Source organism: Athene cunicularia (genome assembly GCF_003259725.1).
Source record: "Athene cunicularia isolate RWA chromosome 9 unlocalized genomic scaffold, athCun1 chr9_part1, whole genome shotgun sequence".
Taxonomy (NCBI): domain Eukaryota; kingdom Metazoa; phylum Chordata; class Aves; order Strigiformes; family Strigidae; genus Athene; species Athene cunicularia.
This window is the reverse complement of record NW_020799110.1, coordinates 24538344-24610432: the sequence shown is the minus strand read 5'-3', so window position 1 is coordinate 24610432 and position 72089 is coordinate 24538344. Positions and strand designations below refer to the sequence as shown.

Genomic DNA, 72089 nt, shown 5'->3' with positions numbered 1-72089 from the left:
CGCGTTGTACTGATGTCAGGCACTGTGCATGCTCTCTCTGCTGGACATCCTGGCTGGTTATTTATGTGGGATGTGAAATGAAAGCCTGCACTTTCCAGATGAACACTGCTATACTCATGCCATTTAGAATTTTTATTTGGACTAAGCAAAGAACAAAAGTCAATCCAGCAGCTATTATAATCTGCATCTTTTACAAGTGGATCCAAGCTCTAAACATTTGCAAGATGATTGACGATTCCAAGAATGAAAGATTTAGTGTTTGAGATATTTCCATTGCAAACTGATCTTTCAGTTTTCCTCTGCAGTTTCAGAGCACCTGAAATATTTTTATTTTTTTTTTTTAATCAGACCCACTTGCCTTAAAGGGAAAAATCTCCGATTTCAAAACTTTAACTGCCAACATTATGAAAGCTATTTTCTCCTGGGTATTGACACTAATATTTCTTTCACCTTCCTGTTTATCACCCAGGTGCTTCCCACCACACTTAAAGGGCCCAGTCTCTTTTTCAGCAGGGAGACTCTGGCTACCAAATTTTACTAAGGTTATCCCTTTTGTTAATAGGATTATAGCAAATAATACCAAAAAAAACCCACTTACTCATACGGAAACAGCATTAATCCCTTCTGCCTGCCCCACCCCATAACTTTCTGTCTGAGCACAAAAGCTATCTGTCTGCTTTGGCAGCAGAGAAGCATTTAAAAAATGTTTCCAGATACTAGGATTTTTTTTCCCCCCATTCTTTTCAGTTTAGCTCTGCAGGAACACACAGACAAAAAGCATAATAAAGATTGACATTCTGTCTCATGTAATTAATACAGGGCATTTATATTCCTTTCTGGAGAACAACATCAAAAATAATCCAGGAAAAGGTGAAGAAAATACAGAAGAAGCTATAAATCAAGCTGTACCTTTTATGCTGTTAATTTTGTGTCTCATACAATGCCACCATAGTGTGTTACTAGTCAGTATATAAGATTTTAGTAACTAACTGTGCAATACAACTTACTACCCAGTTTTCCAGATTATGTCCAAGGGATAGATTCATATCACTTGTACAATGTAAGTGGATTTAATACTGATCTTGGCTGACTTAGTGGGTCTCACATTAACACAGAAAGTCAGTTGGAATGGCTAAAGAAAACAGTAATGCTGACTTCAGTTTATGTTAATACATCTGGACATTAACAACAGTGGTTCAGGGTGACAGATTCACGTCCTATTTACTGCCTCTGTGGCACAAGCAGTATCCACTGGCAGAGTGTAGATAGCAGAATATGGAGTGGTAAACCTGGACAGACATTTCTTGCAAATCTGCTTGTGAACTTGTGTCTATGTCTGTTACCTGAACCATGGTAAACAATTCTACTTGATTCCTCTATTACCTGGAAGTTCTAAACCCCAACACTACAATCTCATCTATTGCATAAGGACACAAAAGGTCAGCTACCAGGGTTTATCCTACCATTTCCTTTTTCTAGAATCAAAATGACAGTTCATTTATAATTACCATATTCAAAATTATATGATTTTCTCTAATCTACAAATAAATCCACTGATTCCATCCAAAAGAAAGCTGAGAGTTGAAGAACTAAACCTGCTTTTGACTACGGAAAACCACAATTTATCTCAAAAACTCAAAACAAAAGAATAACTTGCTTTCCTTTTTTTGTTGTTAATTATCTATATTATTCTACATCACTTTTACAGGAATTGGGGCAGTTTGATTGAAGGTTGATGGCCCTACAAAGAATATTTTTTTCACACTGAGACACACACTTCCTCAGTGCAAATGCAAGTTTCCAGATAAATGAGAGCGTGTGAAAAAAATACATTTGTTGGTATTTGAAAGTTCAAATTTTATTTCACTTCTTATTCCTGAATGGCAGAGTGATCTAACTAACTTAAAACTTCCCCAAGCACCTTTTGTAATTATTTATACATTGTGCTATCTGGCAACATCTTATTCAAGGCTTGCTTTTATTATGCAGCTGTAACACCACAAATTCTTCAATATTTGACAATTTCCATTCAGTTTTGTAAATAATCACACTTGGAGAGCCATACTTGAAGCATCAAGTGAGAGGTTTTATTTCTGTCCAACAACAGCTCTACTTTTCTTCCAACAGAAAAACAGAACTAAAATAATACAGCACCTTCTTAGATGTCTGTAATATTGAGAAACTTTCTAGGAAGAGCATCAAATATTCCAGAATGCACAAGAATTAATTTGTTCTTAGTCATCTATTTACAGGTTTTTAATCTACCCTGTGTACTATACTAGTCATGCAGGATTTCAGCCAATTTTTTTTTTTTTAACATAATCATAAAGTCACAATTCATCAGGAAAGTTCTGCCCTGATTCATGAGCTCCAGTGCTGCAAAATTCTGCAGGTTCATTGCAGGAACTGGGTTTAAATTAACAATGTAAAGAAAATAATACAGCTTAGATTGATAGCATTTCTTGAGAACTGTGATAGCTGAGAAAGTTTCCAAAAAAAGTACTGAACACAAACATACATTCCCCTGCACAAATGAAGGTGTGGTAATTTTAAGAGAATGAGGCTGTAAAAGAGGATGCGGCTGGCTTTTCCAGCGTTCATTCCCCAGGTTTTTTAAAGGATGTTTCAGACTTGTTCTGCATATTAGTCTTTCACAGCCTGCACTCTGAACATGCTGGTTGTAGCTCAGAGCTAGATCCAGGAGATGGTTTGATGAATACTAAAGATACTGGAAAAATTTCAATTCTCGGGTTTTTGTAGTGGGGAAAAAGAGGAAGTCAAATTCCCCAGCACATGCTGAATGATCTGCCCAGAATGCAAAACCAATATGAACCAAGCTTGCTGTCAGATTCAATACATTCCAATTTTCCCTCCACTGTTTTCCATTTCTATTGCTTTGTCTCTACAGCACTTGGTCCTAGCCAGCACTGTAAATATCCCAATATAAACCAGGCTTCTTTAAATATTTCTGGCCCAAATGAATCCAGAAAATTTGGGCATAAAGGAAAACTGAATCAGAAATATTTCCCCTGAATAAAATAAGCCCCATAGTACACCTTATAATGTTTTAGGAGTTAGGAGTGTATCTAATCAGACTGCTCACCCTAGCAGCTTGACCTTAAATAAAATATTGGTGGTTTTGACCAAATAAGTGAAAGGAGATTTGAGTATTCTGGCTGACACATCTGAGACAGCTTAAAAAGTCAGTGTTCCAAGGGGAGGGGGGAGGGAATGTTTAGGGCTTCCTGAAAAACATCCCTCTAGTTGTCTCAAGTTGCACTTCTTAAAAATCTTGGCTTTTACTCTGAGGACTGGAGGCTAATAGTAAGCTTCAGTGGAGTTCCGTTAACAGCCAAATAAAAAACACTTCACTGAGAAAACGTGTATTTCTGCAAGCAGCTGAACCAACATATTCCTGTTTCCTACAGATGTGAAGTTCTTCAGTGTGGAAATGGAAACATTTCACAATGTTTCTGATGTTTAATAAGGGACAAATCTGTACAGGAGCCATTCCCTCAGGAGGGACATTACCCAAGTCTCTGTTTCCACTGCCTGACTACCTACTTCTGTCTCCCTGATGCGAACTCTGTAACTTCTACCTCATTCAAATTTTGCTGAGATTGGCCAAATTGTGCAAAAGTATTCCAAAGGAATTGTAGACACAGCAAGACCATGTAAGTATATCAAATGACTAAAAAAAAAAAACCAACCCAACTTGTAATTTCCAACATACACTTATGTTAAGGTAGCTGGAAAATAATTCTGAAGGTAGTCAACCAGTTCCCCTTGCAGTATTTTCACGGTTTGATCCAACTGTCACCTACCAGGATGGGATGGGAGGGATTGTTCTCTGGTTAAACTCCTGTATCACACTGTATATCAAGGTTTAGCTCCCTCCTCTGCCAAAATCCTTCCGTGACCATAGTAAGTTATGTTGTGAACAAACGAAAAAGAGACAGGAACCTCAGATTGGGGTTTCCACATCAGCTTTCTGGTGCTTGAAACTTACAATAGTTAAGCGTTCTCAGTACAGTACATGGAGAGTGTTATAAAGAGTAACAGTATGCTTGGCTGGCAACAATCATATCTAACTGCTATAAAATAGTGACAAGAAGATGTATCTGAAACCTCCTTCTCCCTTCACTAGAGAGTTCTCTTAGGGATTGTCATTTGGAATCCAAAGAAAGATCCCTCTCCTGAAGATTTCACCTACGTCTTAGAGCTTTCCTGTTGTCTATAGATCCTGGGATGAGAAATAAAGTATGGAATATATAACTGACATCTCCAAACGGGACAGCACTTTCACTGAAGATCTTTTAGAAGTCAACAAATAAGAAAATAATAAAAATTGCCCCTCTGCATCCTTTTTTTCCTCAAAAGGATGGCAAAAGAAGGCAGGTAGTGCCTCTACACTTCCTTGTGATCATAGTCTAATGGCTAGAAAAATTATTCACAATGTAGGAAAAACAGGCTCCTCTTGGCCCTTGAAAGGGATTCATTGCATACTGTTGAATAGGCTGCCCTTACCACTGCCACATTCATACAAAAAGATAATCCAGCCCTACAATGTTTATAATTGGAAGCAAAAATCAAAATTAAAAAAAAAAATCAGACAAGTTTGTTATCCCCTTTACAGGCAATGATCTGAGCCAAGGACAGTAAGATTATGAATACAGATTAATGAATCCATTTCATATCTGAGAACTAACCCCTATGCCCTATATCATAGGACAGTGATTTAAATACTTTTATTTTTCATTTGGGATTCCTTCTGGTAGGTTTATGTAACATGTACATGTTCACAGTGTTCAAGTCATTATGCAGCAACAGCAGTTGGAAACTCTGTCGAACCTAGTACTCAAAAGTATGCACACAGATGAGAAACTAGACTACAGATCTGCCTCACCCTTATTTTGCCTTTTGTATAGATTTTAGACTCTTAAAAGAATACCAGGTGAGCTGACAGAAAATGCTTAATATACAAGAAGTAACCGGGAAATCACATGCATTAACCAACTCGTTTTGATATTCAGAGCTACTGGATATTACTGAAGTATTGTAAATACTGAAACAGAGAATCAGTTCAACTAAATTTATGTTAAAACTGAATTAAAGCCTGCTTTTATTTTGAGTTTGGGTTTTTTTTGGGGGGGGGTGGGGTGTTAATTCTCTTTCTCACAAGCTTAACATATTAACTATTGTCTGGTTTGAAAAGTTAGTGTGACCTGAAATCAGTATGAAACATGATGTCCATCTCCCTTTGTGGGTACTTTCTGTTTCAAAGTGCTCTTTAACTATTTTATTTAAGGTAGAAAAGAATCAGGTCGTTTTTTATGTATAAGAATTATTTATATTGATTTAAATTATGAATTGCCCATGGGAGACTGCACTAATATAATCATTTGTTTCTAGAACTTCTCTACAGTTTATAAAGCTGATTGTTTCTTTGTGAGCAAGTATCTATGGACAGTCACAAATTGACAAATGAAAAGGTGGGTTATGATGAGAAGGACTAACACTACCAGAATGAGGAAAGACTGTGTTTAGCAGGTGAGAATACAGACACCAATCTGTGTGTACTCTCCTGCAGTTGGACATGAAGTTTAGTTACAAAATAATTGAAGTCCCTCTCTGTGTTAACAGCAACACGTGTAATAAAAATGTCAGAGAAGCATTGCCCAAATCTGAGATCTGGCAGCAGACCTGCCCTGGCAAGGTTTATGAATCAACCTTACCTATCCAAGGGGTTTCATTAGAAATATGGGCTACTGGGTACAAAACATGTCAGCCCGAGAAGAGAAACTCACCATTTCATAAGACAGCTTGAGAATAACAAATTTTAATAATATGTGGAAAATAGAAAATCTCCATCTACAGACAAGCTGTAATGTTTAGCCAAATGGATTTTTGTACAGAAGGAGAAGCCTAACTTGTTCACAGGTGTCTATAAATGAGTGCCTAACCATCCTTCCTTTGCAGCTGTCCGATGCTCATAAATGGGGCTTGAAAAGGAGAACTGGCTGAAAGGATAACCTTTGTGACACTTGGAACTTTTAGAAAGATTCAGTCTTTTCTCTCATCCCCACAAGTTGTGGTGACCCCTAAAAACTGAAGCCTACCTTGGGGACACGTGAGTGAGAAGTTTCCCCAGTGGTAGCGGACAAAGACTGGCTGGGCTATGTGGCTCTTTCCACACCACTTACAGAAAGGACACATAACTATTTCCCTTTCTGGGGAGCATTAACCAGGAGTTCTAGGGAATCCCTGATACTTTCCAAGTCATAAGTACCTGGAGCACTATCTGTAGCCAAGAACCGGAATAATTTCAATATATAGGGGATGTACACAGACTGTTACAACGGATGCCTCTGTAACAGAGCAGCACCATTTCAATGCTGCTGGCCTTCCCTCCCCTCCCACTAGGGCAGGCTTGCTATGTTCTGCCAAGCTGCAGAACCTGAGGAAAAGCGACACTGTGCTGCTTTTGTTCTTGTGTGGGGGAAAGAGAAAAAAATTAGCACTTTTTAAATGGGTTAAGACTTGGAAGAGACTTAAGTCATGGAAGAGTGTCAGAAAATAAGAAAATGGTGTCTCAAATCTGAACAGTCTTTAAAAAAGCTCAGCAAGAAAGAAACATTAATAAATTAGAGGTTTAGTTATCCCCTCAGCTTAGCTGGGCCATTGTAAGGTTCTCAGAAAGCTTTCTGAATAAATTTGTGATTTTAACAGAAACTATGTCACTTCACTCTACTTTCATGCAGTATGAATTGTTCCTTCCCAACTTGAAGGATTTATATGCACTGTGCAAATATAATGCTACATACAATCACAGACAGAAGCACCTCTCCAGCTTATGCATTTTAATAACTCTTCCTGTCGTTTAAGAAATAATATCCACATAGAAATAGAGCAACCATAGTATACTCCAGACATAAGCGTCTAAACAAAGTACTGCATGATACTGTGAAATTCAGTTTAGTCTACATGGAGCCCGCAAAGGTATGGGCTTACTTGGAGAAGGAGCTGAGCAAGCATTAGGTCTCCTCTGTTACACACTGTCAGTTCCCACTTCCCTGCATGGGAACACTTTGTTTGCTACTTGTCAGGATTTAAAACAACCATTTATCACAAAGGATAACCTGCGCACAATACCATTGTGTGCAGGCCACTCAATGTTTCCTGCACACATCCCGATTAACACATGAAAAATCTATGCATCAGCAGTGAGTACAAGGTATTGAAGTTGTTGCACACAACCAGACTGTCTACTAGATGAACACCCACTAGCTCTGCCTCATTCTGTAACACAGGCATGGCTCTTCAAACGGACAAATTCAGTGGCTGCAAATAGGTCAAACCACAACAGAACCAACCAAACCAATTAGAAAGTAGACAAGGTGCAACCTTCCCCACCCTGGATCAGCACTCCGCAAAACCATCAGGAAGTGTGTGTTGCCCCCAGCACTCTGCCTCACAGGATGGCTCTGACATCAGCCTCTTTACTCCCCCCACAAAGCTGTATGGGAATTCCTACCTCTTTCAGTCAACCTCACAAAAGATCCCTGCAGTAAGCAAGCAGAAAAATTACAAGGAAAAGGCACATGAGAGAGTCTGTATCTGCCCCCTAATGCAAGGAACTGGCATCACATGATAAACCCCATCCATAGACAAAAGCAAAGGCACTACACATATGGAACGTATATGGAAACAAAGCTATCTAGTAATCTAACAGATAAAACTGTCAGCACTGTTCAGTTTACATTTTTGTGTTACAGTTTTGCATACCAAAACCACAACAGTGTAGCTACTGCCACAAAACTGTCCTGCGTGTAGAGGTGCCTCTAGGAGAGGGCTTGTTGCTGTTGAGGCACCTGTGGTCTCCAGCCCATCATCATCATCATGTATTTCCTGTCTGTCACGTACCTCAGAAGAAAAAACAGCCAGCAAATGTTGCTTTGACATTTGCTTTGATCTATCCGATAATCTGACCATGAACTAAATCTCTAGAAGAGAAGACTTGAATGCAATAATACAAAGACAAAGGAAGACATATTGCATAGTCTAAATTCACTAATATAGCATTGTTATGAACAAAAAAAAACAACAACAAAAAAAAATCATCATTTTAAGCTCAAATGTCTCGGTGCTTCTCTGCTTAACTCTAAAACCTTAAAGCTATCACTTTTGTAGGACTGAATGTTTCCTTATGAATATTAAAGGAGCTTTCTGCAAGGTGAAATGGGATGAACTATAGCATTTATACCTGGTCCAATGCCTTGTTTCTTCCTTATCCAGTAACACATTAGACACAAGTATTTTAATTAGATGTGCCCGAATCACATTTAAAATAAGTCCCACCACAGTCTCAAAACTGATTCCCCATTATATTTGACAGAAATGTTCCAACCCCCTATTCTTTACTTTCATAATGTTCACATTTTCTGCACTAAAATACATTCTCTTGCTCATCCAGCACAAGAGATGAATGTAAACCAACAAAGAGTAGACAAGAAATTTCACCTAGAAATTAATCTAAAATATTCTCAAATCCCTTGCAACTATGTAACAGAATATAGTGATAAACTAGCTAGCAATTACTAGTGTCACTTTGTATAGTACTCCATTAGTAGTCCCTACAGGTTTTCCCTTGTTGGATCACCTGTTTCTGGGTTCAGTGTCAATATTTACAATGCTCCTTTTAGGAATCAACCATAAAGGTAAAGGTATGATACATAGCAACAAATTATCAAATGCTTCAGCAGAGACTTTGATCAATTCGTCTTTTAAGCACATAGGAAGTTAAGTCAAAATCTCACATATTTGTACTAAAATGTCTTACCTTGCAGAGTTTCAGCAACAGCCAACATGTCAGGTAAGCTGTCACAGTGAATTTTGCTTTCATATATCTTTCAGGCAAACAGGTAAGGTACATCTGCACCAAATCCAGCTCTCCAAGAACAACACTACTGCCAGCATTATCAACATCATCTTCCCCACCCTCTTGTCTTCCTTTTTCCTCTTCTGCTGATGAACCCAAACATCTATTGAACTCCATTTAAAATATGTTTTTACCCCCTTCTCCACAAAGCCCTGATCTTTCCAGAGACAACTCAGGAAAGTTTTTATTTCGTATCAGTAATAATATTCCCTGATCTTCCAGAAGTATGTAGCCTTGTCTTTAAGCCAACCCAAAAAGTTAAGCCTACAATAGAACAAACTTTCTTTAAACTGCATTGGCTCTTTGCCTTTCTCTTATTGAACAACCTCTTGCAAATGTGTGTACAGCTACAAGATAAATATAGCACCAGCTAGCCTTGTCATACAGCACAAGAATACTCCTCCCGTTGCCAAGAGAGAAGATAAAGATTCCATTTATTTAAAGAGCAAGTTCTCAGCATCAGTACTCCCTTGTTCATTCGAAAGGGGGAAAAAAAAAAAGATGGAAAATCTGTTAGCTTTGAAACTTCTTTTTTTTGCCAACTGCGCTTCCTCAGAACAAATCCCAATTCTGTAAAAAAAAATTATGTTCTTACGGAGGAGGGTTTTTTTCAATTCCAGAGACTTCTGGCCACAGTAATTCATTGTCTGTGATATTGCAGATGCCAAGCTCGTGAAGGCTACAAATTTCAAAAGAATAAATGAGGTCTTGCAGATGGACTAGAGCCAAGACATTTTTAAATAACAAATAGCCCTTCCATAGGCCAAAATATGAAGAAAATATGCAAGAGATTAACTAAGTAATTTTGTTCTAAACATTAAGAAGGTCATCTGTGCCTTGTGATAGCTCAAATTTGTACATTAAGAACAGTTTTAAAGACCTTTAGCCTACTCTTAGTGACAGTTAGAAAAGACCTGAAGGCTTAGGTTTGTATCAATTATGAGAATTCAACAGCATCAACAACCAAAATATATAATTTTAATCAATAGGATTACATTTACTGGTAATTTCATGCAGGAAGTTATGCTTTCTTCAAACTATTTCCTCTGCCATAGTGGGGATGTTCAAGTAAAGGAGAAGATGACTGATTTACTGAAAAACTAATCAAGAGATCCAGTATCTTGCAACATTGCTTTGTTTAACATATGGAGGATCTAAGACCCAAAGATTCCATCATGCTGGGCCACTGTTAAACATCAGACATGGCAGTTATTCATTATATGCTTAACATCCAATTTTATGATCTTTAATCATATTAAAACCCACCTTGACCTAATCTCAATGATTTTCATAGCACTACCTGTGGGTTATATAGTGTGTTGTTTGAATGGGTGTTTTAGAATACAAAAGGTAAAACCAAAGCTGCCACACACCCATATACAGTCATCCATAAGAAACAGCCAATGAAATGCAGAAAACCTAACACATTTCTTTTGTCTATATATTTTGCAAGGTGTCTTGCTCACCTGGTTCCTCTGATGTGTACAGCTGCCACTATTTCCCTCTCTTCTCACGTTCACGCAAATTTGAAAAAGAGAAAACACAATGAATTACAGAGCCAAACCCTCCTGCGATAGCTTGCTGTAATAATGCAGAACATCATTTCTATTCCTGCAGACAATCCTGAGTACAGATGTTGAAGGCTAGCTGGGTCCAGCAACTGCAAAGGAGCTGGATAGCATCCCAGCGTTCACTCCTCCTAGCCATATCCCTCTCCTGCCAACAACACGTGCCTGCAATTCCCACATGACGTTTACTCTGATATAACAAATTTTGAGCAATCCTCAGCAGCAGCCCCTACCTTTTCCCACCTGCAGATGATTAGGGCACTGGTTACAGAGCTTCAAATGTCAGCAGGCAGCCACTGTAGCCTTTGTGTGGCAGTCTCCTCTGCACAGGGGCCAGCTAGCACTCCTTGCTCCTGAGCAGGAACGCAAACTAACTCACAGGGAGGAAAGTTTCACGACTCTTGCCTGCTCTTTTCTCCCTAGAGGTGACTAGCCTACTATCTTTGTTTGAAAGCAATTGTAGCTATGCCAGAAGCCCACATAACCATTGCTGCCAGTTTTAAACACAGTTAAAGAGCACTTGGCATAGAAAATGACAGGGAAAGAGAAGTCAAACCAGCAAAAAGCCAATAAGCAAAGATTGAGCCAGCTTATAAACTTGTAGAACACTATTAGCTGAGAAAATTAAGAGTGGATGCAGGTGAAAACTGCAGATATATTACTAAGGTACCTTCTCTTAGTCTGTTTCCAGAAGCACATGACTTTGATACATAATGGTAAAGTCACATTATTTTCATCTTTCTTTTGCCTCCCAGATCTTTGACTCTGACCACTAAGTTATTTCTACATGAGATACTTTTAACCCTAATATTTCTTCTCTAATCTCTGCCGTTTATGATGTGAATAATGACATGTAAACCAACAAAGACAAGGCTACCTAAGCTATTTTCTAGCCTTGGTAAGTGCAAATTAAATGATAGTTAAGATCCACTTACACCCTTCAGATGGTCACCATTCCCGGCATTGCTATACTGAGCAGAAGCCATGATAGCAGGTCTAGCAATTTTAGGAAATTAAGTCATGTGCGCTTGTATCAAGTCTTAAAGCTCCTTGATCTGGAGTTCTTACACTTTGCTGTAGTTAATGTGGTCATTTTTAGCTCTTCCAGATAAGTGCTAAGAGGATGCATTGGGATTTGCATTAAAAGAATCTAGCCCTGCACTATTGTAATGTACACGATCTTAATCTTTAAAACCTTCATGCATGTAAAGATGTATTTCTGGGTTCCCTCGTATCTGATTAGATGTCTTCCCTCACTTTTCCAAGGAGAGAGCTTTTATAACTAAGCTGCAGGAGTGCCTATTTTGGAATTCAAAATCAGCCTTAGAGCATTAGGTTTCTCTTGAATATACACACTACAGACTGAAAACTACCTAAAGCCTTTAAATACTTGTAATCCTGAATTCCCTCAAGATTTCCATCATCTTTTTAAAAGTATAAAATCCCGTTACTCCTCATAATAATTTCCTGTTGCCGCAAATGGTGATAATATCACTTCTCTAATCCTATTTTCTATCCCTGAGCAGACCAACTCTTTTATGTACACCACCTTTTCAGGAAATTTCAACATGAAACAAAATCAGAATGAATTGTAGAAAGTAAATTAAAAAGCAGTCTGCGTGCAGTGCCCAGATACTCAGTTTGTTTGTATTCATAAGTCCAGGATCTGAAATGGCTTCAAAGTCTCAAGATAAACCAAACTTCTCAAATAATAACTTTTTGTTATAGCTTGATGAGAAATCAATGCAATTATGAAGAATTAATTTTAGTGCCCCACTGTGATAGGGAATTTTCCCTCCACAGCCTGTAGTCACAAGTCCAATTTTTGTTTCATGTTGGACTATTGATTCATATTTGGAAACAGCTTTTCTTACCGGATATGATTACTGTGCAGTGCCCCCAGCTTCTTCAGCATGAAGTGTAGTGTAGAAGAATGGGTCCAGGTTTTTTGTTTTGCTATTTTAAATTAAAAATCATTCATATCAGAAGCATTGTAAACTCCAGAGGAGTGCATGTAAGCTCCTGGCAGGACATACCCAGTTCTCTACTCAGTTCTGCCCAACCTGAAGAACAGCTTCTTACAAGAGCTCTAGCTAGGACTATACTTCCCCATCATAAGATTTTAAAACAATCAACACCCCCTCCCAAAAGGAAAAAAAAAAAACCACCCACAAACCAATCCAAACCACCCCACAGTTTTTAATTTCTGTTCTCGTCACTTCCACTTCATTTTCCTGTGTGTTTCTAAGCATATTATAAGAAGGCTTTCTGCAAACTGGGCTCAGAAAGTAGCTTTCTTAATCTTCAAGCTGGTGTTTTTGCTGACATCCTTGGGGAATATATCTCTGACCTGTTAATACATACAGTATTACTATAGCATTCAGCAGCAACACTCTGATATATTTAAGAGATCAAACATGCTCAACATTGAAATTGTCACAATTCCATATTAACAAGTGACCGGACACTGTATAGGGAAAGCTGAGAAATTTCAGAAAAATGGGATTTTTGAAGGGCAAGCTGTTAAGAGCTAATGAATTGAAATGTGAGGTAACGAACAAAGAACTTATAGACATGAAGTAACATGATGTAATGCAGTTGAGAAGCTGTTCCAGTTATGAAGGACAAACCGGTAACAGTACTGAGATGGCTTCTTAAGTTAGGTGATGAGATAAAGTGATGTCACACAATGAGTGAATTGAGCTGTTTCTATATTAAGCTTTGCTTGCCAGATTCTACAATGATACATTTTTGCAGTGGAGAAGAAAACACTCAGCACTGACATTACACCTCCCACCTTCAAAGGCTTCAGATTTTAGAGCCCTGAGAATGCAGTTAATCTTGACTTTACCTGGAAGGCTGCTAAACCCTGATGTTCCACCAGAGGGCCCATACAGCTTAAACACATACGTTGCGGTTGTGTTAAAGCTCCAGCCCAGAATGGTTTTTAGTAAATATCTAGTTGCACATAGACTACAATTTGAGTTTATATGTATATACTCTCTGTATATATACACTACTTACCGTATGTACGTAGCTGATATAAGCAGGTTTTAGATGGGTAACTGACAGTCACAGGCTGTACTAATGCTCAGTTGTAAGGTCAACTGAAATGGAACATTTCAGACTTGTATAAACTTTTTAGAATCTATATTAAGAAAATATTCAAATGGAGTATAGCCCATTTTAGTCCTACCATGGCTGATTACTCCTTTTATCAGGTTTAGCTCCAGCAACAACTGTAACAATTCAAGACTTTTAATCTGGCACTAATATTAATGGCACCTAGAATGTTTGCAAAAAACCCTCTATTTAAATCATGTCACCTCTCACTGCAAGTTATTCTATCATTAGCACAATGCGGATTTTTCTACTTGTTTGCAATTTTTTGTTTAACTGGAAGAACCTTTAGCTTTCATTATTATGATACAGGGGAAAGACTGGAATAAATTCTTCCAGGGTGAGACAGCTCAGGACCTGAAATAGAACGAGAACCTGCCGTTTCCTGATGGAGATTTCACTTCTTTACTAACCACCAGAGTACTGCCCTTTCCTGTTCATAGTCAGTGACCAGCCCCAAGTACCAGTGACAAGTCAAGCCTCAGAATTGTGAGAGTAATTCTTCCCCTCCCACCACCAGAAGGGAGTTTCTTGAATCCGTATTTCAGAGCATTTTATGTTTACTCCTCAGATTTTCTCCAGGACTGTGATGGTTAGAAGTCTGTTTAAAATGAGAGCCCTGGCTCCTCTTATGTTACTTGGCTATGGATAGTGTCCTGGTTCAGCTAGGATAGGGTTAAGATTCCCCAGCAGAGAGAGGGAAGGGATCTCCAGCCGGTTTTTCATACCAAGCTGACATCAGGTCCAGTGCAGCAGCGCAGGAACTTTTTCCTTTGTGGCTTTGGTGGAGGGGAGCACAGGGCTATCTGTAACCATTGTGGTGTTTCTCTGTATATCTTTTGTCTTGTTCACTGTTATTACTGTTTATTGTTGCTATCATTGTTACTGTTGTTGTTGAGATTGTTTATCACACTGTTGTATTAAATTTCCTCTTATTTTAACCCGGGGTTTGTGCCTCACTTCCAGCCTGACCGGCTGAGGGTGGGGCGGGACAACGGCAACGTGGTGTCCAGTCCCGGCAGGGCCTAAACCACCAGAATAGGGAGGTATTAAGGAAGATAAAGTGTTTGGAGATACAAGTTTTATCGTGATTGAGAAGCACTGGTCCTCTGTACTCCTTCTGGTATTTCCACAGCTCAGGAGTACTATCTCATGACTCATTTGAGGTTCTAGGACCTGTCATCAACCAGTCTTGCCCTTAAATTTCATTAAAGAAACTTAACATGCCTTAAGGAAACAGGATAGAGCTAATCTACTGGAAAGATGCTGTCTTCCTTGCCCTTCTCACTGGCTTTTTCTAAAAAGATCTCAGTTTTGTTTTGTTGCATTTGTCTTTGTCTCAAAACTTTCATGCTTCTAGCCCTATAAATAGCATCTTGGCATAACCAGAAATCCTAAAAGGAGTTACAGGGCCCTGAGGAGAATTCTTCAACTGTTTGAGCAATCCCTCAAAATAGACCAGGACATGTGATACTTTTGATTGTTTTGAACATGCTGGCAATCCTGCATTAGTGCTTAGAGATTTCTTCAGCATCTAAGAAGACAGAAAAGCCTCCCTGATCTGCGCAGTGATCAGGGGATGCACTGTAAGCAACTGGGTTTCTTGTGGTGTTTAATGGACTATTTCCATCTGGCTGGAATATTTCACAGCATACTGCTCTGAGTTTTGTAGCACTTCATACTTATTCACAAAAGCTCTGCAGTATTTAGAGCCATTTCTTGCATGAGTTAGTCATTGCTGGACAGTCATCCATTAAAACCTCCCCTAGGATATGAACAGCAGACAGATGTCTCCACTGGAACTGAAGGTGTGACTACAGCACACATGTAAATGCACCCAAGCTACTGAAAGTTAACTAGTTTGTGTGCCAATAGCAGTAAAGCTATGGACTTCAGCTTAGGCTGTACAAACAACACTGAGGAGCTTTGAAACTAATCTGGTAGCCAGCGTGCCTGCAGATACGTCACCTGATACCGGTGAGAGTAAAGCCAGGACTACTGGCTGATCTCTACACACTATGTTCTGGGGAATATGCAGCCTTTGTGTGTACTAAAGCAGCATTTCGCCTTATACTAAAGGAAGAAACTGGATCATATGAAAAATACAAGGCTTTTTCATGTGAAGGCCTATATGTGAAAGGATTCCAAATTTTAGTTTAGTTAAATGTAGATGGCCAAAAATGTAGCATTTATGTGAACCACACAGACCACACGAGCCTCAAAAAAACTCAAACCAGGAAATCTTTTGAGCGAAAGCAATCTTTTTTTGGCATACTCACTGAGACGTGGTGCTTGAGATTGGGTCAGCAATGTCCCAAGAATAGGAGTTCGCTGTATTCTCATACATCTGGTTCTTGTCCCAAGAAGTTTGGAGAGGTGTGAAAATGAAAACTGGCTGTGCTGAAAGTTAACCAGGCTCCTCGGATCATCAAGGAAGTTCAGCTCAGGTTTCAACCAGCAGCTTGTGGTTTGGCATGAAAGAAACTATTCTAGTTCATAGCAGGGTGTAAACACCCTGCGTGAGCATTACTCTTCTTTGGAAGACCTCTGGCCACCTGCCTGAGCATTCATCCTTGCTCCTAGCTTACCAGAAGTGCCCTGGGATTTGGCGAGGAGTGGCAGTAAATACATGTTTTGTTCTCTGTTCTAGATAGCCTTGAAATCTTTGCTATATAGGCCAGGAGAGAGGAGAAAAGCAAGCAGGCTTTCACACGTGTTGTTGAGGCTCTGCCCAAGAGCCTCACCCCACTTTACCTCAGGGTCTCCCAGCCAGCTCCACCCCGATTTACATGACAGCCCTCGTGCCCCAGCCCTGGGCATGCCAGCGCAGGCCCTCAAGTTTGCTGGCAGATCCCCAGGGATCTCTGAAAAACCCGTGTCCCCACAGATGCTGCCTGCACCCCGAGAGCCTTACCACAGTCCAGCGCTGTGCCCCTCACAGGGCCTTCCACAACAATCCCCGTCCACCTTCCTGAAGGGTCCGCGCACAGCCTTCCAGAGGGGTCTGTGGGGTGAACAGCACTCCCCGCTGATGCCTGGGGGAGAGCCCAGTTCTCTCCCTCCAACACCACCTCCACCCGGCTGTGCTAGCCAGCGCCTGTCTCTCCTCAGTGGGATGGGGGGCTGGAACGCCCGGCTGTAGCTGCTGCAACCGCCACCATCTTGGGCTGCATCCTCTCCCGAGGGCCGGGTGGGAAAACAGGTCAGTGCCCTCAGACCCTTTCACAGCCCCCACCAGCCAAGAGGACGCCGTCCCCGCGTCACCCAGGCCACCACGCTGTGGTGAGGCTCGCCAGCTCCCCTCTCAGAGCAACCCCACGGCGGGCAGGAGCCTGGATCCATGCTGCTCTGGCTCCACTGAGGGTGCCATGATGAAAAGTCGAAATCAGAGGCACAAGCTGCTCAGCCGAAAATAGTTGAGGCTGGCTGTTTGTAGGAAAGAATGTGTGACAGGGATTGAAACCCTTTGTGTGCCTGTGTGTAAGAGTGTTGTCCCTCAAACAAGGCTTGTTACCTGGTGTGCAAAAGCCAATGCCACACACAGAGCCAAGACACCAGTTTATTCCAGAGTTGCACAAAGATGGGTGCTAGGTGGTAATTCCACAAAGCTAGCATGCTACACAAAGGAACTACAGCCTATTTACCCTATACATGATTAGTAAAAACTCATTTAAGTTTACACTCATTGGTCTATAATTACCATTCCACTTGCTATTGGTTAGTTTTATTTAAATTAGCCCAGCTTGCTGTGTAAATTAGCATGTATGCTTCTTACCTGGGGGGGGGGGCATGATTTTTCAGTCTTCAATTGAGTCAGTAGTCACAATATCCCACTGCTGTCTTTACTTCTCTGCCAGTTTCCACAGATTTTTGCTGACTTTATGCTTCTTGGGCAATCATGCAGCTTCTGGCCTAGCTGCTCACCTCCTATCACTTCACACTGAAGAGTGGTGATAAAGAAGTCATTAGCAAGGCCTGGATCCCATCAGGCTTACACAGCAGAGCCACAGAGCACCCCATTTATGCAGCTGAGCTGGTGATTCGTGGTCCTTGTGCTTGACGAGAAACATTGGCACCGGCTACAAGGCTACAAGAGGCGAGTGCTCCATGGGCTGCCACCCCGCTCCTGCGTGGGCCCTGGCCCAGTCTGCTAGAGCCCTGCTCAGCTAATGCCCGGAGTCACCCAGGGAGGACATCAGACCACCGTTATCTGATATCCAGCACACCCCTGCTGCATCCCCAGATGCACATTTCCTGGTGTTCTGCTTATTTCTGTAATCACAGCAATGTGCTGTTCTTTGTTCCACACGGTTTAAAGAAAGGTGCGCCTTCTTAATGTATTGTCAACTGAATCGTGGCACTCAATTTTGTTATCGTGCCTGTCATTACCTTCCTCATTTTTCAAGATGATGAGGATTCTCAGCTCCTGCTAAAGGCCCACTGATAGGAATGTGTGGTTTAGTACTTTCTTGCACTTGAGTGATTGTTGAAGGTTAAAACTTTTAGAACAATGTAACAATACTATGCTTAGGTGAGGAAAGATGTTCTTCCTATATGTTAAAGCCAAAGGCATCCCTAATCAGAAGAACAAGTGGATCTCTGCCTTTGAGCAAGGATTTGGCATGCAAACTCCTTAGCTGAACTACCTTCATTATAATACTAAAAATCATGCCTATAAGTCAAGAAGACCGTTACCCAGGTGAAGACCCTTCCCCTGAGCATGAATAGTAGTAGAAGTACGGTGTCAGCAGTATTATAATTGTATGCAAATTATTAACCAATCATTGTAGAGAGGATGGACTTGAAAAATTACTGCCTCTGCAGGTTTTGTGCATAAAAATAGCACAAAAAGTCCCGTTAGTGTGCTTGATTTGTGGAAACCACGGAGCACCTAGGCTTGTGCAACCCTAAGATAAATAAGCAATGTCTCTCCTGAGTGATTATTGACCTACTGCACATCAGGGAACTAATCCACTTTTCAAACAACATGGTTACTATTGAATTTCAGGTTCTACCAGCTTTCAGTGTATTGATGTTCCATGATGGAAAGATTGGCCTTCTTCCTTCCCTTTCTGCAATTTTCTTCTTAAGAACATTAACGTGTGGATACAATTATATTAACAAAAGTCCTTGTAATTGAGTGATAGATGCTTATGACTGAATCCATTTAAATACCCAATAGTAAAGTTACTATTCAGGGACCTGCTTAGCATTCTGAGGACTCATTGACTTTCAAGAGGAAATGTTGTGGTGATCGGCATCACAGAGAGTCAGTTTGGAGTTCCCACATTAGAAAACAAACTATAATGCTTGCGGAAGTTCAGATGGCACTTGCACTGTATGTCTGGATGTAAATGAATCTGAAACTATGATAGACTATGGGTTAACAATAGTTTAATAGTAGTGAACAATTTGCTTTTAAATAGTCTCTTTGTGGTAACAATTGAAGAAACTTTTCTGCTAGCTCTTATTGCATTGTATTAAAGTATTTATAAAGCTGATAGTTGTATTTAAATTGTATTTAAAACACGACAGCAGAAAAATAAATTGAGAATTGTGGTTTTTCAACTTAAAAAATGATGCATTTTTATCCTGCTGATGTTTTGAAGTATTTGTAAATATCCTTTTATTTAAATGGTTTCCCACGGTTAGAAAGACAAGGCAAATATAACGTGTATATCTACCTAGCGTTGTTTCAAACTGTAGTCTGTGTTCTCTTATGTCAGATTTAACTCTTAATTTATTTTCTTTATTTCTTCAGACAGTTAAGATCTATAAAGATGGGACACTTTAAGATGCGTCTGGAAATTAGTACTTTTTTCAAAGAGGATACCAGCTAATTTATAAAGCATGTTGCAAAGGGTAGGGATGAACTTCTGTTAAATAGCTAGATCAGGACTAATTCCTCAGAGAGGTGAGCACTTCTCTCCTTCTTAAACATGCCACTTCTCAATGCAATGTGTCTATATTTAGAAACTAATCCACTTTCCAAATGACATACACTTGATAATCTCCTAACTTCTTCATGATATGATTACAGTAGGTCGTATTTTGATCTCAGTATTCTGATTCTCCCAGTGCTCACTGATGGATAAGCCAGGTTCTCCTACACAGAGTAGAAGAATTAGAGAAATAGTGAATTTTGCCTCTATAAGCCTCTGATACAGACTGGGGATTTAAAAAAAATTAATAAATTCTTCACAAGCAGTAGGGCTTTTTGCTGAATAACGAATTTGCAGTGCTGAAAATAGTGATTCATTAATGTCATATAAAACAGTAAAGCAATGTTGATTAGAGATCAAACAACATAGAATCCAAGTGACTTTAATATGTAATGTAGAATATGGTAACTAAAATATAATACATAAAACATATGTACATCAGATATGACATATATGAAAAATAGTTAACAAAATATGTTAAACAGCATATAAATGCATGTATCTTAGTTACATAGTAAATCATATACGTACTGAAAATTTTATTAATGTGCTACTTAGATTTTTAGACAGTACCTGCTTCAGATTTCTTCCCTATTCTTGAATTTAACAAGCTTGCACAAACCTCCTTTTTAAATGTGTATACACACTCATTCTGCATGTATACATGTATGTACCACGCATGTGCATTGTCCATCCAAGAGTGCCACTGGCCTTTATCCTTTTCATTAAATAGAATCTGGAATATGTAACAGTGTTCTCTCTTAAAAATCCCTCAGTTTACTTGCAACTTTATGGTGCATCCTGTGCATTTGCTGCAAAGCATAAGCATTTACAATATCTTGCCACCAAATGCTCCAACTTACTTAGAACAACGAAATATTGTAAGTGAAGCAAAACACTACTCTAGGACTCGTTTCTAAGCTCACATCACTTACACTTGACTGGAATACCTGAACATCATTTTAATGCTTTGCTTTTGGAAGGAACATTTACCTGTCAGTTCATGTGGGTCTGATATTTCTTCCTATATTTTTTTCCAGACATTTTTACTAGTATGAGATTATTTACACTCCAGTTCTGGAAAGGGGTGAGTGCTCTTTCCACTCAAAGCAGTAAGTGGGGTTTTATTAAGGGTACTCAGGTAGCTGGTCTGTGTGCTGGGAGTTCCCAAAACACTTCTGAAGCTTCAGTGAGCTAAAAGGAGTATCAAGGATTGACATCTTTAACAAAATATAGCTTTTTAAAAAATAAATTTTCCAGAATGTTTTTCTACATCTTAGTGAACCATGAAATGGGAAAAAAGATCTTTTTTCCTCTTCACAGTTTGTTTCAACACGATGATATTGTTCTTCTTTTAATTATTATTCTTATGTGTGGACACAACTGGTCAGTGCTTCCATTCTTGTAAAAACAGGACAGGAAATAGTTGAGCAGTTTCCTAGAAGCTGATCTGAAATTTTGTAAGCACAAAAGTCTGTGCAAGGTTTTTCATAATTCATCTTAATTTTCTGTATTATCCATTTAAAAATTAAAAAGCCATCTAACTTCAAAGGGGAATGACAGTATGTTAGGCTGAAAACAGGCTGAAGGAACTTGTTCTCGCAGCTACACACTGCATGAGAAATTGTATATTCAAATATATGGATTCATTTCACCAGCATGTCTTCATTTCTTAAGGAAATATTGTTTGTGTAATATAACAAGTTTAATTTAAAGATTTTCCTCCAAACTAATTTACAGCAAATCTTGGTAAACACCTTATTCATTATGATCTTGAGGAGGTAGATTTTCTGTTAGTTCTTTAACTGGAGAATGATTAAGCCCTGAAGATTTTTGAGCTTCCCCCAACATTGCACTACCGTGTAATGCAGATTCACAGTTGTTCTTTTGGCAGCATGGATTGAACCCAGGACCTTTGAATCTCAGAGTGCAATACACTTATTTGCTAGAACTAGATATGTCCATAATCTTAACAACTGCAGGTGGCTCATCAATCTACATGCCTCCCTGCCGCCCCCAACAAAAGGGTGTGCATGTGAAACTATGTGTGTCAATGCTGGACCTGCCTAAGAGGCCTAAAACCCCATCTTCCTCACTACACTCGTTCCCTGTGGTTTGTATCTCAGGGAACCACTGTCTGGGCACCAACAGTACCACAGCACCACGCTTTAAAGTCAGTGAGGGTGCAGAAGTTCTACAGAGGGAAGCTGTTTGCATCTCTCTGCATGAAGAGCAGAGACCACAAGGGAGGGGATACGGATACTTTTAATGTAAGCAGCAGCAGGGACTGGGTAGCTCTGACAGATGAGTAGGGCTTACAGGGAGAGGAGCAGCAGCAGGAGAAAGAAAACACCAGTTTGGGAGATAAATAATGTTAGACACATCATTTGTTGCTCTGTGCCTGTAACACAAGAGAAATAATAGTGTCTTTTGAAATACTGTATCCTTTGCTATGTAACAGCAAAATGTCTTTTCTCCTTCTGTTGCCTTTCTTTTCCTCCATGATGTTGGTTACTCAACCTGAAATTCAGGGAAGAGATGTGCAGTATGCTACAGGGCTCAGAAATTCTGCCTCTGCTCCCTTGAGGCTCTGTGCACTCTGTTAACGAGAGAGTATTGGTGAGTGAAGATAGTGAAGGAGGCTAGTGTAGTAATTACAAAAGGAAAGGGATCACTTGTGTTAGGAACAGCTAGTTCTTGTACAGACTGTCTGTTGCTGGAATGTTAAGCCCTGTGTTTATTATTATTTGATTACCCCAAATCTAGTGTGTCATTTAGTGTTTCACAAAAGAATGCCTGTATGATGAACTGCTTGGCATTCCAGGCTGTCATAGGTTAAATGGCAAATTCTTAGCAGCCTTCAGAGACATAGTTTTGTGCCATGGAAGAGGGTCTTGGGCACCTATAATCTATATTTTCAGGAGATACTTATAGTAAATTGACTGCATTCTGAAAGTCGACTTATAATGGCAGTCTTGGAGTGGTGGAGAGAGAACCTCTCTCTTGGTAATCACAGAGTAACACTGAGAAAGTGCATACCATAGCTGGTGGACATGATTTTCTCTTACAGAATCATAGTCTTGATGCATTATGTTTTTTTAAAATCCAGATTCTGCAAAATGCAGACATCATTTTAATATTGTGGTTATATATTCTTTAATTATTTAATGTAGAAATCAACTTTAGACATCAGAATTCTTGCATCTAATCTAAGGTCTAGTTTAATGTCTATTACCTTATATTGTTAATAGAGTGGAGTGTTTCCAGTCTTTTTCAACCCTGTAGTTATTGTCATCTTCTGTTTACTGTAGACACAGCACAGACAGTTACCTTCATGAATAAAGCTAAATTAGATTAATTCCTCCCCACTTCAGTGAATTTTAGGAGAAAGGATACCTTCTTCTGTACCAAGGAGTGAAGAAGACTTGAGTCAGAAAGGAATTATTTTTCCCTTGCTTCAGTCTTCAGCTTCGTAGGTCCTTTTTCCACTTTTCCACAAGACAGCAAATCTCAGGGCATCTCAAAATAGTATTTGAGGCAGGTTACTAGATGAGGAAGTTGTTAAAATCTCTTCAAACATACCATGGACAGATGGGACCATTTGATCATCTGTTTCCATCTACAAGGCATAGTTGTTTTTTATAATTTATTCTCAGAATATAAAACACCCAAGACCAGATTCAAAATGGGGTATAAAAATGATGACTGTTCTGTTAAACTGACTCCAAGAATGCCACAAAAAAAATGAAAACTAAGTTATCATTTTGATGGTGATTTTCAAGTATACCTCTTTATCCTATTCAACATTTCTGCTACATGATAAACACATGTCTTTGGAGAATATATGGCATACTATATTATGCTTCCTGATATTTGTATGTTTACAAAATACCTTTCCCCAGGCAGAAAATCTGCAGTCTAGAACCTTGTTGCTTTATGATGGTTAGACGGTTGCCATAAATTATATAAAGCATTTCTGTAAAATTAAAAAAAAAAAAGTACAACTGAAACCAATATACATCTTCATAACAACTGCCCAAGTGAATGCTCACTCTTCACATACCTATGTTTTAAAAATAAAGTGGTATTTTCAATTGTTGTGTAGCACAATGAGACAGAAATACGCTGTCTTTTTTTTTTCTTAAGCCTCCTTGTCATGGCAAAAAAAAAGAGTATTAGTTACCAACCATCTGCAAACATGGCTTCAGGGGTGTGTGGCTGTCAGGAACTCCTAACTATATTAGTCAGTTAGATAGGCTAGCATGATTTTCTGCTGCAACATCTCTGGTAGGATCTCTAGAGAGATATCGTCGCTGATTCTGATATCGATGTAACGTCATGGAACTATGTCATGCTATATTACACATGGCGGGGGGCAGCATCCATATCTACAAATGGATTCTTCAGCGTTGCACCTGCAATATAAGCAAAAACATCCTAAGTGTTCACATATTTATTTCAGGATGTATTTATTAATATATTGTTGAAAGAGTGAATGAAGGAAAATAACTAAAACCAGAAATAGAAAATAGCTACCACCAGAGTGCAACCAGGGCCAGATTAGCAATGATACAAGAATTTCTGCTTTTGATGATTTAAAGTAAGTAGTGTTTCAGTCACAAAATACTGCATTGCTTAGCATCAAAATCCATCTTTCCTAGCACTGCAGTAAAACTTCTACTTAATGGGTGTCAAGGAATCTACTGCCATAACACACATTGCGAATACTCTTAGAGAGTAGAGGATGAAAATGCTGTGAAGTGTCATTGCCTTGAGTTTTGGCACAAGAAAGCAAAGGAGCCCCACACCCCCCAAGCCAGATGCCAGCTCCCACTCTCATTTTATCCTGTTTTCAAGTCACAAAGCCCAATGTAGTTGCACTACACCCTTCAAAGCTACCAGTGGTGTCTCTTCGTGGAATAGAAAATGGGCTTTCCATGGTGGTGAGGACAAACAAGTCTACAGTAACTTGTCAACTTTGTACCATATGCCATCTACATCTACCTGCAAGTGTCTTTTTATCAGGAGATTTTTCATTAACCTTCTGAATTTTCATACATAAAGCACTCCCCAGAGCCCTCACCACTCCTAAAAATGTGGTTATATTTTTTTCATTATTATTCCCAGTGACGCAGCTCAGTGGTTTCTGTCTTTTTGCAGAGGAACCTGACCTTGAGGAACTGAAGATGGAGAGCTGCGATCAGTTCTGTTTGGCTTTGGTATTCTCCCACCAGCTGCAGCTTTCCCATCCTCCCTCCTACTTAGATCAGACCTCTCAGTCTTTCCTTTCTTTGACACTCTCCCGTTCCCTTCCTGTGACATCTCTGTCTCTGCTGCTGGCTCAGACAGCAGTGACACTAAAAATTAGCAAATAGATTTGAAATCTATTTCTCTCTGATGTCATTCATGTGCCCTCTTCCAGGCCTGGCAGAGTCCTTTGCTCATCTAAGTGACTTGCTTCGTGGGTTGGAAGGCACTAATTTAAAGAAGTCCAGGATTAGATGTTGAATGAAGCAATAGAGGAAAGAATATGCGTGCTCCTCCTTCAGACAGTTCTTGCAAAGGACCTGCCTTAAGGTACTCCTAAAAAATAATATCAGATCAGCTGGAATGGATGTCTCTGGTGTACTGAGACTTACAAGTTCTTGTAGATGTAATTCAGAGTATGGCTATTGCTGAACTCTTGATTCCCTCATGCCAGCTGCTAACCTCTGCCCATTGTGAGGAGGAGGCAACAGAAATGTGATGGGACAGGCCTAGGAGGGCAGCCTGCCTGACGAACAGGGCAGGGCATTCCCACGAGGGGACACATTCACCAAATTCACCTCTATCAGCAGGAGTTCACTCTTAATATGTTCTCAGTCCAATAATAAAAACCTTAAAGTCCTTAAATAAAAAGTTACTGCCCTCATATTGTCTTTATCTACTTTTCAGTTTATAGACATGGAAGACACCTCTGTACTCCTTCAATATTTAAGTGGTTATTCTTACTCAGAACCCCATGCTAGGGTCTCCTGTACACAATCAGCCGTCAGCTTCCCTAGGCAGTAGCAGAAGTGGCACCCCAGTTTGTGCCCATGTTCCGAGTGGCCTCCTCCCTGACCTGGGCACACTTCCCAAGCAGGGAGGAGGCCTAATCCATTAGGAATCCAGAACACAAATACTGCAGTGGTATTTGGCAGGCCAGCACAGGAATTTGTGATATTCATAGGCTTACTACAGTTTATTTTCCTTGATCTGGAGGCTGTTTTTCCACTGGTTAAAAGTGACTGATGAAGCAGTTTGCCCCCTCTAGCACTGTACAGGACAGCCTGGAAGCTGCCAGAGCACTCCCTGCTGCCGGTGCTGCAATGCAGGGCTCCCCGGGGAGGCGAAGCCCTGGGCCTGCCAGGGCACCGTGGGCACCTACTGACTGATGTCAGGCTCCCAGTCCCCGGGTGCGTTATCTCTGTGGCTCTGCCACAGCAGCCTCAGGCAGCCGGGTCCTTGCTGCAGTACTTTACATAATAAATGTTTCCTTGGTTGGGCTTTGTATGTCAGGATTGATGAGACCAGGTCGACTGCAGTGAAGAATTTATCAGGCTCACTCCCAAGCTGTGTTGTTCCTACAGGTTTTTGGTAACAATCACAGTTTCTCTGCCATGCCCCAAGTCATTCAGGATGCTTGCCAAAAATGAGAGTTTTGGCACTTGAAAATCCCCACTTAACCAAAATGTTGGAGGTCCCTGAAAACTCAAAGAGGTTTAGCATGTGCCTGGAAAAAAAAATGCAAAAAGCTTCTAAGTGGAAAGCCTGATGGGCTACTTGGATTGCTGAGACTTCCTTCTGTAGAATGCACTCTGCTGAGCTCCTAGTGTGTCCCCTGTCTTCAGCTTATAAAGTAGTTTGCAGACCTCTAAAGTCCCATTTGCTGTGAAAAATCACACCAAAGCCCTGTCACTCTTGTGAAATGAATGCCATATCCATTTTACAATTAGGTAAGTAAAAGACTCAGGGTGGTGATTTGCTTATTCAAAATACTACACCTCAGCATCAGAGCTGGTAACAGGGTAGGGAAGTTGTTAATGTGTGTCCCCTACTCTGGGCTCTGGGACATGCTTTTTGACAGCTCAGAGGACAAGGACAGGAGATGACACAGTGGCTCTGGTAGCAATTGTGAGAAATGTCGACATGTCCAGTTGTGAGAAATGAGATCTTACCCGATGATCCGAATTGCTGTGAACTCAAAACTCTGCCTGTAATCACTGAAAAATCTGAAGACATCTGTGAGCATCTTGGCCTTCACAGGAATACAGAAAGAATTTTGATAGTACAGCATTCTAGTATTCATGTGTCCTGTTCGTAGCGGTGTGACCTGGCGTGTACGTTATTATGGTCTCAGAAAGTTTAAGCCAGGAGGACTTGAATGATGGGCTTACTGTGCAGTTATCTGATTTCATGAAGCAGTGTGTTGTCAGCTGGTGAGCACAAGGTGGCACAGCAGAGCAGGACTACCCGTCGGCTGAAGAGGAGAGGGCTGCAGCGGGCTGGCACATCTGGTAGGTGGCTTTTCGGGTCCTGACAGTGCGCCTGGCAGCGCAGGAGGACTCCACAGCCTGTAATTTCGGAGGTCGCCATCCTTACTGCTAAGTCCGTTTCTCTGGTAGAATGTGTGACTTTTTAATATTTGCTAGGCAGCTCAGTTATTTCACCTGCAGATTCCCTAGAATTTATGGGCAAGTATCAGCCCAGCCTTTACCGGCATTACTTAATTCATCAGCTCCTTCTGTCAGCTCCCCTTTTATGATGCAGTTTTCACGACAGTTTATCTGAACCTGCAAATTAAAACCGTAGGATAGTCTCAACGATATCCTGACTTTCAGTTCCTTCCGCCTACAAGCGCGTTGGAAGATTTTTCTTGTTTCTGGTATGACTTCTATCAGTTGAATTTCTAATCCTTGTACTGACAGGCGGAAACAAACTCCACAACTCAGATGGAGTTCTAAAGCAGGCACGGTTATTCCGGCCGGGGTGCAAGGGGATTTCTGCACAAAGCTTGCACACCGTCTCTGGCAAGTAGCCAAATATTTATTACAACAAAATATACATATTCATTGGGAAGGGCCGGGTTATTACAATTAATTCTGGGAATAGGTGTGATTATTATAATTATTCACGGAGAGAAGTACGTGGTCTTCTTCTTCAAGTGTCCGCTGTCCCTGGGGCATGCGCTGTTAAGCAAAGCCAAGATGCCTCCTTAAATCGGCAAGATCACCCTCTCTAGATAGCATCTGAGTCCTTTTGTTCAAGGTTAGGTTTGCCTAAGTGCCCATTCAGGGCTTTGCTTCTGCTATCGGTGAGTTGTCCTTTTAATTCCTACCCCCGGGCTACCTGCTACTCCCTTATCATAGCCAATCCCCAAGCTGTCTGGTGAGCTACACTGAATCCACAAAACAGGTCTGGAGAAGCAGGATTCTTAGACAACGTTCAGAAATCATCATACGTTGCTATAAGTAAATAATTTGCAAGGAAAGTGGTCATTTCTCTGTATCAGTACATGCTTTCCATTTTTCAATTGTTCTCCTTTTCGAACCGTACGGTTTTCTAGAGGTTACCTAAGGAACATATTGTAATCTTTTGTTCACTGCAGCAGAACGCTGGCCCTTTAAGGCCAGAAGGGATGTTTTGCAAGATCAGTTGCTCATGTGCCTAAGGAAATCTGTTTAAAAACATTTGATGTGGCCTTTGCTAGAGAGAAGAGTGTCTTGGGAGCTATTAATGTCATGGGCAAGTTAGAATGGAGGGCCACTGGCCCCTTAAAGGCCTGGGATGAAGAATTTTATAGTATGGGATTATAAAGTTTCTCTTTCTCTCATCTGGGACAAGAATATGTCTGTTTTAGCAGCATCAGAACTGAGGGTGATTAGTATAGGAAGATTGGGCTAATACGGACTCCCCAAGCTAGGAGAAAAGCCTGCTGATTGCAATTGAAGGGAAAGAGGAGGAGGAGATTCTAACTCAAGGAAGTCAGGACTGGAAGCCTAATAACAGCATTAATTAAGAGATCAATAGAGACTACAATGCTCCCCCCAAACAAACAAACAAACAAACAAACCAAAAAACCAACACAACCCCCAAAACCCCACCTTGATTTAAGCAGACACTGGGAAAGGGAAACTGAGGCAGGCTCTGTACAGGAGCAGTTTCTACCGTGAGGGAATGCCCTGAAGCATTCCTCGTCTAGCCTGGCCATTGAATTGCTGTAACTTTGATGCCAAGGTTATTTAATAACTCTGCTTTAGCATTATTGCGCAGAGCTAATTGCTCCAGCTGGCTGTGTAGATTAGAAGTTAGCTGGGAATTTTCTGATGGAATGATTTTCAGATGGGGAATATGCCACTTAAAAGTTTAAATATTCTTTGTGGAAATTCAGTTTTACTGGAACAAAAAAAATCTTTCCAGAAGAACAGGAAAAATGCCTTACTGCCTAGATGATTTGCCAAATAGTAGAGCAGACTCGATCATAAGCAGCACACACAAACCAGACATAATATATCGCAGTGGTCTGCCATGGAGATTTTCAGAAACTCCCTTTCCATGAAGAATATGGTTTTAAAATACTGTACTCATGAATGGGCCCAATTTTTTTAAAACAAAATATTTTGCAGGAAGAGTTTTTATTTCCTGGTCACCTCAGTTTCTCAGGGCATGTATCATTTCTGAATAGTCCCTCGAGCACACCATTGCACTATAACAAAAAAAAAAAAGTACTATGATTTCTATTCCGAAGCACATTTTGTAGGAAACTTGCAATATTACTGGCAATACTAGGTTGGATTTCAGTCCTGCTGAAGACTGACCACCCACATGGAAGGAGTGCAGCTGTGCTGGTGCCCCGCAAGTTAACAGGAACTCAGCACAAGGGCCAAAGGATCTTGATGCTGTAACTTAGTCCTTTGTGTAATATTATGTCTCTGAACACTGTGTATTTTTGCTTGCTTGTAGAACTCAAATTCTCAGCCTGAGTCAGAATGAGCTTTAGACAGGGAGGAAATAAAGTACACACCCCCTGTCCTTCTCCGGCCTTTTTATGGCACTCTAGAGCTGTTAAGAAGCAAAAGCAGTGTTTCTTAGGTAGAGCAGAGGTTCCTCTGTAGCTCAAAGCCAGGACTGTACTATAGATTTTGCTATGACACAGTTATGCACACATCAGCACGATGCGGTGTGACCTGACAAACATTAATGCTGCCAGAAGCCACCCGTATAAAAAAAAATCAACTTGTCACTCTCAGGGAATCAAGGAGTTATACAGTAAAAACTTTTTTTGCTATTATAAGCTGCATCTGCCTTAGAATGCTGTGCCAGCATAATATACTGCATAGTATTATAGTACATAATACTGTGATGACGAAGAGCTCTGAGTGTGGACCCAGTTTAACTTGCTAGCCCTTTCTTTCCCCAAGCTACACAACAGAAAAGGCACAGAAAGAAAACAAAGACAGAGCCTCCTGAACAGCTTCTTGCTGGAGAAACATAGTCATGTAGTAATGTGGTCCCTGGTTGTTCTGCAGTTCTGAACAAACGGTTCGGATCAGTTTGTCTCTGTCCCCATAGTTCAGCGACAAACTTCAAATGCTAGGCAGCCACTTTCCTGCCTTTCTTAACTGCATCACATTTAGTTTACCATAGACCAGTGATTTTCACTACCTTCATGTCTACATTCTTTCTTTGAATCTTTTCATGTCTGCAGATCCATCCTAAAAGATTTCAGACCCGAAGATGGATTAGTGGAAGTACTTTGTGAACATGTGAAGAAAAGATTATCACAGTGTGATAAAATAACCAATATATTGTATAGAAAGTTATCTTCCTTTTTAAAATTTTTTCATCACAAGTGACTTGAATAACATCCTTCTGAAGGATGAAGAAAAAGTGTCTGAGCTCTGTTGTGCTTTCATAAGTACCCAACTGTCCCTGCAAGTTAAAATATCCTCACATGCTTGCTGCACTTGATTATGGGGGCAGGGTCAGGCTGTAAGAATTTGTCTGTAATGTCTGATGCCAAAGTTTGCAGTTTTGCTCTCTGCAGCTTGTTCCCATCCTCACTGTCTGCTTCACAGCTCATGTTCAACCTCTGATTCAAGGTCACAGTCAGAAAATCAATTTTCCATGACTCCATTACACATTTCTTCTCTCTCTTTGTGAAAGAGCTGCCTGCACAGACGTATGTCTGATGCATGGGACAAGTTCACATGTGCAAAATCTTTGCCAAATAGAAAGCCTATAACAAAATAGTCTGTAAATAATCTCTTCCACTAGCTATCATGAGCCTTTCAGATTATTTCTATTGGATAGTCATTTGAATCTTGTCGGTGATGCTTTGTGCTGCTGTCAATTGAAATGGTAATGAATGCAATACAGTCATATTCCTCAGTTTTTTAAAAAAGATATCATTTACAGGCAGTTAGTGTTAGGATTGCATCTGGCTCATTGATTGCTATGTACAGCTGGCTGTGTCTGCAGGGTACTGTCAGTCTGGATTGCAGTGAATCCTGTATCATCTGTGTTGTACATCTGTGGTATATTTGCTGACTTGCTAAAGTTAGGGTCAGCAATCATTAGTAAATATCAAACTGGTCTAAGTATGTTTGCAATTAATTTTCCTGAGCCAACACCTTTTCTTTTCCTGCATACAGCCCGCTATCCTGCAGTGCTCTTTGACTCAAAATTCTCTCTCTGTTCTCACATCCAGACTGTGTCTGCATCTGATCTCTTCTGTGCATAAAATCCTTTCACCATATGACTATTCATGTTCTGTTCACATTACTTCCAAGGTATCAAAATTTTCCTTTCCTCTGTCCTTGATAAGCACAGTCTTGCCTGTTCATATCCACTCAGAATGTTGTCACAAAGATGATATTTTTCTGTCTGGTTATGCTAATCCAAATACCTGTCGCTTTGTGTATTTTCTCTCATTTCTCTTACTCTATAACATCCATCATTTGGTGGTTGACCTCCCTTCCAAGACTTCTGAAGGCCAATCTCTATCCTGTGAGTTGTATCCTAATCTACCTAAATATTCATTCTTGTTTATGATTAGTCAACAATACCAGTCTCCATTGTCTCCTTGTTACGTTTCTGAAGAAGAAATACAATGTTTTGTCCGATGGGGCTTCTTGTGTTTGGAAGTCCATCCCTAAAGTATGATAACCTAGATGACACTTCCGTTTCTGATGGGTCGACTGATACTCTCTCATTTCCCTTGTACTCTTCCATCTGTCTGTACCCATCTGTCGGCATTTGTTTTGCACTGTCATTTCTAGACATCATTTCTAGCTCTTTGGAGTACAGACCCAAAACCTGATCTTCATTTTTTATAGCACTTAACATGAAGGGAGAAGGAGGGTAAAGGGGAACAAAGTCAGACATCTGGGTCTGGAATATGTAGACATGGCAGCAACAGAAATGTTTACATGACCTTCATTCTTTGATTTTGCAAAACTCAAATTGAAAATTACTCTTGACTGAATAGTCTTTATGGTCAACTTGATACTATAGCTTACAAAGTCATGCTCATTTTTACCTCTTTAGTGTATTTATAAGGCCAATTATAGTGATATTGTTTTGGTAGTAAGCAACAATTATATAGCTCTGTATAAGTTTTTGCTAAGCCTCACTGGAATGGAAATCTATACGAAGCAGTGATGTGACACACAGAGGAACAAGCATAACTTTCCATCTGGAACAATTCCAGATTTTATATAAATGCTTACACTCTCAGGAACAAAATAATTTCACTTCTTCTCATTGAAGAAGGCCAGACAGCAAGAAATAGAGCTAGAGAGAAATTGCCAAGTGTTACATACTGTTTTACTGGTTTCATTTTGAGCCATGATGAAATAAGGCACATCCTTCACTTTTTTCTGTCATAAAAAGTGTTGGGTCATGTAGAGTTTTCAAAGAGGTAAAAATATAATGGAACCATTTCCAGTTCAGAACTCTAACCAACTTGTCCACCCTTCAGCAGAGGAATGAAGCCTGACCGGGGGCAGCCTCTCATACTGGGGGAGTAATGTATTATTCCAGGAACACGTGGGAAGGGTCCCATCTCTGCCAGAACCTCTTCATCCCACAGAATGGGAAGTCATGCAAAAATAACAGCAGCATTCACTGCTTCACGGGAGAAATCTAAAAGTTCATAGCTCTCTCCAGGTCAACTCAGAGGCGTTTTCTGTGCCACCTTTAAGAGGAGATGGTGCCTGTCTGAGTTTGAGGTTGTATTGCCCCCATGGAGAGATCTTTTGACATGCTAATATTTTCCAAAGAAAATTACACCGGATTATTACCAGATGAAAAAACCTTGCTAACAAAGTTCTTGTTTTTCTTGCAAGTGCCTGATTCACAGGTCGTAGGACAGGTAGACTGAGGAAGTCATCCATACACCTGGGGCTTTCAAAGCTGTTGTGGTGTTTACAGTGCAATTCTCTACAAATGCCTCTGGAAGTAAAGCTAAAGAGACCAGGCAGACTCGTTAGAAGCTGAGATCTGGTCCAGACAGTCCAGGTTTGAAGTTTAGTGGCAGGTATCCAAATTACGGTACCATCCAAACCAGTAAAAAATTGGCTGAGGGAAGCACTGCTGTCATCAGATCCTTGACCTTTGTCTGCAGTGCTCTGGGGAGACCACATGTCCCAGCCTCTGCATTTGGATCCAGATAGACTCAGTAACAGTAACCGCAGGAGAGGCTGAATTAGGACACATACTGTATTGTACCATCAGACAAAGCTGCCTGAAGTGTGTTTGGCGCTTCACTAGGGCTGCTGAGAGCTCCAGGTTCTTTACGAGCCAGAGCTGTCAAGGCAGCATTAGCAGTTGGACTTCATCTTTCAAATCTCCAGAAGAGTCAAGCGTTTGAGTACCCTACCATGCAGTTGCTCTTTACAGTCCTTCCAGTCTAATTTGTTTTGTTTGCAACAGGAATATTTTCTTTAGTTGACCTCCCCACACCTGATCACTGTGTTTCTGACCATGATTCACACATGTGACATCCTAACAAAGAGCCTAAGCATTAAAAATGTATGAGGGGTGAGGGGGTGAGGGGGGCAGCTGAATGGCTGCATTAGCACTGAAGCTGAATTATTGATAGAAACGGTGATTTTTACTTTCCTTTTAGCTATTGAATAATAGATGAAAAACTGCAAATAAGATTATTTTCATTACTCACGTAAATTACTTGGTCAGTTAAGAAGAGTGAGGAGAACAAATGAGAAGTGCCCTGGGGTGGCAAATATATTAGACTTGAAATGTTTATGTTCTAGAGTATTTATGAATTTTGGACATATCTTTTAATAAATGTTTTGATTTAACAGAAGTAATAAAGAATGCTTTACGATATATTTAATTTAGGAGATAGGAATATATTTTGTTTTCTCTGAATGTAGCTATGATATTATCAGTAAAATTTATGAATAGAGAATAACTGATGTGTTCTGTTATTATCTGCTAACCCAAATTTAAAAAAAAAAAATGTTATTTAGCAATTGAAATTACCAGACTGACTAATATCTGGTCTTTGATATGCTATAGAATCCCTCAATCTTCCTATTTGTGGTATGCCACACTAAGATGTCACCGTGTAGCCCTAGAGAGATAATAAGTTGGTTTGATTTTGCTTTTCCTGTTTAGTTTGGTTGCAGTAAAAATAATGCCTATTAAATCTTTTAGGGATTAATAATCTCTTTGACTTTCTACACTGCCTTTGGCTATCAGATCTCCTGGATGGTTATTGATGTACCCAGCAAGAATCCTGTTGCACATTTCTGTTAATCGATCAACAGCATTCTTACTGAAGGTGTTAGATGTCATGGTTTTCCTGAATTTTGAATAAACAGTTGCTTCTGCATTTCCACTTGTGCTACTCTCCTGCAGGGCTGCATGACGTTGACTTTGAACTGGACAGCTCCTTTTCTGTCATCTTTGAAATTTTTTCAGCACAGGCTCAGCAAGTATCTGGTAGGCTGTCTGGGCAGCTCTCTACTTATATCCCTTTGGCAGCAATTTGAAAAAGAGGAAGAAAGAGCAAGTTTCTGTTAACTGAAATGATTTAAATTAATTCATTACCACCTCTATGGAAAAGTGGGACTTCCAAAACAGTGCATTTCCATTATCTGTTGGTATTTTTCCAGCCAAAGAACCAAAAGTAACACAGCTATCAGTACTGCTTCATATAAGTATCTCAAAATGTTATGTTCTAGTCATGTTAGGTATTGATTTAGATTCCACTCTGGAAAAATCTCTGTGGATTTGCAAGTCTCTGCAATGTCTGTTGATGAGAGCTATTCCATTTAATACAGCAAATCAGAACTGGATTTGGGTAAAACTGTACCTTTTAGCACCCACACAGGCCTGTTTCCTTACACACCTCTAGCTGATACAGAATAAGCAATATCAACGCTCTTCTCAACACATGCGGGATGACAGCCTTCAGCTATCCAGCTTCAATCCCCACGCATTTTCACATCATGAGTTCTCAACAGGGATGGGAGGATTTGGTAAATTTTGTGATGCTGAAGACTGTCCAGTAAGAAGAGAAAGAAGCCAGCCTGGGTTCACTGTGAGTGGGCTGCTGAGTAACTATTTAAGGGTAAACCAGAAATATGTACCACTGACCTACTTAGTGCTAAAAGTCTCCATACTCCATTATTGATGAGTTGATCTATTTAATGCCCTCTTTGTTGCCTGCAGTTAGTTCAATGGCAGGATGATTTCAACTACTCCTTCATTTCTGGACTAATGTAATTAGAATTTCCCTGTTTTATAGCCTGATAGTCTGACCCAATGGAATATGCATAGCTGAAATATATAGGCTGAGTCAGAATTTTGGATCTGCTTTTAAAATCTAAATTTAGGCACACAAGACTGCAAATTTTAGTCTGCATACTCTGATAAGGTCTATAAGGAAAAGTGCTGATGGTGCTAAAGTCTTGTGCTTTGAGCTTGCAGTTTAGAACTGATCCATTTTGGTAGGGTGTGTTTTAAAAGACGGTTTCAGAAGGATTGTAAAATATTAGCATTGTATTTTTGGTTTTTACATTGTTAGACAAAATCCAGAAACACATCACGCTTTTCTTAGTTAAAGAAACTCAATTGCCTCTGACAAGCTAAAAAAGCAAATTATGATCCCAATAAAACTAAGACTTTATTCTAAGAATTTAATGTTTTTAGTGTATCCTAAAATTACCTATTTTCAAAATTTTGGTCAGTATATGTCATGAAAGTAACTAGAGAGATGAATTCAGAGATACATCTTAACTAGTATAAGTGACTGTTCAAATTGCTGAAGGAGGTAATTTTAATTTTGGAAACTAACTTCTTTTTTTAAATGTGAGGGCTTGGAATCTGATAAATGTAGCTGTCAGGCATGCATGGGATGGGAAGGAAGGGAGAAGGAAGTCTTCCTGTACTATGTTTAGCAATGTTCACGATGTAAAAACAGCAATTGGTCTGGACTGTAGTAAGTTCTTTAAGTTTTATGATCCTGTTATTTAGAACTGACTGTATGGCTATATGGATTTAACTTAATAACAGCTTCTTAGAAAAACAGGAAGGAAAAAGAGTGAGTCAGTCTAGGACATGCCTTGGTAAACACCCCAGGGTAGGCAAAGGGCAAATGACCAAATTATTTCCTTTGGGCTTCTTAACTTCTAGGTTCCTGACAGATTGAATAGCTCGCATTACAGTGATGGGGTACAACAGATCACAAGGGCTATGAACTGTGGATAAGATTTTATGTTGAGAGATGAGCTCATTTCCCTTCCTGTTGAAGGGAAGTGAGTGTCTCCTGCAGACTCCGGTAGAGTGCTAAAGAAGTGAAGCCATCCTTGGCTTTTCTGCTAGGGGAGAACCTCATGTTAAGTTAGATATTCTGCAAACGCTTCTGTGGCTTAACATACTTCTTTTCAGACACTATGCTTTTTTCCTAACACTAAATGTTAAACTCACCATCTCTGTGTGAAGACTGGCGGGTCTTTTTGTTAAACAGGTATTACCAGGAGCCTGGTAGAGTGAGCCACAGATGTTGAATCCAGGCAGATCTGCTTGGATAATGGTGGAAAATACACAAGGTACTACTAGTGTTACTGGACCTGCTCTAAAAGCAGGCTCAGCCCAGAGGTAAATGAAAAGACTCAAGCACAAATGCAGCTGAATTTTCTGAGGTAACACTTGAGCTGTGCCCAGCACTGCACTGAATGGAGAAGACAGTATTCTATGACATCTTTCCATTCCTCTGTTTCAGTCACCGATGAGGTTGCTCTGATGCTCTCGTTTCAGATCCTATAGAATTGCTCTGCCAACTGGAAATTGGCCAGTACGAATGTGTGACCCAGAAGTGCTGCTGATTTTTGATAACACTGTTGAATGCTTTTTCTTAGCCATCCAAGTATTTCCTTTCCATACAGGTAGTCTTTGCAGAGAGGGTCCACTGGATTTACAGTCCTTAATCAAACCTAAGAATCTGTCCTGTGATTTACCATCGTCTTGACTGCCTATTAAAGTTGCTCACCCAGCACTTTGTCAGAAAATGTTGAATCACTGACCTGTTCTCATCTCATAACCACAGGTCAGGCTGTTTTGTTGCCCTTCCCCAACATGTCCAAAAATTAGGACACACTATACTGTAAACTTGCATATCCATTAAATGATTTGAATGTAGAATGGGTTGGAATATCTGGGAAATTAAGTCCAAGGCTGCCCAACTGCAGCACAATCAGCTAAACATGGCATTCTTCTTGCTCCTTACCTTCTGGGGAAGGGAAACACTGCTTGATAAAGGCAGATGTCTTACACAGTTGTAATTTGTGTTTAGTAAGCATTTATATTCTTGCAGATGAATCAGTTAAGAGGCCCCCACATAGTAACAGCAGACCTACACAGTATATGGATATCCTGTTTTATTTAAAAATGAAAAGTGGCTACTTAGATGTAACTGAATAATTTGTCACATTTCCAAGATTCCATTTACATCCCCTTCAGGAAGTGACTTAGAGGGTTAGAAGGACACCGTGAGAGGGATCAAGTGTTCTATATTTTATGGCTAAGACTTCCAATAAAAAGTTGGAGAAGAAAGATATCATATGACACCTCTGTTCCACTAGTACATAACGTACTGCTATGCTTTCATGACCTGATGAAAGATACTAAGATAATTGTATAAGTTGTGTAAGTTGTCTATTTCTGTCTAACTCTCTGTGTATCATAACTGTCTGTGTCTCTCTTCCTCTCTCACTTATGAAAACAGCATTCCTCAGAAAGATTCTTGAATTATGGCAGGTGAAAGTTCAACCTTGTGAAATACTGTGAAGAAATTCCAGAATCTTGTAATTTCTGTTAAAATTCTTTTTTAGAGATTGAGTCTAAGCCTTAATGCCTCATATTCTGTAAAATCCTTTGAAATGAATCTTGCTGATACTATGGATGAGATGAGCAGAGGTTTTCAAAATTTGGAATTTTGATAAAAACACAAAGATTTTGTGAATGTTTTCTGTTAGCTCACATGGCATAAAACACACAAGACATCCAGACATCAGTGAAGGACATCATTCAATGTGCTTTATATTCTTAGGTATTTATGTTAATGGCAATGAGGTTAAGAAATAACACCAAGCTATAAATTAATTCAGAGTTGTCACTTCGGAAGGTGTTTGACAGTGGTGTATAAAACAGGAGATCAGTCCCACTGGTGATCCCTTCCCATCTTAGGAGACTGTTCGAAAAAAGGCCTGAGCCCTTTAGGCACAGTAAGATCCATCATTAGCCAGCATTGGTTGGTTTATGCTTTTCCTGAACAGTGGATTGATCTTTAGCGTTGTTCAGTAGAAGGGAGTTTAACCTATTACCAGTAACAACTTTAAATGTGGAAATCTGCATGAAGAGAGTTTAAGCAGTGATCACAGGAAAGTGGAACTGAGTTTTCTCAAAGAAGCACGTGTAACACCACTGCCCAGTAAATAAACCACTTGAGATATCTCTAATTTTCTTTTTAAATTGGGGAAATTACTAGTTTTGCCAGTTAATGGAAGGAAAATTTTGAATGCATACCTGAAAAACTGGCAAAGTCTTTTAATAACAAGACTTTACCTGTTATCTTCCCAATATTGTAACATGGGAACTACACAGGTGGAAAAGTGAAGAAGTTACAGCACTGAACTTTTCTGATTTTTTTTTTTTTTTGATGGATGCACATATTTTCATTCTCACTGAGATGGATTTTTCAGGTATTCCCAAAACCATGAGGAAATATACTCTGTGTCATTTAATAACTTAGTAGAATTTTTTTCAATTATGCTACTTTGGATATTTATGTTACTGTAGACTTATGTCTAAGGAACTAAGTAAATAGTTCCTGTAAACAGTCAGGAATCTCCTGCCTGAAAGCATAGTAAAGCAAGGTTTTCAATGGTCATGTCACTTAACTTGATAACAGGCCATTAATCGACAAGGATTTTCATTCTGGGTGCTAGAGAAAGCTCTCTTTATGGTAAGATTTTTTCCCATTGTGAAATGTTTTGTATTGGGCCATTATTCATTGTTGTATTGTGCTCACTTTAAATTTTTATGCCGTTAATTTTAACACTAAGTGGATTGCTGTGTGATACAATGAGTGATAAATTGCTGTTAGGGGAAGTTTATTGATTTATTTTCTGTGGATGATTGCCATATGACATTCTTATTCAATAATAGAATGTTTTCTATAGATTTCATGAGCTGATTAAATAAAATGAGGACTGAGACAACATCACAATCCCTGCAGGTCAGGTTAAGGGTGAGGTGCTCTCTCTGCTCTGAGGCAAAGAGACATATAATAAAGAGGAGTGCAGATGCACCAGTAGCAGGAGTCGATGGCCTGGAAGTCCCTTCCTGGAAGACCTTCCCAGGAGTCTTCAGGCTTTGTGTCCAAGCAACACTCAAGAAAAGACAGAGAGAGGTGGATAAGGAACCGTTCTCTCTGCACCCTCTTTCCTGGGGGCAGAACATAAATTTAAGGCTGCTTCTAGTAATGTTATTTTCAGACCTGCATCTCTTCCCACCCTGTAGAGAGGAATCACTGCTAAGAAAGGTGAAAGAGGTAGCAAAAGCAAAGCAGTAGCACAGGATTGTGAAGAGGTTGAGTCTGATGATTAGAAGAAAATTTGGCACTACATCCTGATGGAGAGTGCTAAGGGTCGACAATTGCCAAAAGGCAGTTTTCTTTAAAAAAGACGGGGTTTTCTGAACAGACCAATGGGGAAGCCAGTCTAAAGCATATTTAAGAATCCTGTCTTTTTTTCTTTTCTCAACAGTAGTTTGGTACCATAGAGTTGCAAATAAACTAATCTATTCTAAATACATACTGTCCCAATTTCTATTAATTTAAAATATCCTTTTAATAGCATTTTTCAAAAGCTTCATGAGTAATTAAAAAAAAAAAAACAATAAAAGAAGGTCAGTGGTAGTTTACTAACCCACTAATTCTTGTAACTCAACATTAGGAGGTGGCAGTTCATGCTAACAATGCTACAGTTGTCTAAGTCCTCCTAGGCAAAGAACCAGAAAATGTTTCCAGGCTAATTGGAAGCTACATGAAGCATTCATTCTTTTAACACATGTAGCATCCCAGCAGAAATCACAGTGACTAACAGTGCATTTATTAATAGAACCGGCCTCAAAGACTAAACAATTCAGCTGATTTCAGCACTGTAATTCTTGGGCCAAAGTCTGTGCCCACTCTATCGCACAGACGTGCTAGCATGAAGAAACTATGAGATGGCTGGGCAGTGAAGCAGACTGTGAAAATGGGATGTGAAAGGATGGTGCATGCACTGTAGGCAACAGCATTTTTCAGCAAATCACCACATGGCCTCAGAGGTGACCAGTGGATTTGCAATTACCGTTAATGCTCCATGATCCGTGGGCTGTTACTCAGACTGTGGATTAAGCAGACTGTGCACGCAGGGCTAGCTAAGGTGCCTCACAATGTAAATGCATGGGAACATGCTGTGTCTGATGTTATGCTCTCCCAGAATTTAGGTTGGTCTGGGTTTCTTAGCTGCTATAGCAGGCCAGGCCAGATGGAAGCTCTTCCATGCAAAAAACATTTGGTCCCCTGCAGTACCCTCCCAAGAGCCCATATTATCTCTGGTTTTTCCACTATCCAGCCCACTGAAAAGCCCAAAGAACAGAGACCTGTCAGCACTTGAAGAAACCTGTGCCTCATAGGGACACAGAAACAGCTGTTGTGTTGACTTTGGGACCACCAACTGTCTTGCACACTGCCTGTGTATCCTGGGCATATGCAGGGAAGAGGTAGGTATGTGATCTTGGGAAGTATAACAAAACAAGTGCCTATAGGGTAGATAAATTGTGCTGCTTAGGTTATTGCCAGTGTTTCACTTGTAGGTCTCCAAGATACCAGTACTTCATAAAAATTTTCATTGCCCTTTTAAAGGTTATACAGGTTACAATATTTCTTTAACTTCCTTCCTCACTGTTAGCTCAGCTACTGTGACTATAGCTCAGTGCAGGTCTGGCCACCACTTCCATTTTGGAATCGTATCAGTGGCTTCCTGAATTGCCAAAAGGGCCATCTGGTACACAACGTTCATCCTGCCCAAGCCAAGCGGTGCTGACTCGCAGGGGATTGTCGTCCCCCCTTTGGTGATTGCTCATTGCTGGCTTGCTTGGTTCCCAGTACAGGTGAAGAGTAATTCAGCTGTTCTGTTACAGTTGTCTCCTGCCCTTATCCCCCAGGCCCTTTTCTGGGTGGCAGTAGTGGAGTACGTAGTTTTAGAGACCACTCCTACAGGAGATCAGCGGCATCTTGCAAAAATTTATCTCTGAAGTTTGAAGGACATAACCAGGGTGAATGTAATGATTTATTATTCACTGTTGACCTTCAGCAAAAAGATGTTTATGTTTTCTAGATGAAAAATAATAATTGCAGTGTATATCCAGCCAGGTGATTTATGTACTTGACTTTATGTATTATATAATTTATGTATTTGACTTGCCTCATTTTCCATTCCTTTGGGTAGACTGTAAGGTATAATGTTAGATAAAGAAATGGAGAAACGTTGGGGTTTTTTGTTTGGTTGGGTTTTTTTGCAGCACTCTCTGACAGTGTGGGCAACTTGGAAGTTCAATCGTCTATCTGTAGAGAAGCCACAATACAGCTGAGGTTACTCAGCTATGCAGGATTAGGCCAATAATAATTAGTATCCAATAATAGTTTCTGCAATTATAGATGTCTTCATTTTTTTCTTTAGCAAATAAAGGAAGATAGCATACCTCCTGACATAGGTCATGTTTCAGCTCAGGGAAGAATCCTACCCTGGTGATACGGGGAGACAGAAGACAACGGTGCAGCATGGGTCACATGAGCATACACATGATGGGCAATAGTGGAATCGATTTCTTAGGAAATCCCACAGGTATTAAGAGCAGTATCCTCTCAGTTTAAATCAATCAAAATTCCTAATGGTGTTTACTGGTTTTTAGGCTGAAAATGAACTACAGGATTTGGTCTTGTAAAAATACAGCTTTGCTAAAACACAGTTAAGGCATAGAGAGAAACAGCAGAATGGGAACGGTGTTACAGTAGGCAGTGGTGACTGATAAGGCGTAGAACCAAGCTAGAAAGAAGCTTTTATTGGAAGATGACTAGAAAGGTGGAATCTTCCTTTTCTGATCATGAAATCTAGAATTTTTGGAGGGCTTAAAAGTATACTGCAGAGCAGCAGTCTGGATTTCTGAGATCACTGCTAGTGTATAAAACATTAGAACATGGCTAGTAAAACAATTGAGAAAATAAAGAGAAAAACATACATTTTTCCAAGAAAGTAAACAAGAAGTGGGAAAATGAAAGTAAAGTATGAACAATCTATATTTAAACTAATTTTTATTCCGTTAAACGAAAGTTGCCTGGTCTCTGGACTTCTTTTAAAAGCCTGCTTAATTTTTGAAATTTTTTTTAATATTTCAAAGACTAAATGCCCTTTAATTACGTAAATTTGAAACATGCTGCAATAGAGACTAGTCTTAGTTGGGAAACAATAAGCTGCCCCAGCATTTTATGTTTCTAGAGTTTAATGGCTGTTTGATTGACCCACTGTGGGTCAAGGGCATTACAATTTCTATATACACTGATGGGTACACTATCTTTAATAATATAAAATAAGTAAGATTCAGAGGTCAAGGGAGGAACAGAGAGATTTCTTCCTTTTAAGTGTCTGTCCATATGTTTATCTCTATAAAATCTCATAACATAAAGCCTTCATGTTTCTATCTTTCACATCATACAACCCTCAATTGTCAGTAAATGTAATTTTTAAATTAACCTCATCCATTCCTAATTTGTCTTTCAAGGATTGCACTCAATCATACAGTCTAGTTGTCATCTCCTTTAATAAACACTGAAGGGAAATCTAACACCTTTCTCTAACAGAAAAATTATTTATTAGTATTATTGTGTGATTTTTAAGTAAAACAGTTTCTGAATTCTGGAAAAAAAGCTAAGGGCATTTGTAAGTATGTTTCATTAGGGGTTCCAAAATTTTACAGATTATACTTGAAGAGTACTTTTGAGAGCTGAGATGATTCAAGCACTATCTTGTTACTGATTGAAGCTTTAAGAAATCTAGAGAAAAGAAAAAAAAAAAAGCCTTAAATTGCAACCCTGTTGTTTCCCAGCATCTTTTCGCTATCTCAGTAGCAAACAGCTTCCAAATACCTAATTGCTCTTGCAGACTAACTAACCAAGCTTGGCCTGATCAGGTAGAGTCACTGTAAAAACATTGAGATGTTACTCAGGAAGCTGTAAACGTGGGGTTTTTGCAAGATGTATTTTGTAGGTGGTTAGACCACCATCTTAATTATAAAGGAGTTTCAGGGATTTGGTTGCTATAGCAACAGTCTACTTAGTGCTTTTTTCAGAGCAAAACCCAAGTTGCCTGTATGTTTGGGGGAAGGCAGGATGGATGAGGAAGGGAGATGGAGCCTGTAATTCTCCAAGAGCCGCAAATTGCAGCATCCTCTATTTAAAGTACACAGACGGGAGAGCTGCTCCTTTTCATCAATGTTTTTTCTGCCACTGAGAAGCCCCATTTGATGTTTGTGTAAAACACAACCTTCTCTTATTTCAGAAATGCAACTGCACCAGGGTTAATTAAGGCTAACATCCAATCAAATACTTCCTAAAAGTGCAGCTGGAAACAGAGGGCACAATCTCTCTTGAAAAGCTGGAGCTGTGAAAATTTCTGATGCAGTGTTTCTGCTGCCTCCTGCTGTAAATAAACCCCTCTCCATCCTTACTGAAGTCAGATAGAACATCTCCCTGGTTGTGCATCACAGAGCAGAAGCCACCTTGGCTGGATATTTTTCCCCTCTGTTGACCATGAGATGGAAAAATATAACAAAGGGGTTAGGTGAGGGGCACAAAAATCCTTAATCCTGCCTGATTTTAGGTTGATTCTCCCATTTCCGTGTCCTTAAGTCACCATCTGCACCTCTGTTAATGTGATCAAAGCACAAAACCCAAGGCTCAGGCTCTGTGGCTGCTGCTGGAGTTAAACAGAGCTCGACTGGCCTTTGAGGGCATGGCATTGTGGGTGCTGTGCAAGCCTGCCTGCTCTCATAGTGTGCTGAGCACTCCATTTTCATTTTGTGCATAATCATTTATAACATGCTGCAGGTTGGGATTCAGTAGAGTCAGCACATTTCTTTCTCAGATTGAAACAGGGAGGAGGAGAGGAGCCTGTGATAGCAAAGGGCCAGTTCTAAATTATGGGTTTGCTTCCTTTGTGTGAAATTCCTTCCCCAGCTGTTCCTCTCTGCTTCAGACTCAGACAGCGAGGTGTGGACAGTGGGATCTTTTGAGTCTGGGGGGGAGGCTGCCTACCTGAAGAGGGCTCTTTAGGGCGCGGAGAAGTGCGGAGAATTGCAAGGAGGTGTCTGCTTCACAGGCATGTGGGAAAGGGAAAAGGCTTTTGAGGTTGGTTCAGTCACCAAGACGGAGTGGAGGGAATGTACAGCATGTGAGAGGAAAGAGTTGAGCCTGTTTGGGGCAAGTTAGAAGGAAAGCTGTCATGAAAGGAAAAAGAGGTAGTTTTGGAAAGGAAAGTATCACAGAGAAGACTAGCAAAGAGGGGATGGGGCAATACAATCTGCATTTTCCTACCTTGTTCTCTGTTGTAAAATGAGAATTATTTAATCAGAAATAAGGACAAAGAGGACCTTCCTTTTTCTTGGATCTCCGGTAATCTTCCCTGTATTGTGACCTACAGACTGACAGTTTTCCCTTGGATGATATAATCACCTCAAAGGAAAGGATAGATGATTGTGGAAAGATAGGAACTTGCTGGCTGCAATATCACAGTATCATTTGTGCAGTTCTCATCACTGGTTGCCACTGCCATTAAGTGCCACAAGATCTTTTAAGCTTTACCTGAATAGGCCTGCCACAGTGCATGCAGAGAGAGGCTAGATTTAATGCCTTACTCCATGGGAAATATCTAACGAACAGTACTTTTTTGCTTCTCTCTATCCTGCGCTGTATTTCTGTCCAAGAACTATGAACATCTTTCTCACCTTAAAATGTGAGATGCAGTCCCCATGATTTTAATGACATAAGAAACTCATCACAGCAGATATATACAGTCTAGCCTTGAAGAACTGATAAGGAGATTTTGCTTAAAACAGAACAGCCTTCTGTAAGACTTGATGGAGAACTCTGTTCATTTTGGACATTTCCTTAAAAGAGTGCAGGCTCCCTGTGCTGCTGTTCATGTGCACTGGCTGAAAACAGTGCTTCATGCCTTTCACTGTGATGGTCAAAGTTTTGCTCTTATTTTAGCCATATTTAAAATTTTTTTTTTTTTTTTTTTTTTTTTTTCAAAGAAACTGCAGATAATCTACGGTGCTGAGGATTTCTGTGCTTTCTATGTCCCTGGACTATGAGTCTTTGTTTACACAGATACCCCAGACCTACATACTGAAGCATAGCTTCTGCCCTGAATATGCCATCACAAGAATGTCTGTAACCACCCAAGTGTTGCCAGGCCACAAAAGGGAGACTACCTATTTTGGGAACAAATAGATGTCAAAAAGGAGGAAGCTCAAAAGGAATATTTTGGAAGTTGTACAAAACAAAACTGAGATGTACAACACAATAGACCTCAGATCTGATGTCGCAAAGACCTGGAAGACACCCACTGAACAAACTAAAGGTTCATAATACAAATTAGGAGGCTTTGAAGTTCATATGGTTGAGTGAGTTTGGAAAAGGGAGCGCTAAACTCAGACATCCAGGAGGAACGACTCTCTAGCTCAGAGGATGCTGGTTGCTAGAAGATAGGAGGTTGGTTATTTCAGGTTTCAAAATTCTCCATTTGCCCTGTTTCTGACACTCCTTTTCCAAGCACCTACTGCAGCCCACTTGCAGAGGTAGGATGCAGTGTTGTCTGGAGGAGTCTGGTTCTGCCCTTCTCTTCATGTTCTGATGAGGGAAACAGAACTAGAGATTTTACACTTGAGGTCCAAAATGATGACATTACCAGGTTCTTCCTCCTACTCTTTTTTACTTTCTGGCTGGTGAAGATCAATGCCGTCAGATTTGTACAGAGCATTCTCAAGCTGGGGATCTGTTTTGCACTCAGTGTCTCCATGACTGTACTCCATATGGGGCAACATTCTCTCCTCTTCGAATGAAGAAACCTGCTCTGTAACTGTAACCTCCTTTCCACCCTTATGCCTTCCTCGCCATCACAGCAAAACAGAAGAGAGGCTTATTTTCTTCAGAACGGTAACTACTGATCCACCCCTTCGTTTAAACAAACGGGATGGTATTTGGTCCAGTCCCATGCAGACAATTATAAGGTCTTCTATAGCCAAAACCTGACTTAAATTTTTGCAGTTAAGTGTCAGGCAAGACGCCAAGCCTCTGAATAAGCAATCAATTTCTTTGCATTCTGCCTTGACTTCTCCCCATTTCTCTTAAAAAGGCAGTGTGTTTCCTATGTGCTGTCCCTCAGCCCATGCTGCTGTCCACAGAAACTGTTTTCCTTCTCTGTTTTCTTCCATTACCGTCCCCCTGAAAATCTCAGATTCAAGGCTGAAGGAGACTGGGAGCCAAATTCTGCTCTCAGGGTTAAATCTGGGAATCATTCCCCTGGCTTCAAATTTATGCTGGTGCAATGAAGATGAGAATTTAGCTTTCTGTACTGTTAGCAACAGGGGAAAAATAGAGTCTCTGTAACACTGTATCCATGGAAACCATCTTACTGCAATAGTGGATAAAGCAGCAAATCAATTTCTTCAGTTTTAAAATGAAACACATTTAACAACATTATAGTGCATCTGACATTAAGAGATCATCTGTGCTGATAACTGTGTTGAAAAACCTTTCTCTAGCAAATAAGCTGGCAAGAACATTTCTTCTCCCTGACAGAATTCTGATTTTGGGTAGAGTAAGCATTGATGACAAAGTCCCATGAAGACAGTACAATGAGACAGAGCCAAGTCCAGAAGCAACAGTGTTTAATGAAGGAGAAAATTGTTTAATTTAGCGTTTAGCTCAAGTATCTGGGCACATGGTGACTAACGCTCAAATGTATTAGCAGAGGTAGTGGCCTGTCACCTCTGCCTCCCTGCTCTTTGCTTCTGTGGTACTATCTGTGACAAACAGTACATTCGTATTTTGTGCTGCATTTGTCTGAACAGGAGCGTGTGTGTATATGTGCTTGTGGCTGTGTGCGCGTGTGGACTGTCAGATGAGATTTCAGTATCTGGTTCAGTACAAGATGATCTGGGCAACTCACATCATAAAGGTGTATGTTTCAGAGCCAGAGGCACTTCCAATGTAGAAAATGTGCTGGCTGTCTCTGCATTTTTTTGTTTTTACATTTCATCGTGTGAGACTTGAGAGAGGACCTTCTGTGCCATGGAGGGAGCATGGAGATACATGGATTTCTTACCCTGGGCTTTGAATGTGTTACGATACTATTTTGCCACTGTGTGCAGAGCAATTCTGCTTTATTTTTTTCACCTATTAAGGTATATCTCTGGCCATTTTGAGAAATAATACCATAGTTTATCAGACAATTGCCTATATGCAGATGAGTCTCAATTCTGCTTTTTCTTTTTGTCAAGTTCAGATACTGCAGTCTGCCTTCTTATGCCTGGCAGATAGAGAAATATCTGTCTGAGAGAAGTGCAACCTTATTTAAGACAGAGGGAATAAAGTTGAACCAGGAGGGAATCAAAAGCATTACAGAAATTGCCTAGACTGCAAGCAGTCCTTCAGTTGGTGAGGATCAGATACACATTCCTCTGTCACTTAGCAGTGTCTAGCCTGTATTTTATCTGCTTCTGAATCTCAGTTCCTTGATAACAGCAATCACGTATGCCATACTCTCTTCTTTTATCTACAGCTGCCCCATCTATTATGGCAACCCCTCTTTGATTGACAGTTATCTATTTTTTTCTGACCTGAGGACAAGCTTATTGCAATGTGCTCCTTTTAGTGCTATCACTGAAACACATCCAAAGGCTTTGACTGGTGCATAATGTAGCAGTTCAGCATTTGAATGAAGTGTACACATATTATTGGGAGCAGCCATGGGTTTTGTTGCTCTGCCACATCTACCAGTTAATGGAAGACAGAGTTCAAAACATGTTAAGTGGTAGAAATGGCTTAGTGGTCTGAAATGCTGTTTTTTTGCAGAGAGTGCTTTGTTCTACCTGTGTCCAGCTGCTATAACATGCAATGTTGTCTGTCTGTGTGGCCAGTTCCAGAGATTTTAACAGTCAGAAAGAGATAGCCCAATGCACTGCTCTAGGACAGCATTGCCTTGTTGAAGATGAAGGGTCTTCTGCTGGAAAACATCCAGTCAAAAAGCACAAATTTCAGCAGTTTGGTTTATGTGGATGAATATACAAACCTAGGCATCCTCCCCGTGTTCAGGGGATGGACTGCATTCGCTTCCTAAGTCCTAGCCTTTTGGTATGGAGAATAAAAATTATGCCTTTCATTGCATTTCCTACTGGTAATTTCCACCTTCTACGTAACACATCTATATCCTCATGTAAGGATGCCATTTGCCACTGGGGTTCCTTTACCATTAGGGTTCAGTTTCCTGGTGAGCTCAGATACGAGGCATTTGCAAATTTCTCTCTAAAATGTCAGGGAAGGGTGAAATGGAAGAGGAGCTGGGACTGGCACCTCTTGTACCATTCTTCACCAAGTTGTGTGTCTGTGTTCATCAGGGTAGGGAAGCCTTGGAGACCAGGCATGGCTCAGGGGAACCCTGCACACTAGTTAGAGCAGAGATGATGGGCTCATTTGTTACTGTGCGTACTGGGATATGTGGAGGTGGCAAAACCTAGAGATTTTAATGGCTTTTGATATCAGCTTTTCCTCTGCCCTATGATAAATGGCAAGAAAGTTGACCTTCTTCTTCCCAGCTCCTGAAGGTCAGGCCTGGGAGTCCATGGGAGAACAGGGGCTGCAGCGGAGCTGCCTATGCAGTATTTGTTTGGAGGGACAAAGCAGGAGCCACTTCTGGATCTGTCATTTCTCTCACAGCTCCCAAGTGTGGCATTTTAAAAGAGTGAACCTTGGAGCATTCTTCATGTATAAGCTCTTGGGGTTTGCACAGTCATGTTCAGTGTAGGAGTGTTTCTTGATGATGTCTGTCTCCATGGATTCAGAGGTGACACCGTGTTTGTATGTTGCCTCTCTTTCACTACCACCCCCGTAATTAAGGCAAAGATACTGAATCACATTCAAAAAAAATTAAAATTTCCGGCAAACCTGTAGGCCATCTGTTAACGTGGGCAGGCAAGAAGATACTGGGTAGGAAAACTCAGTCACATGGCAGTGTTTATATCTCTCACCACAGACATTTCTTTTAACCACGTTAAATGCCATTTTAATTATTGTCTAAATTCTTTTTCTGTAAGAAATTGTAACAAACAGAAAGACTGTAGTGAAATGGTTCTTTGAAAAGAGATCATTCCTCAATCACTGTATAAATATGCAAATCCCATCTAGATTTTAAAACACCATTTGTTTTATTGTTAAATGTTTTAGTGTTTTGATAGAAAAACCTCTATCAGAAAACCAGCACTTTTGGAAAAAAACTTTAATTGTCTTCTCTCTGAGACTCAGGGGATAGCATGTGAATTGCATCACATTCCTGACATTGCAGGTGTTATCGGTGCTGACACATGGTGGCATACAGCAGCTGGCATTTGATACAGTGCAGTAGAAAATGCCCCGAGTCCAGTAATGTCTACTTGTGATACGTCTTGTACAGTATAAAGATACAGTCTGTTATCACTTCTGACAGCCACAGCAGCTATGACTCCTTTCTCCGTTTCTACCAGAAAGAAAGTGACTCCTCGGAATTAGCATCCCTTTGTGTTCCTAGCCTGCGAAGGCAGGGATATTCTTAGCAGTACCCTGTGGATTAATATTCACAACAAACTAAAAATATCAGGCCAATGCATACATTGATACGCTGTTCTAACCCTGAAAAGCTGTGCCTAGCACTGGTTTCTTACATATAGTATCTATGACCACAAACCTTTCCTTGCCTGTACTGAATTTTTTATTTCAGAAATAATTTAAAAGAGGTAAGTAGTTCTAAGGACTATGATGTGTCCTTTAATGGCAAGTTCTTCCCAAAAATCTGATGACACAAGAAGGTGGCTTACTAGTCAAGACTGTTTGCAACAAAAATGAAAAAAATCAAAATCACTTCTTTCACTAGAGGAAGACCTAGTTCACTGATTAACAGGTAATAACTAGACAACATGTTAGTAAAGGATATTAAAGACTGACAGTCTCTGGCACTTAACTTCATGCAGACCCCTGAAAAATAATCACTCCCTGCAATGGGAGACTTGTTAGTGGGGAAGGGCGCTTTCACGGAGATGTAAATAGCAAAACAAGCTGAATCTCCCAAGACTTGAAAATGTAAGGGTGGTTTTGCCTCATGCAGAGAGAATCACTGTCCTTTCTAGTTTGTGCTGCTTGGGAAGCCTTTAGAGATGACCAGAAAGCAGTCACACTGCTGTTAGCAAGGAGAGCCAGAGAAGTGTTGTGTTCCCTGGGTTCCTCTGTTCATTCTCTATCCTGGCCCTTGCTGCAGCCTCCTCTCCATCTTCCACCTTCAAAGGCTCCTTCTCAGAGTGCCAGGGCTGGGCAGAGTCCAGCCAATCTGTCAGATTTGGCAGGGCACATGATAGAGAATTTACACAAGTTTGATACTTCTATGACAGATTCCTCTCAGCTACTGGAGGACAGAGGATTTCTCAGTTGGCATAGAGTTAGAGCAGTCTGTACAGATAGGATCTGCTCTGGCATAAAGCCCTCTGTGACAGGCAAATTTAAACCAGCACAATGGCTCTTTCTGTTTTACAGCAGAGGTGTTTCTTACCCTGTGTCAGAGACCAAATTCTGGACCTACATAGTGTGGCTCAAGGATTTTCAAAAGCTTGAGGTGCAGCACAGACCCTTTATCCCCTCATTTGAGAAGCCCGTCAAGCCTTGCACGTGGAGCATGCCTTGGCTTCAGCTCTTGCTCTGCCACAGCGCAGTTTGGCCAGAGACCAACTGCACCTGCTGGAGAGAGGCTTCAGGCTTGCAAGAAGGAAGAACATCCTTTTGGTACATTTAGCCCCCTGTGCTTCAGGGCGTACCCCACGTGTGCAACTGCAGGACAGGTCTGCCCTCTGAGTTAACATTGCAGACCTCTGGCTTTCTCCTGTGACCTCCTGGTAGCAGCTCACACATCAGGACGCCAGTAAAGGGATCTGTCTAATACCCAGTTATCACTCCAGAGGGGAAGCAGGCCATAATTTTTATGCTGTCATTATGTAGCAAGAGGATTTCATGGCCTGGTTGTGAAGTGAATGCTGCTGGCAGTCTGTGGCCAGGCACCACCCATATCCACCCTTTTGTTCCAAACACAGCAGATGCTGGAGTGGGAGAAGGAAAAATTTTCCCTGCTCCAGCTGATGTGAAAACCACACCTGGGTGGAAGATGGGGGCTTCAACCTTTGCATAGGACTTGTAAGACTCAGGGAATGCAATACCTGCTATATGTGGCCCCTGGCTTGGGCAACTGTCTAACTTAAATTCTGATTACTCTTAATTACCAGGCTGAAGTGAAAGTTAAGAACAATGAAAATGGAAAATTGAGAAACCTGGAGTATATATCAGACTCCCCTGCCATAAGTGTCCGTCTGTGAAAAGGGAACAGATGTTACTTATTTTACATTTCATTTCAGACCTCCCATAAGCACTCACCTTCTCAGTGCAGGGGTGTTACTGGTTGTTCCTCCCTGTCACCGCTGTGTCCAGGGTGGCTGCCTCTGTTTGGGGGGACAGAGCGGTGCCTCCAACCAGGCCACTGCAGGGCGGCTCAGAGTATCTCCACGGCCCTGCGCTGAGCTGCTTGGCCTCCTTAGGCTGCAGCGAGTCAGCTAGGGAGACAGTGGTGCTGTATGAAGCTGGTGAAAAAGTAGCAGGTATGTCTGAACAGACAGAGTTCAAGAGAGGTAAAAATGTTGGTCTACTGAGAGTTGTAGCAGGGGAAGAGTCACTTGGACTGAGATCAAATGCAAAGTCTTTTAAATAAGACAGCGCTTGGTTATTTAGCTGGGCATATTCAAAATTTATCTTGCTTCTAGTGACCTCATCTAGGAGTTTTGTTCTACTTTTCTGATCTTCTGAGCAAATTTGCTCCCCATTTTGCTTCAAATGATACAGACTGCTGGATTGGAAACTTGTCTCATAGTTGTACTGGTTTGTGTTAGGAATACTGGAGTATTCTGAATTTTGGGCAATGCAGTTGCATTCATTTTGCAACAACAACTTGTTTTTGTACTGAGACATCTTACGAATGATACTGTTCATTTCATTCCCAATGAATTTGTCTTCCAAGTGCTTGTTTTCATAGCTGATCTTTAATGATGCCACTTGTGTTACACAGCGCTCTAAGAGCTGCACTATGTTAGTGCTGCTCTCTGTTGGTGTGGGGCTAATGTAGCTCTGGAAGCGTCTGAGAGTGAGAGGCTGCAGTGGTTTGTCACAGGAAATCGAGAGAGAGTGATACATTGGTTTATTTATGTCCTCCCTCTCAGGGGGATCTAGGAGTGAAGTCGCAGCAGTCTTGTAGGAGTAACATGATTCTACTTCATGATTATCATCTAATGAAGGATTTTCAGAGCTCAGGGAGCCACTCTCTCTGTTCAGCTTTTCAGGCAGTGGATTTTTATCTCCAGATGTCTCACATCCTTCTAAAACTGTCGCCTTCTCATTCTCAGTTGGAGATGCCTGCAGATTGTCTCCATTAGCCTGTGATGGTGGTGCATAACTTGATGCTCTGGTGGTTTCCACTGTCCTAGGCGCTGTAGATGAATCTTTGTGGTGACTCCCTTCCCTTTCCTGGAAATCCAGATTAGAAGTGTTAGGGCAAGAGTCCAGGCCGTGGTCTCTTTCAGCAATGTTTACTGAAGAGGCCTGAGTTACGTATTTGCTTTCATCCAGAGACACTTGTAAGTTAAATATATTAGATTCTTCCTTGCTTGGTTTCTCCTGCTGAGCTTCTGTACTCACTTTCTGCTCTGGACTAGGGCTGGGTGGGATTGATGAATCATTAGACTTTTCTGGCTGTGACTGGGGACCCTGAAGAGAGTCAGGGGAGGAAACAAGTCCCGAGTGTTTTCGCAGCCAGTTTATTATCCCCATGGTCAGTGAAAGCTCAGTATCGCAGAGCTTTAGCAAACATTCTTTGCCTTTCCATGTGCTGTGGAAAAAACCCTGGCTGATAATATCTAGAGCTGGTTGGGAAGCCATGTTCTCCTCAGCTCCAACATGAAAGCTGTAAATGGACAAAGGGATTTCAATGGCTTGTTCTGAGATGCTTTCAGATGTGCACATGTCATCGTCTAGGACTGGGTTTATTTTGACTTCATTTGGGTCATAGAAGAGCTCATAAAGAGCATCTCCACTGTAGCTGTCTCTCGGAAATCTACCTTGGACCCCAGGGGTCTGAGCTTCCTTCATTTCATCATCTTGTCCAGGAGAGAATGAATCATAATAGCCTTCATCACTTGTGGATGTGGATTCTTGGTTGTCGCTTTTCGGCGTTCCTGTTTCTGTGGAGCTCTCTTTGGAATTGTCACCATCTTTATCAGGTGACACTTGGGGGTCTGTCACAGATGCAACAGCCTGGCCTTTTCCAGCCTTTTCCACGTCAGGACCAGGTACCTTCAGTAACTTCTTATCAAACAGAGCACTCTGATGCAACCTCACCGATTTGTTGATGTTGTCCCAAAACTTTGCAAATTCAACAGTCTCATTCTGGCCAGGAGAGGCCAGCTGCTCCACACCCCCTTGGAAAGAGCCCATGACAGGGCTGTCTTTGTGCTTGCTTCGTCTCAGCAGAACTTCTTTGCTGTTCTCCAGCTCCAGGTGAGCAGAGCTCTCATCAGCAAAGATTTCCCCACAGCCAGTGAGGGAATCAAAGCTCTTCAGTGAAGCAACATCTTCACACAGGGTGTTGCAGCAGTCATAGGAAGAGTCAGACTGCAGTTCACTGTCTGAGCAGTCTTGTGACAAACAATCAGCTGCAAATGTTTCTCCAGTTTTGAAAAGATACTTTGCAAGACGCCCAGAGAACTCACTTTTGCAACCTGGAGAGGATAGATTCTTTTCCTTCTCAACCAGGAACGTGAGGCTATCTGGTTTATTTTTTTTAATATGAAATATATCTCTGAGCCCTTTCTTTGATCTCTTGAGGGAGATCCTCTTCCTGGGAATGGTTTTTGCAACAGCTGGTACAAAAGGCATCTGTGGCACAAAGTTCCTGTAATCAATCATCTGACTGCTGCATGCAGACTGGCTGGGGCTGACCACACACTCTTTCTTACTGCTGGAGCTGGACACCCCTGAAAAGCTGATGCTATTAACAAGTCGGCCCTTACCCTTTCCAGAAAAACCTTCCTCACAAGCCCTGCTGCTGGGGCTGCAGTGCTCTGTTCTGTCTGCCTCAGTAACACAGTCATGGGTTTTACTCTTCCTTACAAGTTTATAGGAGGACCCAGATGATTTTTCCAGGTTATTGTCACCAGCTCCATTCCTTGCTGCTCTGGTAGAAAATCTGTAGTTCTTGTGTGTGGCCAAACATGCCAGCTGGACTTCAGCTGCACTTTGGTTTCCCTCCAGAGCTGCCTTCTTGTCTTTCCCTGTGTCGTCTTTGTTAGTAGGCACTGTGTGCACTGGTGGTGCTTTCTCATGTTGCACACTGGATTTTATGAAGGTCTTTCCTCTCTTGAGCTCCATACTGCTTGCTCACATCTGTTTCTGTAAAGAAAACAGCAGAACAAAAATATTGTGAGGCTGGTGGCTAGCACCTGTAAACTTTGAAAGCAACTGGAGAGCAAAGGGATAGATATTAAGCATTACACAATTGGGTTTGTTTGTCACCAGAAATTTCCATCATTGTGTGAGAAACAGATCAAGTGAAACCGAGGGTATGTTGGCAATGGCTGGAAGAACCAGCAAGGAGAAGACAGGACACATTACAGGTTGGTAGCTGAGGCTCAGAGAACATTTTGTCTGTCAGAAATGAGAGGTTTGGGATCTTGGATTATGACTTTGGGATGGCTTTTAACAAGACAGAGGTCCTATTGTTAAAGTAGAAGAGGCATCAATGAAAAGCAATGCCTGAGGAACTTTAACATGCAAGGGAGTTCGTAAATCTGTCCCTTTGAGGAGGATGAAGAGCTCAAGGTGGGAAATGTCCTGACAAAATGGATCAAACATTTGACACAATGCTTACTTTATATTAAAATAATCCTTACCTGTGAATAGAAAATCCATTGGTACTACCCTGGGAAGCATGCAGAAACTGAATTACTGTTTTTGCTTCCTCCTGAGCATAGTGTATAATTTTCTGCACTACTAATTTTATTGTGAAAAGTTAAAAATGCCACATTGGAAATCACTGTTAATTATGACAGAAGTGTCGTTTCTGATTTACAAAGACCAGTGTAGTAAACTGAGGCACTGCCACAGTGAATTTTCATTGTGCATTGATGAGCTATTGCTAGAAATACTCTATTACATGTATCAATGCCAATTTTGGTCTCTGCCTATATGGCTTGGTATTGAATCTGCTTTATGTTTTCATACATCTAATTAGTCATTAATTATTTCAGCCATGACACTTTCAGTTTTCCAGAAGTTATATCATGGACACATCTGATCCTTTCCTGCCTTACATCAACTTGAATACTGAGTAAGTCAATGGATTTAGGTAAAGGGTAGGCCAAGGAAAAAGGAAGCACTTCCTAAAAGCTGTTAGAGAAACGGGATTTTTACTGGATGGTAAGCAGGACAAAATCTCCAAGTCCTGTTCTTGAAAGAATGTGCTTGGATCTTTCCTCAGTGAGACCTCAGTTAATGATCTATCTTGTGTTGAATTGTTTAGACATAATTAAAACCACTTAGAGGCACTGTACTGCAACACACACAACCACCACAGTGCTATCTCTAGTACTCCATGACAAACAGTATTTAACAGGTCTGATGAAATGAAAAATTACCAATACTTCCTTGAGAACAATCTCAGATCAGATCCGTGGATCCACACCTGCACCCAATACTAAGCCAGCCAGGGAGATTTTAAATTCAGCACCAAGCCTAGCTTTTGTACGCTCTTAAACTACAACGTAAAGCAGTCTTTAGCCTACCTTGAACTACAACAGCTGTCTGTAGCCTCCAGGGGCTTTCCAGTTGCCAGGACTTGCTGGGAATGGCACCACTCTGACCAACACCTCACCAGATACGGGTCTGTGTGTCTGGGAGTTGTGTCACTTGCAGCTCTTCTCCAGCAGGCAGGTCAGTGACAGCCTGTTTCTCATAGAAGCTGCAAACCAGCAGGTGATTAAGCACTATTTGCAACTAAATGTAGGTCAGTGACAGAAGGTAGAAAACAGTAAAGTGTGAATATTTGACATCAAGACTATGGATGCTATGGAAAACAAGGTGGGTGATGATAGATGGGCACCTATCAGTATGCCTGAGATGTTGGCACATTTATTTGCTTTTGGGGCCGCATGTGAGTACTGCAGAGAATTCTCAATGAAAGGCAGTAAACATTTTACTACACTGTCAGGTATCTGGAGTTCACTGATGCTGCAGGAAACTTGTTTTGCATATTTAGAAATAGGTCACTGGGACATGATTACATTCCTCTTCTGAAAAGCAAGGTGTGATTGAGAAGAAATTCAGTGCACAGAAATCCAGCAGAGTTGTGAAAACTATTAGAAACAGCTGACGCAAGACCAATTATTAATATCCAGAATATAAAGCGTCTGACAGCTCAGTCCTTTGTAATTGTAGAAGTAAGTACTGTGTCCCTGTGGGAAGTCCTGCTGCTGAGAAGTTCCTTAGAGGTCTGTGACATGGCAAATGTTAGTGTTATAAAAATGTTATGTAGGACTCTCTGAAGTCCTACGGCTGTTTCTGCCCATTCTGAGTATTAAGCAAGGGTCATTTTTGTAGGAAATTGCATACTCGAGAAGTTTTTCTGCAGATGTATTAAAAAGGCTTTTAAAGGTGGATTCATTTTATTGTCAAGTATGAAACTCGGTAAAGCTACAAATTCAGGACGTCATTAGATAATATTTTGAATAAAGAAATCTTTGATCTGAATTGTTTCTCCTTGACAAAAACCACAATGGACTACCAGTTTGATAACTGGGTCTAGAAACTTCAAGACTTGCTCTATCTTTTTTTTTTTTTTAATAGACTAGATGAACAATTTTAACATGAAACCAAAATGGCCTGAATAACATCTTGTACTGAGAATATATGTAGTATAACAACATATGATACACTCATGGTAGCCTATGATACCTTTTCAGATTCCTCTGATGAGAAGAAAAAAAAAAAGTTAGGTGTTGTTTGTTTTGTTGGGGTTTTTTAAAGATCTACTACACATATAATCACCAACTTTTAATGATAATTGTTTAATGCCTCTATTTAATCCATTATATTCTTTTTCTCACTTTCCCCCAGGATTCAAGCCAGACTAATTAGTATCTAGTTCATTGTGTCATCTGCTTATTCTGTTTTAATGCTGTCACAGCTTTGGGAATCTTCCCCATTAAAAATGTTATTAAAAATGTACACCAAGAAAGGGAAGATCTCCTCAGTCAACTCTTGGAGGGCTTTTAAGGACAGACTACCAGAGTCTGAAGATTTTTTAAAATATTAATCTCAGATGCTGGTTTGCAACTTCCAATACTATGAGTTCCTCTTCATCCTCATATGATATAAATTATTAATGAGCTTCTTTCCAAATATAGAACAGAAATATTTATGCAATGCCACTCTCTTTTTCTATATCTATTAATATCTATTAATACTTTTAGCACTTTTGGTTGTATTGGACTTGATACCTTTTTTTGTCTCTCTGAAGAGACTCAAGTTATATCTCTAACCCCAGAAGCTGTAACAGTGAAGTTAGAAGCAGATTAATGTGCTGTAAGGGAAAGTTACCCTCCAGTGGTTATGTAAGGCTAATCAAAATTCTATGAAAAATGATTCTAGGAATTTAAAAAATGGTACAACTTCTCTGGGATTTCTTGACCCATACACTCAGCTACACTATTGCCTGCCTCTGTTCTTTTTTAATTATTCTCCTCTTGAACTTGCAGTATATCTCTTCTTCCACCGGGATAAAGGGTATATGAGGGACTGATTTCCGCCTTTGTAAATGAAATACAGTTTGCAATTAAAAATCACTGTAAAGATCAGAAACTTGTGGAAACTAGCAGTCAGTCTATGAAGGCTAGGTTGTTCTGTTTTCAACTGACTTTGGATGTTTTCTTCATTAATGTTACTTGACCTCTTTTTTTTTAATAACTGTGAAATTACTTATGAAACACATGTTTAAATAGAGGACATCCTTGAATCTTACACTGGGATGCAGTTTAATTGTCATTTACAATCATCTTAGGTGCAGCAGTGATGAGACTTCCCATCTACCATAAACAGTACTTTCAGCTGTCTTGATCATACCAGCTGCTTGCTTTTAGGATTTCACAAGTGTCCAAGCAGGCAATTAGATCTGAATTTGGGGCTTATACTATGATAGAAATAAGGTTTTGGTCTGAATTTGGATAATATTGTTCATAAAATGCAGAGATACTTCATGCTCAAACATATACCTATCTGTGCAGGGTGTCTGACAGCCTCTTCATAAAAACGGAGAAGGTTTTACTGTGTCTGTGATATGTCTAGAAGCAAATTAAAGTTTTAGAATGGGAAAGTGAACACATTCCTGTGGGCTGAGAAGACTTGGTCTTCAGACAGTCAAAGCCATTTCTTGTAGTTCTGGGTTATGAGGACCTGAACAAGTCTTGAATTAGGCAACTGTTCTCGTTAATAAAAGCCATATTCAGGTGGCCTAAATTCTGCCTAAGTCCATGTCAACAGACAAGGAGGCCAAAGAAGGTGCAGTGGAGCTGGACTAGATATTCATTAGGAAGCAGGAGGAAGATGGGCGGAGGCAGGATGCAAACTGTCCAAATATAGTCTCTGTCATGTGGGCCGGAGAAAAGAGGGGTCACATTTGCCGCTGCCCCTGGCCCCCAGAGCTTTCTGTCAGACTGAGCTGTCTACAGTTTTCCCTCTCTGGAGGAATGGGGTAAGACTTGCTTTGAGTTTTGGGCTGCTGTCAAAGTTATTATCTTATAACTTACTAGCTTATCTCACAGCAGAAAGGTTTGTTTAGGTTATCTTGAAAGAAAAGGCAAAATAGGTTGTGCTTTAATGTGTCAGTAGCTAAAATAACAGTCTTCTTGGATGTAACTCTGGGAAGATCACCCTCCTGGGAAAGTAGGAGTATCAGCTTCAGTGAGGTGCATGGATAGAAATAACAGTATTACAAAGAGAGAAATTTAGATGAACTCTCTGGCTTTGGCAAGTTTGGCTCAAAATTAATTTGCTTAAGTAGGAAAAAATGTAATTGGGGTTTATTTATTCCAAAATGAGGCGTTTGGCTTGGACCCTCCTACTTGTTTGTTTGATGTGTAATTTATATAAAATTATCTCTCTTGAAGATAGAAATAAGTAAAATTCAGAATACAGTCATTTTTCAGGGGAAATAGGAGTGCTCTTTCTGCTTCTTTACATTTAGATCATTCTTAAAATTAGCAGGTTGTGGAGATGGCACCTCGCTGTCTCTTTCTAAGCAGAATTCTGCATGCCACTTGGAGTCTTAATTTCACCTCCCTCCTCGCATTTTCCTTTTATTAAATGGAAGAGTTGATGAATATTTCATATTCTTTTAGGGTTTTTTTAATTTAAAAAGAAGGGAAAATTTTCTATTTGGACTGCTTTTATGTTTTAGGATGCAAGTTTGGAGTGAGTCCAAAATCCTTTTTCCACAAGTAGCTTTACATCAGTCATACTTAAGATCCTGAGTATCAGTTACCTTTGAAAATGTTACCCCTGCTTTCCAAACAGAAATGATAGCATAAATAAATTTCCTGAAAACATATATCTAGTTTGGGCATTTGGACATGTATTATGCTTAAAATGGATGCACTTTAAGATGAAATTTTTTTTAAATATTTGTTGAGAAATTGTATAATGGGAAAGGGAAAAAGAGAGTGCTCCAGGAGGCTCTCCCTACGCCAAGTTTACCTTGGGAGGATTTTTGCTGGGCAGCAGTTGGAAGTCCTAAAGTGCAAAACCAAGCAAGCATGAGGTGGTGAGAGATACAGCTACTTTTAAAGTCAGTGGACAATACTAATTTTTAATGCTTAGTATCTAATCAATTAGCAATGCATAAAGAACAGCTGGTGCTCCCAGTAGAGTGTGTGTGGGGGGGTATTTTTGAAATAAGACTATTTACAGTCAAAATCTTAAGTCTGTCTCAGAAAGTTAATAATGGAGATCCTTACTAATAATTACGAACATATATTCCATTCTGTTAATTTGATTTTTAATCACAAAACGAGAAAGTGCTTCTGTGCTAGAGGGTGGTGATACCCTGCCTGCAGTTACTGTAACACTGTTTCTAGTAAGCAAATAAACATAACAGGTTTTATGGTAAAAACCAAAGAGGATTTTAAAGCAGGGCTCATTTTCTGACTTAAACTGATTAGCCTGCTAGTATTTCATCTCCATTAGAAAACAGAAAAGAACAGGGCGGAAAGGATGGAGGATGTAATCAGGGATAGTCATGATTCAGGAAACAGAAGAATGTTTCTTTTTAAAGACGCCTGTGTGACACACAAACCTGCACTGAGATCATGCCTCTTCTTAGGAGTGCTCTTCTCAACATCATTAGTGGCTGCATCTTATCATTCCCCTTAATCATTTGCATCTCTTGGGTAATCCAGGATGTCTAATTATTTGCATATACATTTAGGTCAGGCAATAGCTTTCTCATGAAGAACCAGCAAAAAGCACATTGGTGTGTTTTTCTTCTACCTTAATTCCACTGAGCACATAAAGTAAAATCTTACACTCCCCAGCAGAATACTAGAAAGGATGTGTAGTTCAGTGCTTAATCTTATTAGCAATGTGCTATAGCGAAGCCTGAACCTTCCTTTAAGCCCTGCCGACTGTTCCGTGGAGCTCGGGATTTTTCATAGTAAAATTAACCACGTTTCTACTCCCAACATACTGTCCTGTGGTGTGCCTACAGGAGGGGTCCCTGGGGGTCCGGCAGCACCCGCTGCTTCCCCCAGCCCCGCCTGGGGTGTGCAGCAGGGCGGGAGGAGGCTGAGACCATGACAAAAGGAGGCTCCTTCTTCTGACAAAACCTCTGCACCCCTCACTCAGTTTTCTTCGATACCTGAGGCTGAAAGAAATGTAACTGCTTGAAATGTTCCAATTACACGGTGTAAAAGGGCAGCATAAACTCCTTCACAGGGAGCTATCGAATCACCACTATTTCTAGGAGAAGGCAGATGAGCAGAAATTTCCACTGTGTACCTGACCTGCAGCCTGTTGGTACCAGACAGCAAAGTGTTAAATGCTGTCAGCTTTGTTTTCAGTAATTTGTTGCTTTAAAAGGAGACAGGATGGGCATTTATATAAATACAGGCACACACTTGTCACATGTATGAAAATAAGTAAAAAACAATGCTTCAAAAATGAACAGTCTTCCCAAAATAATAGTCCCTCGGAGTCACTGTGAGTGTCAGAGCAAAGGAAATGCCATTGCACCAAAGCAAACAATAAGGCAGATCACAAAAATCCTACTCACCATGTTTTATCACTGAGCAGAAATCCTCTGTCTCCTAGACTTGCTACTGAGGCTGGTCTTTATCCAGAGGCTCCTGTGATGCTTTTCAGATTCTGAGGGGCTGGACCACTGCTGCTCTTCAGTGTTACTCTCCACCCCCTGTCTTTTCCTCCTCCTTCTTCCTTCATCCCCACCCCCTCATTCCTCCTGCTTGTAGCTTTTTCGTACCTTTCGTAGATTCTAGGTTTTCCACATGTAGCTTGATTTAGGAAAGATGCTTATTTCAGACATCTGCTTGATGCCATGGAAATGCTTCATTGCTAAGGAATAAAAGCCCAGAAGGTAAGCTCTGGAGTCCTGAGCCAGCATTTTGGTTCCTCTCTGTATGACTGCTTATTAAACAGGAAGGGACACATCCAAATTAATTTCATTTCTCACATGTTTTTTTTTTTTTGTTTCTGACTAGGATTCGGGAAAAGCAGACCTGACATGCTTTTAGGTTAGTGAGATGCTTCACTGTGCAATGTATGCAGATTACTGACCATGCCACCCTTTGTAGGGCTTTTGTTAATGCTGAAGTTAGAGGAGATTTCATGTGGGAGCAAAGTGGTGTAAAGGGAGAGTGAATATTTCTGATGCACAAAGCTAGAGTGCCTCATACTGCCTTCGACAAACAAGATTTATCGAATTCTCCTTACAGTCTAACTTCTGCTTCAGCATGCAGTGAAGCCAACATCTGAGGTTACATCATTCTTTGTTACATTATATGAGTTTATTATCATCACAAACAGCAGAGCTTTAACTTTACAGAAGTGTAAAGCTGGTATCCTTTCCCCAGCCCTCTCCCCAGGCAGGGCTTCCAGCCTGATCGTATCCTCTGAATCTTTTACATCAGTCTCTCAAACTCCCTGCCTTCTCCTTCCTGCTTGTTGAAACACCTCTGTTGGGGGCATGATAGGAGTCTCTTAGAAGCAGAAGTGTATGCCATGAAACAGGGGTTTAATCCACTTCAGTAGCTCTCCTCTAGGATAATGCAGTAGTTTGTGTACGGAGTAGCCTATCTGAGAGCAGTTTACCCTTCTGATGCAGGGGTAACATCACGGTCGCTCTAAGGTAATGAACAGGCAGCTCTCAGATGAATGGGTGAGATGGAGCAAGTTCAGACAGGTCCAGTCTGTGCAGGTATTTAGAAAATCCTTCAGCTCTGTATGAACTGAAGATTAGAGTTCCCTCACAACTGGAGCTGGTGCATCAGTCAGAGAGCTGATCTCTTCTGTCCCCACATGACAGCAGAAAGGGAACAAAGCCTTAACCTGCTGCCTGCTCTCATCTCCTTTTCAGTGTGCTTTATCTGAACCTTGGAGATGGGGGAGGGAAGGAACTTAAACTTCTGTGCTGTCTAAGCTTCTGAAGCTGAAACATCAGCCAGTTAACCTTAAAGGAGGCAGGACAGAGCGCCTCTGTTCTGAGTGCCAGCCAGTAAGCCACTCAGATGTCCCTGGTGGTAGATACTGGAAAATTACATCTTGGGAAACACCCAGGGTTAAATCCTGCCTGCCTCAAGTAGAAAGCCCTTGTGTGACTTCAGCAAAAGACTGGTGGGAGGAAAGAACAAGCTGTGGGTGAATTCTAGTATCTCTGGCAAGTAGATTCCAAAATGTCATGCCAATCATGAGAGAAAATACATTAATTAGAAGTAGAGTCGATGTTTTCTGTTCTGCATGAAATGTTTGTGTTAATATAGGAAGAAGACTTTCTTCATGATGGGTATATGAAGCCAACAAGTTTTCAGACAGCACATCCTTGCTCTGCAGTGATGTTGCTTTTGAGAGCCTCCACTTTCTGTTCTTTGCTTTGGAACAAGGGAGCCTTTAAAACTTTCAGGCCCTTCTTTGTTCAAACACCAAGACTTGTTAGAAATGCTGATAGACATGACAGTCAATCAGGGGTCACTTCTGGTGCTGCTTCAAGGCTGATGGCTGGTGTTGGTATTGTCTAAGCAAACCTAGGAAAACTAGGGGTTTAGATTTTTTTATCTGAAAAAAATATTCATGCACACAATTTCTGAGCTGAGTTTCTGAACTCTGAAGTGTAAGCATTCAAGGTAGAGGTACATCAGAACAGCCGTACCCAAAAATGCCATGTGGGAAAAGAAATAGACAAAAGAGGACACTTAAAATTGCCTTTGAAGACTACCTCATGTTCAACTCAGGCTCAGTAACACAAGCCATCTTCAAAGACTTGGAGAAGAGAACCTGACCAGGGAGGAGCTCTTAGCTCCGGTAGTATATCAGGTAGTTCCCATACCTGCTGTCTCTAGGACAGTCTGTTGATGCTCTTCAGGAACGGGGAAAGTTCTCATATAGATGTTCCTGTTTCTAACAAATGGCACCTGCTGTTCCTTTGCTGGAGGAGTTAGAGGAGATCACTCTAGACCTGGGTGAGATACCCAAATCTGCTCATAGTGGCTCAGGTAAAGCAGCTCCTGTGTAGAGAACTCCAGGTTTTAGGGTGTTTACTTTAGGATGTCCATGTGGACAAACATTTCAATCCTTAGGGCCTTTTATTTCCCTTCATCAAGGGAAGTGGCCTAAACCCATTGGCCATCCATAGCCATAGCTATGTGTGCTATCCATGGCCATAGCCATCCATAGCCACAGCCTGCACTGGCCTGAATCACAGTCTCATTGCATGCTCTGGTAAATGCACTGAATAGCAGCTGAACCGTGGTAGCCTTTATGCATTGCAAGAGAGCTTTTTCTTTCTAAATAGTTCCCAAACTATCTTTTTCTGCTATCACTTAATTTCAGGCTATTTCACTGTGGCTGTTGATCAGCTTGGTTCAAAAGGTTGGTTCTTGGAGATTCTAGTCATCCTCTCTGATTAATTCTGATTAATTCAATCTGTCCAGAATTGTTTCGGGCATCAGTGGGCATAAAAGGGAAGGGAAATCAGAAAACTGTAAATGAAGGGCACATGGAACAGCTACCATCTGTTTAGCAGAAGCACACAGCCCTTGGCATGGGGAGTAAGAGGGCCCTTGAGAGAAGAGAGACTAAGGAACATACAGTCCCTGGCGTGGCAAGAGTAGGGCAGCAGGGAACCTTGGTATCCAGTGAGGAGGACTGGGGAAAGGAAGAGGAAAATCTGCATAAGGGGCGGTATGGAGACACAAGGAGGGAGTTTTTAGATGAAGCAGGCCCAGCCTGCCAGAACTTGGAGTGGGTAGCAAATGTTTGCATCAAGTGATTGGAGACAGCTATTAGCATGAGCAACTCACAAAAAGCAAACTATACTATTTTAAAATTTTCTTTCATGAAAGAATGTAGCAGATTCTTTAACCTTGAGACTCGGAACAAAACCGTTTGCTGAGATAGCTCTATTTGTTTCCAAGGAATTACTTACAGAATGAATTTGACCCATACTGTTTCCTGCCAGTGAACTAATGAAGAGTCTAACATCCCCAATCCAGCTGAGCTTTCTGCTAACATCAGCTTAAACTTAATTATTCATGGATTCTTATCAGTATTTCTTGGGTTTGCATGTCGTAGAGAATTGGTAATGGGATATGGAGCTTTTTCTCTCCAGATTGCTAGCAGAAGACTGCCCTAGGTTGACAGGAACAATCTTTGCTACTTATCCGACCGCTTCTGAGGGCTTACATTAAGTTAATTGCTACTCTTCTCTCAGTTACTTGGTGACCTAGTGTCTGCTACAAAATTTAGGATTGTGAATTGCTGTTAAGCATATCAGTACTTAGCAAATAGAAGGATTTTTACCCACAGATTTCTGTAAGCGTATTCTACCCCGACATCTCCTGCCTGTCTTCCCCATGAGGCACTGTTGTTGCCTATTTGCTGCCAAGGGGGTGAGGTGGAGCAGGTAGGGTTGCAAGAGCCCCTTTCAGTACTGGTATTAAAAAGCTTGGCTGTCCTGCCTGCCAGCCAGCCCCCGGAGTGCCAGGAATGATGCCCCTGAGGGCAGGAAGAAGTGCTCAGTGCCTCCAGGATGGGACTGATCGTGTTATCAGTATTGCTGTTCCAGGTACTAGGGATGACTGATTGTGAACTGCTTGTTGCCTCAGAGAATGAAAAGGGATTTTGAGAAAAAAGAGAGTGGTGAGGACATTTCTCTAGTGCTCATGTTAGAATAGTGACTGCACCAAAATTTTCTGCTTCAGATAAAAAGCTCTCAGATAATAAATGCTTACATAAAAAATAAACGTGAGAAAAATCAGCTGCATTAAATGCTCTGAAGAACTACTCCAGAATTGTTCCACCAGACTATGAAGAACTCCAAAGCTCTAGAGACCAGAGACAACACCTGGGACATGACACCTCAGGGACCTGACCACAGAAATGTTTAAATGCAAGGGAGATTTTCAGAAGTTTTTCCATTCCAGATATGCCCGTGTGTCATATGCATCTGTCCAGATGATGCAAGAATATTCTCCAGTTTACTGAACTGCTACGGTCATTAACAAACGCTGCCTGTCTCAAAGGCAAAATAATCATTCAGCATAAAGCATGCAGGATGGCAAAACACACTATTCCATGGACATCCCAGTGCAACCTATAAGCAAATTTTTCTCAGTTTCTCCCGAGGAAGATGCTGTTGTGATGACTTGAGGGAAGGTTATAGGAAATTATTAATGACTATTTTGTATGATTTGGTTTTCCTTCTTCATTTTTTATTGCTCTCTGCCTGAATACATAGAATTAAGTGCTCTGAAGGCTTTGTTAAAGGCTTAGCCAGGAAATAGAAAAAAGAGATATAGGTGTAAGTAGCCATAGATACACAGCTTCAAATAACAGAGACAGACCATCAGTGAGGGAGAAACTATTTCAGTGGCTGTAATGGGATAGTCTTTCAAATGTTAAAGCAGGGATCAAAGGAGGACTAAAACCAAAATGACCTTGGTAGGAGAGAAGTGGGTAATTAGATAAAGTTAGTGAGGGTGGGTGCAGTAGCACAGTAGGCTCAGATCCACATGCCCAGACAGGGGGATACTGGGCTGGGAGGAGGACATGTTGCTGCTCCCACTTCTGCCTTTCAATGTTTGTGTGCTTTTTATTTTGTATCTCAGTGAAAAAATAAATCATGTGTTGCACAGAGACACTGGCTTGATCACATTGTAGAAGATACACTTGTCAGAGGGTCTTGCAAAGGAGTCCTCATGGGTGGTATGGGGGCCATGAACCAAATCACAAATCCAGTGTGTAGGTGGTGGGACCTCAAGGAAAAAGAGTGCTACAGCCAGTCTGCTAACTGCGACAAGTAGCCCCTTGCTGTACATAAAACCCACTTGTCTACCAGTCGGTGTTTAAATACGGTCAAACAAAGGAACATTTGAAAGAAGGATGACAAATGAAGCCTTTGAAATTGCCAGCAGTGCAGTTGGTAAAAATGTGGTTAGAAATGCTTATGGTTGATTTACATAGTGGAACACACATTTTTGGATCTTTGCTACTTATCCAAACAACAATCTGTGTGTTGGATTTATGTTGTTAGTGGCAATGTCACAGCCAGATTTCATTTAAAGCGGCAAGTTGTACACGCTTTTAAATGCAGTTTGCTAGCAAATGTAGAGATAACGCCTGGCGGTGTGTGTTTCTCTTGTTCTCCTGTGTCCTGTGTGCTAGGTGGTAGCGGCTAACTCCAGAAGCTTTCTGCCTGCTGCTGCCTTAACAGCCATCACAGTTGGAAGGTGAAACCACTGACCATGTTCCTCAAAGTCATTAAATGATGTTTTTTGGTAGGACTATGGCATTACAAACAAGGCTCTTAGGCAGTGAAATATGACCATTAATATATTTTTGCAGTTACAGTAAATAAAGCAGTAAAACTGAAAGAACTCAGCTTCTGACAAAGTGCTCCATTAATGTATCATGAGTATTGACAATGCCAAGGTCATCATTTGGTTTGTAACTATGCTAATTACCAGCAGGTTTTAAAATACGGTATTTTATGGGCTTTCTAGCTGACAGGCTATTTAGAGAGGAGTGATTTGTTGGGCACTATTCTTTGGGCTTTATCCTTTCATGGCTTTGGCTGTTACTATAGCTCGACAACAAAACAATCTCTCCCAGCTGTTTGATTTTTCACAGAGGGGTTATTAACATTTCTAAGGCAGCTGATATGCCTAGGCAGTACTCAAGCATATTAAACTGTTACATATTTCTCTTACGAATGTGCAGTAGCCATTTTCCAACCAGTAGCTGAGTGCCAGTGCAAGCCAGGGTGGTGTGGTGGCTGTGAGACAGGAACAGCATGTTGGAGGACAGAAAGCTGGGAGCCAAGCTCAGCGGGGCCACGCGAGCAGCGCTGTGTTACGGTAGGGTGGATGCTCTGTTCAATGCTGCTGTGTGTTGATGTTGAGGGGGGCAGTAACCTGTGAAATAGTACATCTTCATTCAGGAAAAGAGATTCAGAAATTACTCTTGAGCTTTAATACAGAGATGGCAATTTCTCGCGCTGCAAAAGCACTACTACAACCTGCACTTCTGAAAAGGATTAGTGTTTTTTTAATATCTCTGTTTCTAGGTACCTGGTTTGAAACACCTTACAGGGACTCCAACTCTTCTTGAATATCAGACACCTTAAGGTGCTTTGAAGCCCTTTATATGTTGGGATTTTACTGGGGGAAAAAAACAAAACCAGCAGGAGACTGTTGAGTTTGCAGAGCTTGAGTGGAAGGTGTATATAAAAGTATGAAGCGGGGAGTGCTGCTGACTGCATTACATAGCTACATAGTCTAGAGGGTCACAGCTACATAGTCAGTCATTTGGAGCCTGACAGTGTTTCAAAGAGCCTGGTCCATTTAGAGCTGAGCAGTATCCCAAAATGGATGGAAGCCTGCCACAAAATGAGTTAACTTCTTCCTCAGCTCATTAAATGAGTTGCCCAGTCAAGAATGAAGCCTGGATTCACAGTAGGTACATGTGGTCACAGAAATGGTATGAGAATGACAGAGGGATGAGGACCTTGATTTCCTCCTTTGTTGCTTTAGCCTGAGGTTTTCTGTACAAGAAATGTTCTGCATCTCCTCACACTGTGTAGGGCAGGGGGTGTGTGGTGGACACCCTACAAATCAGTCACAGGAATGCCAGTACTGCTGCTTGGAGCTAGAGGAGGCAGATTTCTCTGTCTTTGGGTCTTTCCTGTTGCAGATGTTCTCCCTAATGACAGCATCGATCAAACCCAGGTTAGTCTGCTCCAGATTGGGAAGCATTGCCCCAGTAATTAGAAATTACCTAAAATAACAAGGTGGTGCAATACCTAGGTAGTGGAAGAGCCCAGTTAATATTCAGAGAAACATAAGTCAGGGAGGAGGCTAGCACTTAACTGCTGTGGTCCTCTTCCCACAAGCACTGCTGCCAGTGGTGGGGAGGTGGGCAGCTGTGGAGGTGGGCAGCTGTGGAGGTGGGCAGATGTGGAGGTGGGCAGCTGTGGAGCTGGGCAGATGTGGAGGTGGGCAGCTGTGGAGCTGGGCAGATGTGGAGGTAGGGCAGATGTGGAGGTAGGCAGATGTGGAGGTGGGCAGCTGTGGATCTGGGCAGATGTGGAGGTGGGCAGATGTGGAGGTGGGCAGCTGTAGAGGTGGGCAGCCGCAGCAGGAATCACCCACTTTCCCAGCAGCAACTCCCAAGTGAGTGTGTGTGCCCACTGCCTGCCACAGGGCTCCCAAGGCACCCTGATCAGGGCTCCTAGGTCCTCTGATAACAATACTACTATTTTCCCTGCCCCATAAAGATCTTTCTTCAACACCTAAACAGGTATTTGAAGTTGTGATTTTTTTGCCTGGTCTACCTGATGTGTGCTGCTGTTTCCACCTATTTCTGATTATTAAGATGCTGTCACATGCCTTCAGCGTTCAAGGGTGTGGGATGAGCAGGTCAGCAATGTGTGCTTTATTTCAGAGTTCTCATCTTTGGCTGTTCGTAGGAGGACAAAAGCCTTCCATGAAGATGATATGCCTGTCAGACTCTGACAGTCAGCAGCACTTTCTGCGAGGAGACCAGATTCGCTGCTGAAGCAGAGGCATAATGACACTGCATTTTAGCACCCCAGCAATAGGTCATTTTCTGTGCTCCAGCACCCCCATTCAGAGCTGTGGGTAGCACACTGGTGACAGTCCAGCTGTGAGGTGACATGGCCAGGGACAGGAGGCAGGGCAAGGGGAGCACAGATGCTGCATCTACAGCTGGGGCTGCCATGGTGTGTGGGAGCTCCGTGGGGCTGCTGCTGCAGCAAGGGGGCTGCAGGAGGCCACAGAGCAACTCTGGGATCTCTTTTGACTTCTCTCTGTTTGGGTGCAGTGCATAGACAGTGCACTTGTGCGATAAAAGAAGAGGACAGCGGAGTCAAAATGAGCCAGGAAGAATAGCTCTGGTTTAATAAGCATTTAAAGTATTTCTAGACAGAAAAAATGTTTAGGAAAATGATAAGGATTTATCACTCCCATTAATTCTTTGGGCTTTTTCCTTTTGCTGGTTGAATTAGGCATATTTATATTAATATATTAAGTATTGTGCTTACAAAAGAGATGCTGGTTGGTTAGAGAACAGTCCAAACTACACTCTCATACACTCCATATTGTTATTTAATATAACTGTGTTTTAATTTGCTTCCTGATAAAGAAGAAATAAATATCCAAAGCCAGCTTTCACAGAATGAAGTAATCGGTTGCACTCTTTTAAAGCATTTTTAACAGAAAATTTTATAACAATATTGTAACTGCTTTTTAACTTTGTTTCCAGATCCGCAAGATTTATGGAATGTTGTTTGCACCTGCCTCCTTGTCCCTGCCTTTGAAGAACTTCTACACCTATTAGCCAGGTTTATCCTAACCTGAGATAGTGAGAGAGCTCTTAGAAAATTTTGCCTTTTCTTAAAGGTTTCATGAAACTAGGTGGCAAGCTAGCAGAGAGGGGCCATTAAGTACTCCCACTGGGGAAAAAGGCTGGAAAAGAAACTTCACTTTTACAAAAAAAAAAAAAAAAAAAAAAAAAAAAAAAAAAAGCAAGCATTGCAGGCAGGTAAACATCTTAGATACCAAAAGCTGTTAATCAACAGCAGATTACAAGGTCCCAGAAAAGTAGCCTTTGTTACAGTTCAGGCTTTGTTAAAGTGCTTGAACTATTTAATTTACTTGTGAATCAATGGGGAAAAATCCCCTCTGTTAAGCAGCAATAGTTTTTAAGCTTTACTGCAGCAGTAAATAAAATATGAGAAAATCGTAATAATCTGAATATGAGAGATTTTTCCATGCTTTTGGAAATCCTACTTGTTTTCCAGATTTGCAGTGGGATTTATAGGTCACCCTACAACTGCTGTAAAACCTACTTCTCACCCTCCTCGCTGCACAGATGGGCAGCTGGGTGAATTAATCAGAACAGCTCTGAAGTGACTCCAGTATTTTCTGGGTTATCACAGTCTTTTGACCAGAGAATCTCACTCAGAACACATGATATTTCTGTGAAAAAATACTGAGTATCAGCCAGCAGAGCTATCTAACTAATTCAGTCAAATACCAGAGATACAATGTCACGTATATACTAATGTCTTTCTCCACCATCACGGCCTTTTTTGAACTTGTATTAATGAGAACAAAAACTAAAAAAGGGGTGGGTGTGGGTGTGGGGAGGTGTTCCCTTTTTTTGAGAAAGTCACTAGTAAAAGAAAATTAATTTTAGGAAACGCACACTTTGTTGTGAAGGATCCTGCAGCGAGACAGGCTTGATTTCTTCTTCCAAAGGCTCTCCTGCGGGTGCTGTAGTGTCTCAGCAGGGAAGCCTTCCATCTGAAAAGAAAAGCTCGTAAAACGCATTTCTGAGGTGTTAACAAGCAAAGCTGCCTTTGTTCACACTGTTGTAGAATACTACCTATATTTGGGCTGTTGTTGCAAACAAAGAGACTTTCCACTAGATGTCCCTCCACATCAAACATTGAATATGTTTCCATGTAAACATGGAAGCAATTTCTTGGCTTTTAATTTCACTGTAAGCTGTGTCAACAAACTTTCTATCCCATGATTCACGTAGCCAAACTCAAGCCTGAAACTCAGTCCCGAAACTGAGTAGCCCTATCCTATTCCTGCAACCCAATACCTACATTAAAATACCTTTTCTTTTTTTACTGTTAACCTGTATTCAAAATATGTATGCTTAAAATCGTGCCTTCTTATATATGGGAGCTATATAAGTGGCTGTTAAATGTGGGTTTTTTACCC

At 40.9% G+C, this 72089-nt stretch overlaps 1 protein-coding gene across 3 annotated transcripts; it reads right to left on the bottom strand.

Moving 5' to 3' along the window:
• Positions 1 to 23326: 23326 nt before the first annotated feature.
• On the bottom strand, positions 23327 to 61976 carry AMER3 (APC membrane recruitment protein 3). 3 transcript variants are annotated; one of them, XR_003399011.1, is made up of 4 exons: positions 61880 to 61976; positions 51892 to 54951; positions 30255 to 30304; positions 23327 to 23983 (listed from the first exon to the last, which is right to left on the bottom strand). XR_003399011.1 is itself a non-coding variant. In XM_026854730.1 (3 exons), exon 2 carries the CDS (start codon positions 54928 to 54930, stop codon positions 51910 to 51912), a length of 3021 nt encoding a protein of 1006 aa, XP_026710531.1. In that variant the 5' UTR covers positions 54931 to 54951; positions 61880 to 61976; the 3' UTR covers positions 23327 to 23983; positions 51892 to 51909. The 3 variants fall into 3 exon arrangements, 2 of the variants coding, with proteins under 2 accessions (XP_026710531.1, XP_026710532.1); XM_026854730.1 differs by lacking the exon at positions 30255 to 30304; XM_026854731.1 differs by lacking the exons at positions 23327 to 23983; positions 30255 to 30304 and adding an exon at positions 27683 to 27778.
• Positions 61977 to 72089: the final 10113 nt, after the last annotated feature.

Excerpts from the sequence above, each read along its gene's own strand:
- AMER3 (XM_026854730.1), bottom strand. The coding sequence starts at position 54,930 with ATGGAGCTCAAGAGAGGAAAGACCTTCATAAAATCCAGTGTGCAACAT.